Here is a 72,089-nt window from a genome sequence, read left to right as displayed (position 1 = left end):
TTACTCCTAAACCAGACAGAGATCCACTAAAAAAGAGAACTACAGGCCAATATCCCTGATGAATATGGATGCAAAAATTCTCAATAAGATACTAGCAAATCGAATTCAACAGCATATAAAAAGAATTATTCACCATGATCAAGTGGGATTCATTTTTGTGCTGCAGGGCTGGTTCAACATTCACAAATCAATCAGTGCGATACATCACATTAATAAATGAAAATAAAAGAACCATATGACCCTGACAATCGATGCAGAAACAGCATTTGACAAAATTCAGCATCCTTTCTTAATAAAAACACTCGAGAAAATCGTCATAGAAAGAACATACGTAAACATCATGAAGGCCGTTTATGAAAAGCCCACAGCTAATATCATCCTCAATGGGGAAAAACTGAGAGCTTTTTCTCTGAGAGCTTTTTCCCTGAGGTCAGGAACACGACAGGGATATCCACTCTCACCGCTGTTGTTTAACATAGTGTTGGAAATTATAGCATCAGCACTCAGACAACAAAAGGAAATCAAAGGCATCAAAATTGGCAAAAATGAAGTCAAGCTTTCACTTTTTGCAGATGACATGATATTATACATGGAAAACCCGGTAGACTCCACCAGGAGTCTGCTAGAACTGATACATGAATTCAGCAAAGTCGCAGGATACAAAATCAATGTACAGAAATCAGTTGCATTCTTATACACTAACAATGAAGCAACAGAAAGACAAATAAAGAAACTGATCCCATTCACAATTGCACCAAGAAGCATAAAATACCTAGGAATAAACCTAACCGAAGATGTAAAAGATCTGTATGCTGAAAACTATAGAAAGCTTATGAAGGAAATTGAAGAATATATGAAGAGATGGAAAAACATTCTGTGCCCGTGGATTGGAAGAATAAATATTGTTAACATGTCAATACTACCCAAAGCTATCTACACATTCAATGCAATCCCAATCAAAATTGCACCAGAATTCTTCTCGAAGCTAGAACAAGCAATCCTAACATTTTTATGGAACCACAAAAGGCCCCGAATAGCCAAAGTAATTTCAAAGAAGAAGACCAAAGCAGGAGGCATCACAATCCCAGACTTTAGCCTCTTCAACAATGCTGTAATCATCAAGACAGCATGGTATTGGCACAAAAACAGTCACATAGACCAATGGAATAGAATAGGAACCCCAGAACTAGACCCACAAAAGTATGGCCAGCTAACATTTGACAAAGCAGGAAAGAATATCCAGTGGAAAAAAGACAGTCTCTTTAACAAATGGTGCTGGAAGAACTGGGCAGCAACATGCAGAAGGTTGAAACTAGACCACTTTCATACAGCATTTACAAAAACAAACTCAAACAAATTCAGATAAAGGACCTGAATGTGAGACAGGAAACCATAAAAACCCTAAAGGAGAAAGCAGGAATAAACCTCTCTGACCTCAGCAGAAGCAATTTCTTACTTGACACATCCCCAAAGGCAAGGGAATTAAAAGCAGAAATGAACTATTGGGACCTCATGAAGATAAAAAGCTTCTGTATGGCAAAGGAAACAATCAATAACACTAAAAGGCAACCAACGGAATGGGAAAAGATATTTGCAAATGACATATCAGACAAAGGGATAGTATCCAAAATCTATAAAAAACTCACCAAACTCCACACCTGAAAAGCAAATAATCAAGTGCAGAAATGGGCAGAAGACATCAATAGACACTTCTCTAAAGAAGACATCCAGATGGCCAACAGGCACATGAGAAGATGCTCCACGTCACTCCTCATCAGGGAAATACAAATCAAAACCACACTCAGATATCACCTCACGCCAGAGTGGCTAAAATGAACAAATCAGGAGACTATAGATACTGGTGAGGATGTGGAGAAATGGGAACACTCTTGCACTGTTAGTGTGAATGCAAACTGGTGCAGCCACTCTTGAAAACAGTGTGGAGGTTCCTCAAAAAATTCAAAATAGATCTACCCTATGACCCAGCAATAGCACTGCTAGGAATTTACCCAAGGGATACAGGAGTGCTGATGCATAGGGGCACTTGTACCCCAATGTTTATAGCAGCCACTTTCAACAATAGCCAAATTATGGAAAGAGCCTAAATGTCCATCAACTGACGAATGGATACAGAAATTGTGGTTTATATACACAATGGAATACTACGTGGCAATAAGAAAGAATGAAATATGGCCTTTTGTAGCAACGTGGATGGAATTGGAGAGTGTTAAGCTAAGTGAAATAAGTCATAGAGAGAAAGACAGAGACCATATGTTTTCACTCTTATGTGGATCCTGAGAAAGTTAGCAGAAGCCCATGGGGGAGGGGAAGAAAAAAAAAGAGGTTAGAGAGGGAGAGAGCCAAAACATAAAAGACTCTTAAAAACCTAGAACAAACTGAGGGTGGATGGGGTGTGGGAGGGAGGGCAGGGTGGGTGATGGGTATTGAGGAGGGCACCTGTTGGGATGAGCACTGGATGTTGTATGGAAACCAATTTGACAATAAATTTCATTAAAAAAATAAAGATGTGTAAGCTGGAAAAAAAAAGAAACTCTGAGTAACATGTAAAATATCTGACAAAGATGAATATGTTGGTTTTATTTCCTTTCCTTTTTCTTCCCTCCCTCCCTCCTTCCTTACTTCCTCCCTTCCTTCCCTTTCTCTCTCTTTATTTGAGGTATAATTGAGATATCACATTATATTAGTTTCAGCTGTATAATATAATGATTTAATATTTGTATATATTGTGAAATGATTATGACAATAAGCCTAGGTAAAATCCATCACCAAACATAGTTACAATGTTTTTGTTGTTGTTGTTGTTGTTGAGAACTTTTAAAACTTATTCTCTTAACAATTTTCAAGTATGCAATGCAGCATTATTAACTATAGTCACTATGCTGTACATTTCATCCCCATGACTTATTTTATAACTGGAAATTTGTCACTTTTGATTCTCATCATCCATATTACCCATCCCCCAACCACTGGCCTCTGGCAATCCCCAATTTGTTCTCTGTATCTATAAGCTCAGATTTTTTTCTAGAATTCATATATAAGTGTGATCATATGGTACTTGTCTTTCTCTTTGTGTTTTATTTCACTTACCATTATGCCTACACAGTCCATCTATTTTTTCCCAGATGATGGCAAGTTTTTATTCTTTTTATGGCTGAATAATATTCCATTGGGTATATGTGTGTGTGTATAATCACATACATATAAAATATACATTTACAAATGTGCATTCATATATACATATATAGTATACTTTTAAATATATAAATATATGTATAAATCCCATATACATATAATATCTGTATCTATATCTATATCTATAATCACAATTCCTTTATCCATTCATCCATCAGTGGACACTTAGGTTGTTTCCGTGTCTTGGCTACTGGAAATAATGCTAAAATAAATATATGGGTGCATATCTTTTCTTGAATTAGTGTTTTTCATTTTCATTTTCTTTGGACAAATACCCAGAAATGCAAATGCTGGATTATATGGTAGTTCTAGTTTAAATTTTCTCAGAAACCTCCATAATGTTTTCCATAATAATTGGTTGCACCTATTTCCATTTCCACCAGCATTGCATAAGGGTTCCCTTTTCTCCACATCCTCTCAAACTCTTGTTATTTCTTCTCTTTCTGCTAATAACCATTCTAACAGGTGTGAGGTGATATCTCACTGTGGTTTTGCTTTGCATTTCCCTGATAATTAGTGGTGTCGAGCATCCATTCATATGCCTAGTAGCCATCTGTATGTCTTCTTTGGAAAATTGTTTATTCAGATCTTCTGCTCATTTTTTAATTGTTTTCTTTGTTTGTTTGTTTGTTTGTTGTTTTTATTGTTGCTATTGAGTTGTGTGAGTTGTTTCTATAGTTTGGATGTTAGCCACTTATATATAATTTGCAAATGTTTTCTGGCATTCCCTCAGCGAGAAATGCAAGTGTTTTCACTTTGTTGAGTGTTTCTTTCGCTGTGCAGAAGCTTTTTAGTTTGATGTAGATGGCTTGTTTATTTTTTACTTTTGTTGCCTTTGCTTCTGGTGTCAAATCCAAAAAAAAAAAATCATGACCAAGATTGATATCAAAGAGCTTACTGCCTATGTTTTCTTCTAGGGTTTTATGGCTTTAGGCTTCATATTCCAGTCTGTATACCATTATCAGTCCATGTTTTTGTATGGTAGAATAGGGTGGTCCAGTGTCATGCTTTTGTATATGACTGGCCAGTTTTCCCAACATCATTTATCAAAGAGCCTTTCCTTTTCCCGCTGTATGTTCTTGTCTCCTTTGTCATGAATTAACCATATATGCATGGGTTTATTTCTGGGGCTCTATTCTGTTGCACTGATCTATGCGTCAGTTTTCATGCCAACACCATACTGTTCTGGTTATTAGAGCTTTGGAGTATTGTAGCTTTGAAATCAGGACAGATGCTGCCTCCAATTTTGTTCTTCTTTCTCAAGATTACTTTGGCTATTACGGGTCTTTCATGGTTCCATACAAACTTTAGGATGATTTGTTTTATTTCCATGAAAAAAGAAAACGTCATTGGAATTTTGACAAGGATTGCATAGTATCTGTATGTTGCTTTGGATAGTATGGACATTAAAACAGTATGAATTCTCCCAATCCATGAGCATGGAATATCTTTTCATTTATTTGTGACTTTGACAATTTATTTCATCAGTGTGTTATAGTTTTTGGTGTACAGATCTTTCTCCTCCTTGGTTAAATTTACTTGTAAGTGCTGTAGTCTTTTGGATGCAATTGTAAATAGGATTGTCTTCTTAATTTCTCTTTCTCATGGTTTGTTATGAGTGTATATAAATAGTATTTGCATACTGATTTAGTGTCCTGCAACTATACTGAATTTGTTTATAAATTCTAACAGTTTTTTTTAGTGAAATCTCTCGTTTTTTGTTTTTTTTTTTTTTTACATAAAATATCACGGAATCTGCAAATAGTGACATTCTTGTTTATTCCTTTCCAGTTTGGTTGCTTTTCATTTCTTCTCCTTGTCTAATTGTTCTGGCCAGGACCTCCAATACTATGTTGAATAAAAGTGGCACGAGTGGGCATTTTTGTCTTATTCCTGATCTTAGAGGAAAAGCTTCCTAATTTTCACCATTGACTATAATGTGAGCGGTGGACTTGTCAAATATGGCCTTTATTATGTTAAGGTACACCCCGTGTATAACCACTTTGTTGAGAGTTTAGATAGGTGGATGATGGATTTTGTCCATTGTTTTTCTGTATCTATTTTGATATTTCTATGACTTTTATCTTTCATTATGTTAATGTCGTGTATCATATTGTGTGATTTGTGGACATTGAGTCATCCTTGCATCACTGGAATAAATCCCATTTGATGATGGTGTATGATCATTGTAATAGATTCGGTTTGCTAATATTTTGTTGACAATTTTTGCACCTATGTTCACCAGAGATACTGGCCTATAGTTTGTTTGTTTGTTTGTTTTGTAAAGTCTTTCTCTGGTTTTGTTATCAAAATAATGCTTGCCTTGTAAAATGAACTGGAAGTGTTGTCTCCTTTTTAATTATTGCTAATATTAATATTAATATTAATATTTTGGTAGAATTTCAGAAATATTGGTATTAATTCTTTTTTTAAAGTTTTAATTTAAATTCCAGTTAGTTCACAGACAGTGTATTATTATTTTCGGGTGTAGAATTTAGTGATTCAACACTTACACATACAATACCCAGTGCTCATCACAACAAGTGCACTCCTTAATCCTCATCGCCTATTTGAACCATCCCCCACCCACCTCCCCTCTGGTACCCATCAGTTTGTTCTCTATAGTTAAGAGTCTGTTTCTTGGTTTGCCTCTCTCTCTTTCTGTCCCTATGATAGTGTCTGTTTTTTTTCTTAATTCCACATATAAGTGAAATCATATGGTATTTGTCTTTCTCTGACTGACTTATTTCACTTAGGGTAATATTCTCCAGCTCCATCCATGTCGTTGCAAATGGCAAGAATTCATTCTTTTTTATGGCTGAGCAATATTCCATTGTTCTTTATCCATTCACCAGTCGTTGGGCACTTGGACTGTTTGCATAATTTGGTTACTGTAGATAATGCTGCCATAAACATCGGGGTGTGTGTATCCTTTGAATTAATATTTCTGTATTCTTTGGGTAGTGCAATTGCTGTATCATACCATCCTTCTATTTTTAACTATTGGAGGGACCTCCATACTGTCTTCTACACTGGCTGCATCAGTTGGCATTCCCACCAACAGTGTAAGAGGGTTCCTCTGTCTCCAGATCCTCACCAAAACCTGTTGTTTCTTGTATTGTTGATTTTAGCCCTTCTGACAGGTATGAGATATCTCACTGTAGTGTTGATTTACATTTCCCTTATGATCAGTGATGTGGAGCATCTTTTTATGTGCCTGTTGGCCATATGGATGTCTTCTTTGGCAAAATGTCTGTTCATGCCTCCTGCCCATTTTTGAATTGCATTATTTGTGGGGGTTTTTGGGTATTGAGTTGTATAAAAGTTATTTATATATTTTGGATACTAACTGTTTATCACCTATGTCATTTGCAAATAGCTTCTCCCATTCCAGAGGTTGTATTTTATTTTTATTTTTTTTAATTTTTTAACGTTTTATTTATTTTTGAGACAGGGAGAGACAGCATGAACATGGGAGGGTCAGAGAGAGGGAGACACAGAATCTGAAACAGGCTCCAGGCTCTGAGCTGTCAGCACAGAGCCCGACGTGGGGCTCGAACCCACGGACCGCGAGATCATGACCTGAGCCGAAGTCAGCCACTTAACCGACTGAGCCACCCAGGCGCCCCCCAGAGGTTGCATTTTAGTTTTGTTCATTGATTCCTTTGCTGTGCAGAAGCTTGTTATTTTGATCAAGTCCCAATGGTATATTTTTGCTTTTGTTTCCCTTGCTTCAGGAGGCATATCTAGTAAGAAGTCGCTATGGTCGATGTCAAAGGGGTTACTGCCTGTGCTCCTTCTATGATTTTCATGGATTCAGGCCTCACACTTAAGTTTTTAATCAATTTTGAGTTCACTTTTGTGTATGGTGTAAGATAGTGGTCCAGTTTCATTCTTTGGCATGTTGTGGTCCAGTTTTCCCAATACCATCTGTTGCAGTGACTGTCTTTTTCCCATTGGATATTCTTTCCTGTTTTGTCAAAGATTAATTGACCGTATAGTTGTGTCTTCATTTCTGGGTTTTCTATTCTGTTCTATTGATCTACGTGTCTATTTTAGTGTTAGTACCATACTGTTTTGATCACTACAGCTTTCTTTTTTTTTTTTACGTTTTTTATTTATTTTTGGGACAGAGAGAGACAGAGCATGAACGGGGGAGGGGCAGAGAGAGAGGGAGACACAGAATCGGAAACAGGCTCCAGGCTCCGAGCCATCAGCCCAGAGCCTGACGCGGGGCTCGAACTCACGGACCGCGAGATCGTGACCTGGCTGAAGTCGGACGCTTAACCGACTGCGCCACCCAGGCGCCCCGATCACTACAGCTTTCTAATATAACTTAAAATCTGGAAATGTGATGCCTCCAGCTTTGCTTTCCTTTTTCAAGGTTGCTTTGGCTCTTTGGGGTCCTTGGTGGTTCTGTACAGATTTTAGGATTATTTGTTCTAGCTCTGTGAAAAATGCTGTTGGTATTTTGATAAAGATTGCATTAAATGTGGAGATTGTTCTGGGTAGTGTAGACATTTTAACAATATTTATTCTTCTGGTCCATGAGCATGGAATGTCTTCCCATTCCTTTGTGTCCTCTTCAATTTCTTTTATCAGTGTTTTATAGTTTTCAAGAGGTCTTTCACCTGTTTGGTTAGGTTTATTCCTACGTATTTTATGGTTTTGGTGCAATTGTAAATGGGATCGATTCCTTAATTTCTCTTTCTGCTGCTTCATTATTGGTGTATAGAATTGAAAAAGATTTCTGTATGCTGATTTTTGTATCCTGCAACTTTACTGAATTTGTGTATCAGTTTTTGCAATTTTTTGGTGGAGGCTTTTGGGTTTTCTATATAGCATATCATGTCATCTGCAAATAGTGAAAGTTTTATTTCTTCCTTGCTGATTTGGATGCCTTTTTATTCCTTCTGTTGTCTGATTGGTGTGGCTAAGACTTGTAGTGCTATGTTAAATAACAGTGGTGAAAGCAGACATCCCTGTGCTGTTCCTGAACATAGAGGAAAAACTCTGTTGTTCACCATTGAGGATGATACTGTGAGTTTTCCATATATGGCCTTTATTATGTTGAGGTACGTTCCCTCTGAACCTACTTTGTTGGGAGTTTTTATCATGATTGGATGTTGTACTTTGTCAAATGCTTTTTCTGCATCTATTGACCTGATCCAATGGCTTTTATCCTTTCTTATATTAATGTGGTGTATCGCATTCATTGATTTGGGAATCTTGCACCACTCTTGCAAACCAGAAATAAATTCCACTTGATCGTGGTGAACCTAATGAATGGGTTCATTTTGCTGGTATTTTATTGAGGATTTTTGCTTCCGTGTTCATCATGGATATTGGCCTGTCATATTCTCTCTCTCTCTCTCTCTCTCTCTCTCTCTCTCTCTCTTCCTTAGTGGTGTCTATCTGGTTTTTGTATCAGAGTAATCCTGGACTCATAGAATTTATTTGGGAGTTTTCCTTCCTTTCTTTGGAATAGTTTGAAAATAGTAGGTATGATCTCTTTAATTGTTTGGTAGAATTCGTCTGTGAAGTCATCTGGCCCTGGACTTCTGTTTGTTGGGAAATTTTTGATTACTGATGCAATTTCTTTTCTGGTTATTGGTCTATTCAGGTTCTCTTTCTTCCTGTTTCAGTTTTGGTGGTTTATATACTTCTAGGTTGTCCAATTTGTTGGCATATATTTTTTTCCTAATGTTCTCTGATTTGTATTTCTGTGGTGTTGATTGTTATTTCTCCCCTCTCATGTATGATTTTATTTAACTGGGTCCTTTCTCTCTTCTTTTTGCTCAGCCTGTCTAGAGGTTTATCAATTTTATTAATTTTTTTCAAAGAACCAGCTCCTGTTTTCATGATCTGTTCTATTGTGTGTGTGTGTGTGTGTGTGTGTGTGAGCGTGTGCATGCGTGTTAGTTTCTATAACATTTAATTCTGCTCTGATCTTTATTATTTCCTTCATCTTGCTAGCTTTAGACTTTAATTGTTCTTTTTCTAGCTCCATTAGGTATAAGGTTAGGTTGTTTTTTTTGTTTTTTTTTTGTTTTTGTTTTTATTTTTGTTTTCTTTTAGATTTTTCTTGCTTCTTAAGGTAGGCCTGTATTGCTATATACTTCCCTCTTTCGACCACTTTTGCTGCATACCAAAGGTTTTGGACCTTGTGTTTTTATTTCACTTGTTTCCATGTATTTTTTTTAAATTTCTTCTTTGATTACCAAGTTGAACCATTCATTGTTTAGTAGCATGTTGTTTAATCTCCATGTATTTGTGGCCTTTCCAATTTTCCTCTCCTGGTTGACTTCAAGTTTCATAACATTGTGGTCAGAAAAGATGCATGGTATGATCCTAATCTTTATTTGTTGAAGCCTGATTTGTGACATAACATGTGACTTGTTGTGGAGAATGTCCCATGTGCACTTGAAAAGAATGTGTATTCTGCTGTTTTAGGATGGCATGTTCTGAATATATTTGTCAAGCCCATCTGGTCCAGTGTGTCATTCAAAGCCATTGTTTCCTTGCTGATTTTCTGTTTAGATGACCTGTCCGTCGCTGTAAGTGGGGTGTGAAAGTCCCCTACTATTATTGTATTATTCTCAATTAGTTCCTTTATATTTGTTATTGTTTTATGTATTTGGGTGCTTTCATGATGGGTACATAAAAATGTACAATTGTTATATTTTCTTGTGGAATTGTCCCATTTATTATGATATAGTGTTCTTCTTCATCTCATGTTACAGTCTTTGTTTTAATGTCTAGTTTTTCTGATATAAGTATTGCTACTGCAGCTTTCTTTTGACGTCCACTTGCATGGCAAATATTTCTCCATCTTCTCACTTCCAATTTGCCTTTGTCTTTAGGTCTGAGATGAGTTTCTTGTAGGTAGCATGTATATGGGTATGGATTTTATCCATTCTCACACCCTGTGTCTGTTGATTAGAGCCTTTAGTCCATTTACATACAATGTAATTATTGATAGGTATGTATTTAGTGCCATTTTATTGCTTGTTTTGTGTTTGCTTGTTTGTTTGATTTTCTTCTGGAGGTTTACTCTGATGCTTTCTTCTCTTTGTCAGTTGTGGTCTTTCCTTCCTTTCCACTCAATGAATCCCCTTTAGTATTTCCTACAGGACTGGTTTAGTGGTCATAAACTCCTTTAGCTTTTGTCTGGGAAACTCCTTATGTCTCCTATTCTGAATCATAGACTTGCTGGATAGAATAGTTTTGGCTGCAGATTTTTTTTTCCATTCAGTACTATGAGTATACCATGCTACTCTCTTCTGGCTTGCCAAATTTCTGTTGAGAACTCCCAAGCAAGCCTTATGGGGTTCCTTTGCAAGTTAAGGACTTCTTTTGTCCTGCTGCTTTTAAGATTTTTTTTTCTTTATCACTATATTTTGCCAGTGTAATTATAATATGTCTTCACATGAGTCTGTTTTTGGTGATTTAGGTGGGAGTTCTCTGTGCCTCCTGGATCTGGATATCTGTTTCCTTCCCCAGATTAGGGAAGTTTTCCACTATTATTTCCTCAAATAAATTTTCTGCCCCCCTTTCTCTCTCTTCTTCTTCTGGGACTCCTGTAATATGAATGTTATTACATTTGATGGAGTCACTGAGTTCCCCAAGCCTCTTCTTGTGTTGTGTAAGTCTCCTTCTCTCTTTTGTTCAGCTTCATTGCTTTCCATCGCTTTGTCTTCTAGGTCAGTAATTCGTTCCTCTGCTTCTTCCAGACTGCTGTTCATTACATCAAATGTGTTTCTGGTCTTGCCTATTGCACTCTTTATCTCTGATTGATGCTTTTTTTTTTAACTCTATGGTAAGGGTCTCGCTGATGTCTTCTGTTCTTTTCTCAAGCCCAGTGAGTATCCTTATGATCATTGCTTTAAATTCTCCATCAGGCATGTTATATCTGTTTCACTTAGATCCCTAGCCATGGCCTTATCTTGTTATTTCCTTTGGGATTAATTAATTCTTCTGTCTTTGCATTTTTGTCTAAGTCTCTGCCTTCTTCTGTCCTGTAAAAGTCAGTTATGTTTCCCACTCCTGAGAGTAATGGCTTTATGAAGAAGAGGTCATGTAGTGTTCAGGGCCTGGAGCTCCAGGAAGTGTCTCTGGTGTGGGCTAGGTGCACACTGCTACTGTGTTTTGGCTGCTCTATCCTTCAGGCCAATCATCTGCAGAGGCTCTCCTTGCCTGCTGTGGGCAGTGTTTGGTTCATGGCCAGAATATGGCAAGTTTTAACTAGGTGTTAAATGAGACCTGATAGTACTTCCACTGGAACTGAAGCCCTGCAGAACTCTCTGGTCAGAAGACATAGTGTGGGCAGGAGTTTCTTCTCATCTTCTGGGGAAGGGGCCTGCCACACCAAGACTGAGGCAAGCTTGACTGAGAAGGGCAGTCCCATCAGGACACAGGGATGTGGGGCTTGGTGAAAGCTAAGTAGGCAGCCTGTGTTGGCACTGCACTGCTTCCTGCATGTGGCTCTGTGTTTACGCTGAGGGTCGGGGGAGAGAAATGGCACCAGTCAACTCCTTTGTCCTCAGAGAGACGTCTCTGTGAACACTGCCTCTCAGGGAAGCACTCTGAGAAGTGCAAATGATCTCTCCCCTGTGTGTCCCAGGCATTTATCAGATCACTGCTTCCATCCTGTCTGCCTCCAGGTTATTTGCCTGCCTTCTCTTCAGGAATAACGCATTACCCTCCACACTGTATCCCAACCAAGACTGCTGACCTTTAACACTCCAGGCTTTAGAGATGTGGTGTGGGCAGGGCCTTATGCCAGTCTTCTGGGGGAGGAGCCCACCACACTGGGACTGAGGCAGGCTTGACCAAGAAGGGCATTCGCCAGAGTGGAGGGGTGTGGGGCTTGGTGTAAGCAAGTTAGGCAGCCAGTGTGGGTGTTGTGCTGCTTCCTGCAGGTGGCTCTGTGTTTATACTGAGGGTCAGGGAAAGGAAATAGCTCTGGCCAGCTCTTTTGGCCCGGGAGAGGCATGTCTGCGAATGCGGCTTCTCAGAAATACAGTCCAACAAGAGTGAATAAGCCCCATGTGTGCCCTATTCATCCTTCAAATCGCTGTTTCCAGGCTATCTGCCCCTGAATTGTCTACATGCCTTCTCCCAGGAGCAGGGCGGTGCCCTCAGGGCTCTATCCCAGCCAAGCCCACTGACCTTTAAAACTCCATGCTTTAAGCCTTGCTGGTTGTAAGAACTCACAACAATCAGCCCCTCTCATTTTCCTACCAATGACTTTGGGGACATGTTCTTCTTGTGTGTTCCCCTATGTGCTCTACTGTCTCTTGCCCTTCTTTTATGAACACAGCTCCCTCCCTTCGGTAGGACCTGTGATCCATTTCTCCCCTGAGCCACATCTCCACACTTCTTATCTTCTTTGATGTGGCTTCTTCTCTCCCTTTAGCTGTGGAGTTTGCCCTGTCATGTTTCAGGTTGATTTCTGGGGTACTTACAATAATTTGATAGTTATCTAGTTGTGTTCATGGGATGATATGAGCCTGGCAACCTCCTATTTCACCGCCATCTTCTCTTCTCCTCCCTGGTATAAATTCTTTGAATATTTGGAAGAATTTAGAAGGAAGCTGTCTGGTTTTGGATTTTTGTTTTTTGGGGGTATTTTTTGTTTTGGGTTTCTTATTTATTTATTTATACTATGAAATTTATGGTCAAACTGGTTTCCATACAACTCTCAGTGCTCCTCCCAACAGGTACCCTCCTCAATGCCCATCACTCACCCTCCCCTCCCTCCCACCTCCCATCAACCCTCAGTTTATTCTCAGTTTTTAAGAGTCTCTTCTGGTTTGTCTCTCTCCTCAACTGTTTTTATTTTTCCTTCCCTTCTCCCATGGTCTTCTGTTAAGTTTCTCAGGATCCACATAAGAGTGAAAACATATGGTATCTGTCTTTCTCTCTATGACTTATTTCACTTAGCATAACACTCTCCAGTTCCATCCACATTGCTACAAAAGGCCATATTTCATTCTTTCTCATTGCCACGTAGTATTCCATTGTGTATATAAACGACAATTTCTTTATCCATTCATCAGTTGATGGACATTTAGGCTCTTTCCATAATTTGGCTATTGTTGAAAGTGGCTGCTATAAACATTGGGGTACAAGTGTCCCTATGCATCAGCACTCCTGTATCCCTTGGGTAAATTCCTAGCAGTGTTATGGCTAGGTCAGAGGGGAGATCTATTTTTAATTTTTTAAGGAACCTCCACACTGTTTTCCAGAGCGGCTGCACCAGTTTGCATTCGCACCAACAGTGCAAGAGGGTTCCCGTTTCTCCACATCCTCTCCAGCATCTAGAGTCTCTTGATTTGACCATTTTAGGCACTCTGACTGGTGTGAGGTAGTATCTGAGTGTGGTTTTGATTTGTATTTCCCTGATGAGGAGTGACGTCAAGCATCTTTTCATGTGCCTGTTGGCCATCTGGATGTCCTCTTTAGAAAAGTGTCTATTCATGTTTTCTGTCCATTTCTTCACTGGATTATTTGTTTTTCAGATGTGGACTTTGGTGAGCTCTTTATAGATTTTGGATACTAGCTGAGAAGGGCTGTTTTGAGAAGGTGGGCCTGCTCAGTGGTGGTAGGACCCCTGACCAAGGTCCTGAAAATAGACCAGAAGAAGCACCATCTTGCTGTGGACTTGGCTCAAATCCTGCCTGTCTGTAATCCTATCATTATCATCCCTTTCCACCAAAGGTCTTGGGAGGAGCCACACTCATCCAAGCCCTCAGTTACAGGCCCGTCAAACTTGGACCTGACTTCTGTCCTTGAAGTTGTTCTATGACTCAGTTCCAGTGCTGTTTTACCATGGCCCAAGGTAGTCTCACCTGCCCAAAAGACCCAGCCAAGGGTCAAAACCCATAGACATCCCCTGTAACAGTCCTGCAGACCTGAGAACTGACTGAGCAATCTTGCTCTGCCATGGTCCAGATGAAGACATGATCAGTTAGGAGAGACAAGACCAGGGACCCAGAGGGACTCAGCAGAAGTAACAACCATACATACCCTGGATAACATCCTCACTAAACTCAGACTCAATTGCAGCCATTGAAGTGGTCCCATGACCTGGTGAAAATTTCAGTAATAAGATAAATAAGTCCTAGAGAATCGAGTGTACATTATATATGTACATGCAATGTACACATAATAGTGTATTATTATATACATGAAATTTGCCAAGAGTAAATATCAAGTGTTCTCAAGACATACAAAAAGATGATGACTCTGTGAGATGATACATGTGTCAATTAATTTACTTTACAAAGTATACATATATAAAATAATCATTTTACAATGTATACATACATCAAATAATCATGTTGTACACTTTAAATATACATAGTTTTGGGGTGCCTAGGTGGCTCAGCCGGTTGAGTACCTGACTCTTAATTTCAGCTCAGGTAATGAACTCTTGGTCATGAGAGGGAGTCCTGTGTTGGGCTCTGTGTTGACAGCATGGATCCTGCTTGGGATTCTCTCTCTCCCTCTCTCTTGACCCTTCCCCTGCTCTCTCTCTCTCTCTCTATATAAGAAAAAAAAAACATTAAAAAAATATACACAGTTTAGTTTTTATTATACCCCAATAAAGCTGGAAAATAAAATAAATCTTTGCCACCTTATGGGAAAAGAAAAACAAAAATATAAAGCTATCAATAAAGCATGGTACTGTCATAAGAACAGACATATTGAACTATGCAACAGAAGAGATATCCCAGGAATTGCATCTGAAGTCAACTGATCATCAATAAGTGTTAAGAACACACAACTGGAAAAGAATAGTGCCTTTAATAAATATATAGAAACATTTTCTTGACATCGGGCTGAGTGACGATTTCTTGGATATGAACACAAAAGCACAGCAACAAAGGCAAAAATAAAGTGGGATTGCGTGAAACTAAAAATCTGCACAGTACAGCAAAGGAAACAATCAACATAATGAAGAGACAACCTATGGAATAAGAGGAAATATTTACAAACCATGTATCTGGTAAGGGGTTAATATACAAAATATACAACGAATTCAAACAACACAATAGCATAAAAACAGACAGACAAACAAAAAAATGTTAAAAACGGGAAAAGGACTGGAATAGACATTTCTGAAAAGAAGATACGCAAATGGTTAACATGTACACGAAAAGGTGCCCAACATCACTAATCATCAGGGATACAAAACGGTAATGAAGTATCACCTCACATAAGCTAGGATGGCTATTAACAACAACAACAGCAGCAACAACAACAACAACAAAACAAGAGATAGCAAGTGCTGGTGAGAATGTGGAGAAAAGAGAACCTTTGTACACTATTGGTGGAAATACGAATTGGTAAAGCCATTACTAAAAACAGTATGGAAGTTTTTCAAAAATTAAAAATAGAACTACTATGTGATCCAGCAATCTTATATCTAGGTATATGCCCCAAATGGTGACATCGATACATAAACATACATGCACGGAATCACACACACACACACACACACACACACACACACACTGGAATATTGCTCAACCTTTAAAAAGTAGGAAATGTTATCATTTGTGACAACATGAATGAACATGGAGGACACTATGCTAAGTGAAATAACCCAGACACACAAAGATGAATACTATATGATATCATCTACATGTGAAATCTAAAACAATTTAGGTAAAGTTGAACTCATAGAAGCATGGGTAGAACGGTGTTTACAGAGGGCTGGGGGATGGGGGAAAATTGGAATATGTTGGTCAAAGGATACAAAGTTTCAGTTACCCAGGATGAATAAGCTCTGGAGATCTAATGTACAACATAGTAACTATAGTTCATAATGCTCTACTGTTTTTTGAAATTTGTTAAAAGAGCAGATCTAAATGTTCTATCACAAAAAGAAAGGTAACTGTGTGAGGTGCTAAACATGCTAATTAGCTTGATTGTGGTAATCATTAACCCTTTCACAACATATACATATACAAAAACATAATTGCTATATCCTCTTGGTGAATTGGCCTGTTTATCATTATCTAATAACTTCTTTGAGGCTTGTAACACTTTTTGAATGAAAGTCTCCTTTGTACGATATAAGAACAGCCACCCTGACTTTCTTTTGGTTACCATTTGCATGAAATATCTTTTTCTGTGCCTTGATTTTCAGCCTGTATGTGTCCTTTGAGCTAAAGTGAGTTTTTGTGGGCAGCATATATTTAGTTCCTTTTAAAATCCTTTCAGCCACTCTATGTCTTTTGGTGGAGAAATAATCCATTTATATGTAAAATTATTCTTGATAGGTAAAGAATTACTATTCCCATTTTTTTTCTGTTTTGTAGTTCATTTCTTTCTTCTTTTCTTGTCATCTTCTTTTGTGATTTGATGATTTTTTATAGTGCTATGCTTTGATTCTTTTCTCTTTATCTTTTGCATATCTCCTATAGATTTTTGTTTTGTGGTTACCAAAATGCTTATATAAAATATCTTATAGATATAACATCTATTTTAAGCTGATAACTTATCCTTGATTGTATACAAAAACACTAAGCTTACTTCCTACTTACCTTATTGATGTCACAGTTTACATCTCTTTATAGTGTGTGTCCATTAACAAATTATTACAACTGTACCTATATTTAATACTTTTGTCTTGTATACTAAAGGTAAAAGTGCTTTCCCTCCATCATTATAGTGTTGAGTGTTCCAAGTCTGACTCTATTCTTACTTTCACATGTAAGTTTTATACTTTGGTATGTTTTCATGTTCTTACCTAGTGTCTTTTTGTTTCAACTTGAAGAACCGCCATTAGCATTTCTCTTAAGGAAGGTCTAGTGGTGAATAACTCTCGCAACTTTTCTTTGTCTGAGAAGGTCTTTATATATCTTTCATTTATGAAGGACAGCTTTTCTGAATTGAGTATTCTTGTTGTCAGGTATTTTCCCCAGCACTTTGAATATATTATCCTGCTCTCTCCTGGCCTGCAAGATTTCTTCTGAGAAATCTGCTGTTGCCTTATGCTGTTCCCTTGTATGTCATAAGTGGCTTTTCTGTTTTCAAAATTTTCTCCTCATCTTGCCTTTTGATATTTTTATTATAACGTGTCTTGGTGTACTCTTCCACGGGATGATACTGTTTAGAGACTCTTGAGCTTTGCAAACTTGTATGTTCATATCCCTCAAGGATTTGGAAAGCTTTCAAACATTATTTCTATAGGTAAGATTTTCCATTTTTCCCCCTTTTCTCTCTTCTTCTTGGTCTCCCATCAGACATATGTGGGTCCATTTAATGGTTCAAAAAAATTCCCCATAGGCTTTCTTCACTCTTTTTCATTCTTTTTTCTTTCTTTTTTTCTCTTCTGATTAGATATTTTCAAGTTACATGTTTATGAGTTCACAAACACTACCTTCTCTTACTAGTTTTCCTCCCAACATTATGACAACCTAGGGAGAAGGGAGAACCACAAACACAGTGTCTTGTCTTTACTAAATTCCTCAACTTTAACCACTGTGGACAATTTGGTCCGTTGCCTTTTCTTTAATATATTTATGTAGCCATGCCACATTGCAGGGGCCTAGCAAAATAATCCCAACACATGGATAGCATTGTTTGCCTAAGCCGGAAACAAGAAAGATCACATCAAATTTATTTGGGACATACAGACAAAGCTGCGGTTTCCCACACAAATCAACAAAGAGGTGTTTGTGGAATTGCAGTGAAAAAACAAACAAAAAAAACCCCAATAGTATATATTTTCCTTCTTTATCTTTCCTGGGGAAGCACAGACAGAATATAAGTACAATGAAATCTAATGAATTCAGATTCCCCTCATGTGTAACTGCTGTAATTCAGGTCAGGGGACAGGTATGATGTTTAAAACTTTGCGATAGTTCCCTTTTCAGTGCTTATTTAAATGAAGGAAAAAAAAACAAAAAAATAAATAAATGAAAAAGGGGTGTCTCGGTGGCTCAGTCGGTTAGGCGGCCGACTTTGGCTCAGGTCATGATTTCGCAGCCCGTGAGTTCCAGCCCCACGTCGGGCTCTGTGCTGACAGCTTGGAGCCTGGAGCCTGTTTCGGATTCTGTGTCTCCCTCTCTCTGACCCTCCCCCGTTCATGCTCTGTCTCTCTCTGTCTCAAAAATAAATAAACGTTAAAAGAAATTAAAAAGAAAATAAATGAAGGAAACGTTTTTAACTAACATCAAGCATTTTATATAGTACTCTTACACACACACACACATTAGAGATAGGTTTGTATCTATACATAAACCTTAATTAGAGGTCATTACGTAGACTCAACTTTGGCTGGGTTTAATTACTGATAGTACTTGAAGTTATTTAAATGGCATTTCAAAGAGATCTCCCATGATCTCAACTTTTCAGTAGCTGCCACTGGTTTTCCATATTTTGCAATTAGTAAGGCTGAACTAATATTACTTTCTGTTGAGGAACCTGGTGGGTGACCAGAACACAGAATCTGGAGCCAGACTTCCTGTGGGTAACACTTGGTTTGCCACCTACAGTATCTGTGACCTCTTAGACAAGTGATTTATATACCTCTGAACTTCACCTTCCTCATCTGTAAAGTTCTATAATAGTACCTACTCTGTAGAGTTACCTCTCTTAAATGAGTTATCCCTTTAAAGTGCATGGCCCATAGTAATCGCTATACACCTTTCCTCCACTCCCCAAATGAACGACTAAAACTCATTAGAATCCTTATAATTAACTTCCTTTAGACCTGCATGAAATTAAAGTCACAAATGCTTACATGTACCTACTGCTTGGGTTCTTACAGTAGTTTCTACATTATGCCCACAATTATGGTTTGGGGGAGGCTTTATTTTATTGTTAAGTATTAATTTGCTATGTATTAAATTTCATGTGGTATTGGGAAAAAGCACATAAAATTAACACATTAAAGAAGGATGGGAGTAGGTAAAGCCCAAGCTTCTGTGCTGTGGGAGGTCACCTGGAGGCACCCGCATCACAGAGAAGACCAGCAATGTGGACAATCTCAGATCTCCAGGTCTCCTGAAGACAATATTCTCCTGAAACATGCAGATCAGATGAACGCTACTGTCAGGTGAACCCTATTGAGGCCCTCCCAGGCACTGGAGCACTGTGGGTTCCTAAAGCTGCCAGTCATGTGGATGCTGCCATCGTGTGGACAATAGTTATGTGGCAGGCCCAGCCATACCTGTCATGTCAGCACCATGGGCTTTTAAACCCAAAGGTCATGTGGTCTTTGTCTCTGTTGCCACTATGGCCGTGTGGTAGATCCAGTTCTTCAAGTCACTAGAGCATCATAGACTTCTAAACCCTGCCTGTCACCCTTCTCTCATGTAACCCTTACTGGTTACCAGCATGTGAAAGCTTCAGCCCTTGATGTCATATAGGTGACCAGTTGCTTTGGGTCATGTGGATGCTATGGTCATATACCCCTCCCTCCCCCGCCCCCCACGGTACATGCCCAGCTCAGCCGTCTCTGTCATGTGAAGATTGTGGGTTATTAAACTCTATAGATCCATGTATAGGCAACAGTGTGGCTCCTACCACATGTGGCAGACAAAGCTCTTGTAGTCATGTGAGCAGTGCAGCTACCTTATCACTGCTGGCTATGTGGATCCTATGGTCATGCTCCAGGATATGATCATGTGAGGCCCAGTTCTCTTGGTCATGTGAAAATTGAGGGCTCTTGAACTCTGTGGTGGATCAGGAGGTCTCTGGGGTCATGTGCCCCCCCCCCTAAGGTCATGTACAAAGGTCTGCTCTTTAAGTGTGTGCAGAGTCTCCTGAACTGTTGCTTGGCTTAGCCTTGTGAAGAGTCAGCCTGATAGGTTCAGAAGACCTTCAAAACTGTGGTCTGCACCCTGGCTCAGATGAGACTCTGGCTCATATCCCAGCCTTTCCATTAACTTTTATAACCTGCCACAGTGGGTGGTACTTAGGCAGGAGGAGTGCCAGTGGGTACTAGAAACTTATTCAAAGAACTGGTGGGAGAGGGGGCAGCCAAGCACTCTCAAATCAAGGTCTGGCCAAATGACAGAGGGTTGGGTGTAGGTTGGGGGAGAACTTCTGAATGTGGCTTAACTTTTGTGCTCCTGGCAGAGAAGCCTGTGGGTGTGTGAGACCTGATCCTGGACTCATGGGAGCTGTTGCCTGTAGAGAGTGAAGTGGAGGAGGAGAATGGAAGAGTGGGGTGGTGGGGAGGGGGCGGCAAAGGTTCATGGACTTGTCTGTCATTTCTCAGCAGCAGGGCTCTGGAAGCCGTGTGGGACCTCCCCTTCCCCACCCTCACACTAAAGCCCTACCCCTACTTATCAGCCTGCCATGTTCACTGTCTGTGCAGTGTGATGGCCTCTTCTGCCCTCCTCTGACCACGTTGTTCTTGAAGACAACAGAGACCTCCTAGATGTCAATATGTCTAGACGACTCCAAGTCTCACCTTGATTTCTGCCTCTGATTTTGTAAGATCCTCATTATTCCTTTGATATATTTTCCCAGCAAACATTCTAATCATGTGCTCAGGGTAGTAGCAAAGCAGAACTAGAGTGAGATGGGGAGGGGAGGAGGGGGAAGGAGGAGAAAGAGGGAAGAAGATAAGATGGGAAAGAGAGAGAAAGAAGGAGAGAGAGAGAATTTATTTCCAAGAATGTGTTATTTCAGAAAAGTGTCAAAGTAGCCACGATGTAAAGATTCAGACTTTACTACTTATATTTAGTTTAAAGTTCAGTAGCTTTACAAAGTATATCTGGGAGAGGGGTGACAATTTTCGTGTGTAGGATCTGTAAGTGGCTTAAAGTAGTTCAATTCACGGCAGAGACAATTCATTTCTGGTCCTCGCCCTCTCCTCCCAACTTTCTAACCATTGCTTCTGAGACTCCTTGTTGAAAACTCCCTTCTCCCCCTCCCTTGGAAAATAATAGTGAGTTGATTTAAGAAAACATCTGGTGAAATAATAGGTGTTACTAATATCTGGTATATCGTGAAAGTGATATTGAATGAGTAAAGTGGAGCAAATAGCAAGATTGTGCTTACATTTATGGAGAATTTGAATACTTTTTGACACCTGGTTCAAGGATATTGTCACTCGTGATAGTTTACACATAGCTTAAATAATCTACTTTATTTTCCTCCCATTTCAACACCTCCAAGTTTGTTCTGCAAAACACTATGGCCACGAAACAGCAACAACAACAAAAATGCACCCTACTTTAGAGAAGTGTGGGCCATACAGTGTGGGACTGTATGGTAAGTGAATTTCCATTCTGTAGGACATTTTTGTAGATAATATGTTGATATAAAATAGGAATCTCAAAGGGGGGGATAGTTTCCCCAACTTATATGGGGATGGAACATTTTTCCACAGAGCATCTGAGGTACTTGTGCTCTTCATAAAATATTACCCTTTCCAAGCCAAATCTTATACCACTTGGAAACCTTGTGCCTTTGTTTACTAAGAGCATTGCAATATACATTCATAATAATTGTAACCTATTCTTCTTCCCACTAAGAAATTACTTATTGTTTTTTAATTCATTTTATCTTATCTCAATGGCCAGTCTCTCTCCTGCTTAAATCTTTTAACTTTTTCATTCTTCAGAAATAACCCATTTCTAAGCATGTTTCTGACAGGGTGGTGGCAAAAGAAAAAAAATAAGTAAGTACATAAGTACAAATCATCAGGAAGTCTTATCTATAGCAACAAATATAGTGCCCCCAACCCCCACTCCAGAAAGCCATATACAACTTAGCTGTTAGGATCAGCAGACACAAATATCTCTAATTTTATACTAACATGCCACATTTTTCAAAGGATAGTTTTGTAATTAGTAATAATTATAGCTGCCATGTTTTGAGTCCCTATTATATGTCACGCACTGTAATAACCTTGTCATATAAGTTAGCTCATTTATCCCTTGGAAAAATCCTGAGTGAGTGTAATTTTAATTTACACATGAGATATGTGAGTCAGGAGAGGCTGGGGGTATGCCATGGTAATAGACAATTCCCATATCAATGGCTTATTCCTCACTCCTGCTAGATGTCCACGGCAGGTGCACATCCACCACAGGCTGGTGGACGTTGGGAGTCTGAGCGATTCTTATTGGAATGACTTGGACATGAAAACTGACAGAGCAACCACCATCTAGAAAGTTGTCAGTCACTGTGCCTGAGGGGAAGTTGGCCCTGGATGGTTTCAAACCAACAACCATACATTCTGGCTCAGAAATAACGCATGTTATTCCCAGCCCATTAGCCAGAGCTAATCACATACACAGCCTCGCCCAAACGAAGGGGGTCAAACAAGAAGTGCAGTTCTACCAGGTTCCTGGAACAGGGCAGAAAGGGAAACACTTGGCAAACAACACCACTGACTACTGCATGATGGAACTGAAACTCAGAGAGATTGAGTACTTGCATAAAATCACATAGGCAATAAGTGACAGAGCCAGGATTTGAATTCAGAGAGGTATGTTTTCAAAGTCGACGTTCTTTCCATACTCTTTTCTACATTGCATGCTATTCTTTTAAATGAAATTCATATATGCTTATAACAGAGATGCCATTACTTCAATGCTGCAATTCTCTCTTCCTCATTCGTCTGATGCTCCAACAGAAAGATTGAATAGACATGACAGCCGTGCCTGAAAAGACCAGCATTGATAAACCACAGGTCTCTTTCAAACAAAAGAATGTATTGGATATTTGAATGTCCATGATATTCAAGGATAAAAATTAAAAAATAAAACCTGATGGTCGATGAAAGGGCTGTTCTCTGATCACTTACTTGATAAAAAATAATCTTCCCATATTGTCAAGGAAAATAATAAAAATAAGAGTAGACATTAATGAAAATAACAACAGGTATGACAGAGATCAACAAAAATGCTAGATGTCAGCACTTTAGAGAGATAACATAACAAAGAAACCTCTGGCAACATGGGCCAAGAAAATTAGAGAGAAAGCACAGATATGCCACTTTTGGAATGAAAAGGTTGTCATGCTTACGGTTACAGCAAAGATTCAAAAGATAAGATAATATTACGAAAAAAGATATGCTGATAAATTTAAAATTTAGATTAACTAGACAAATCCCAGAAAAAACTGTCACTTTCCATTCTGGAGAAATAGGAAATCTTAATATTATTAAAAGTATTCTTGACCAGGAACACATGAGAAGGTAAAATTATTAGCCGATCTTAATCAGTTACATAAACACAAAGAGAATAAATAGATTAATAGTAAACTAACTCCATCAATGGCTAAAACAGGTAATACAGCATGACAAAGTTGTCTCTAATGCCAAGCATGCAGCAGTGGTTTAGCATTAGGAGATCCATAATCTAATTTAGCATATTAGTGGAATAAAGGAAGGAGGAAAGGGTGATTATCACAAAATATCCAGTAAAACAGGCATACAAAAAACTAGGCAGCCGGTCAAGACTAAACAACAACAGTAACAATAATTCTCAGCCATTCATAAATAGAAAGACAGTTCTTTAAACTGACAAGTATTAAAGAAGAAACAAACATCATAAGAGTGAAACATTAAAAGCGCTCCCTTTAATTTTTTTTAACGTTTTTATTTATTTTTGAGACAGAGAGAGACAGAGCATGAATGGGGGAGGGGCAGAGAGAGAGGGAGACACAGAATCGGAAGCAGGCTCCAGGCTCTGAGCCATCAGCCCAGAGCCCGATGCGGGGCTCGAACTCACGGACCACGAGATCATGACCTGAGCTGAAGTCGGACGCTCAACCGACTGAACCACCCAGGCGCTCCAAAAGTGCTCCCTTTAAAATCAGGAGACAAAGATAACTCATACAACCACTTATCTTCAGCATCACACTGCATCTCTTAGGTAGTACAGCAAGCCAAAATACATAAGTGTATGCATACATACATAAATTAGTAAATGTGTACAAATGAAAATAAAGCTGCCAATACAATGAGGTTATCTTCATGTAAATTCAAGAGAAGCTATAGAAAATTAAAATCATAGAGATTAATAAGTTAGTTGGTGTAAGACTAATATACACAAAATAACTGTAACAAATGGAAAATACCATCTTCATTTTGAATACACCATTTGCAATAGCAAAATTTATAACATTCTGAAAAATTCTGAATCGGCTCCCTTGGCAACTATTCCAACACTTGTAAACACTCTTATACACTTTCCTGTTCTATAGAGACTAGAAAGATAAAATCATGAAAGGAAATGTGTGTGTGTGTGTGTGTGTGTGTGTGTGTGACAACACATACACATTAACAAGAGCCCATTACAGCTAGGGTTCTAAATGGGGTATCAGCTGTATCATGCATATGCACCATTCTGAGACTTGGAGGTGTAAGTGAATGACACGGGAGCTATGTATGGCTCAATGGCGTGGTCAGCTATGTATAATGGGAGAGGTCTCTGTTTTTTGTGAAGCAACCAAAGAAGAGTGCCTAGAATTCAGTCTCTACTATACACGTCAATTAGCAGACGGGCAGCAGTGGTATTTCAGCTATAACAGTCCCGTAGCATGAGTGGGTTTCCCCTGACTGGGCAGCATCCAAGCCTGCTTTTCTGGCCCTCACAGAGTTTTTGTAAGCTATGTAATATATTTTATTAAAGATGTCTCATTTTTATAAAATAACTAGAATGAATTCTGGCACGGACAAATGAGAACCTTGATTAATAGGGTACTTGACACCAAAATTGGTTGCAAGCAAAGGGCCCTGAAAGAAATGGGGATCTGGGATAGATTATCTGATCTAGATGGATCTGAAGATAGTAAGGATCCAAGTGACATTAGAAGATGAAATATTGGTATTCCATGGCACATGATGGTGAAACAGATGCCCAAGTTATCACCTGTGGTCACTTGAAATGAAATGCCTTTGACATCAATATGAGGGCGGACCTAGCAGCAGCTTTTAGGGACTTGGAGGACATGCCTCTCCCCCACAGCATTGAGAAACATATTGGTGAGGAGGGCGTCTTCATCTTTGAATCGTTCTGAGGTGCTGATTTGTGCAGGCCACAGGTGAGTGGGAAGGTCCTACCCTTAGCATGGTTACACTCATTTCAGTGGGGATGATGGGATCCTGGAGTCACAGGCCAAGGAGAAACACTTAGCCTCCTGGGTCAAGGTGCACGTCAATTTGACACAAATGGTTGTTTTACCTACAGCAACCTTTGAAGGTAGCTCATGGATCAACAGATCCTTTGGATATTGAAATATCTGAGCATCCTCTAAAGTTGCATTTGATCCATGTAAAAGTAAATGAAATATAAATAAATATACATTTATAATAAAATATAAGAACATAAAATATAAAAAAAAATAATAAAATAAAATAAAACTCTAGATCTGGTGACTTGAGCCATCTTCATGGCAAATGCTGGTCCCTTAATCAATTCCCACACCTGAGCCAGAACACCATGAGCAAATGGATTACCGAGGAAAAAGACCCTACAATGAAGTCACAAGTAACTACAGTAAGTATTCTTCCTGGGCTTAGTCAAAGGGACCTCCAGCCATTTACCAGAGTAACTGTGCACTTGCTTTAAGGACATTTGCTCTAAGCCAGAGCTCAACAAACTTTTCCTGGAAAGGGCCAGCTCACAAATATTTGAGGCTTTGCAGGTCTTTTAGCCTCTAACGGAACTACTCAAATATGCTGTTGTTAACCAAAAGCTGCCATAGACACAGCATGGCTGTGTTCCAATAAAACTTTATGTATGGACACAGGCACGTGAATTTCCAATAATTTTCATGTGGCAGGAAATATTATTCTTCTTTTGATTGGTTGAAAACCAAATACATAAATACCGTTCTTAGCTTGCAAGCCATACAAAAACAGGCCGATGGCCAATCCCTGCTCTAAGCTAATGGAATCACTAGTTACCCAAAATAACACTGAGCAGAAAGTCAGCAGAATGAGGTGGCAGCCATTCGTATGGTTCTGGCAGGCATAAAAGCTGATGCTTTTTAACATAGTGGTTTTCAACCTTGGTTGCACACTGCAATCACATGAAGAGTTTAAAACCTGTAGCTGCCTGGTTCTGACCCCAATTCTGCTTTAATTATTGTGGGTAGAGCCTGGTGCGAGTGACTTTTTTTGGTCTCCTTAAGTGACTCTTATGTGTAAACAAGGTTGAGAACTACTTGACAATTTGATAAGAGTGCAAATATTTTCAATATTTAATTTTTAAATTTTATAATTGTTTTGGAATAATAATATTCCAATAACAATAAATACATAGCTATTCTGGAAAATATGAAATAAGAGTTCCCATGTGAGAAAAGGAGAAGAATCTCCTTTTAAAGAAAAAAGGAGGGATGCCTGGATGGCTCAGTCAAACATCTGACTTTTGATTTCAGCTCAGGTCATGATCTCATGGTTCATGAGCTCAAGCCCCATGTTGGGCTCTGCACTGACGGCACAGAGCCTGCTTGGGATTCTCTCTCTCTCCTTCTCTCTCTCTGCCCCTTCCCCACCCCACCACCTGCTCTCTCTCTCTCTCTCTATCTCTCTCTCAAAACAAATTAAAAAAAAGCATTTTAAACTAACTGACTAACTAACTAACTAACTAAATAAATAAATAAAAATGTTGAGTTAAAGAAGCCAGGCACAGAGGAGTACACGATATATGATTCTGTTTATATGAAATTCTAGAACAGGAAAAACTCATATGAGAGAAGATCAACATTTGCATGTGTCTGGATCATGAAGAGAGATTAACTGGGAACCTTTTGGGGTGTGCTATGTGTTCCATATCTTCCTAAGGTGGTGATTAGACCCAATCTCTCTGTAGTTTTACATATAAGGAGCCTGGGATCAGGAGAAGTTGGGTGAATTGTCTAAGGTGATACAGCTTGTTAACCAGCGAGAAGATACTCACATCTGCTTATCAGTGATCAATTGTTCCTATTGTGCTGCCTAATGAGTCTATAGGAATAGTGCTTCCCACCCCCCCACGCCCCTCCCCTCAATCATCTTGCGAAATCCCGACCCAAGGACAAATATCCTTTTAGGCAAGTAAAGCATAGATATGAAAGTATAGCTATTATGCGTTCTAGCCACCCATTTATAAACATGGTTGACACTCTCACATGTTCTGTTACTTTGACTTCTTTATGATTACATTTACACATAAAAACCAAACATCTGTTAATATCTTCTTCTGAGGAACTATGCGTAATATAGTTTTATATCCTGACTTTTTTTCTTTTCACATGATTATCATGTGGTGTGAGGAATATTCTATCTTGCTTTTTGTAATCTACCACTCAAGCCTGAACCATTTCTTGAATAATAACGTGCCTTTAAAAAAAAAAAAAACTTATTGTCAAGTTAGCTTACATACAGTGTATTCTTGGCTTCAGGAGTAGATTTCTGTGATTCATCACTTACATACAACACCCAGTGCTCATCCCAACAAGTGCCTTCCTTAATGCCCATAATAACAGTTTTTTTTCTTTTGCCCAAATTTTAGAAATGGGAACTTAAGCCCCCCACTTAATCCCTTCATATGCCTGTTTCAGTCTCTGATTTTTTTAAAATTTTGGTTCCCTTAAACAGTAGGGCTGCCCTATGTAACCATCGCCACTTTATAAAATATGTAAATAGCTGACACTGCAACCTGCCCCCACACACTCATCTGCTTTCCATCTTGTAACAACAAATGCGACTAACACACATTTAGCCCTTATTAAACCTCAGATGTTGTATAAGTACTTGACCTAGTAATAGCTAACTTCTTTGTAGTGCTTGTTAGGTCACAGGCACTTCTCCAGGGGTTTTATGTATATTGCCAGATATTAACTCAATTCTTACAATTTTCTCATGAGGTAGAAACTATCACTATCCTCAATTTAAGGGAAAAAATAAGGTGAGTGACCATGCAGTCAAAGTTAATTGCCCTGGACCACAGCATTTAGCACCAGGATTCAAACACTAATTGATCTGACCTCAAATCCTATGCCCATAACCAATAATGTGTGACTCTGTGTTAGGGCTGAAATGAGCACTGAGATGGCACTCAAAGTCCAGTGGGCAATGATGGGTGTGCAGGGCAACATGCCCTGAAATCTGGCCCTCTGTCCAAGGGACCCATTTTACACTCTGTTACCCTATACTATCTCTCCTTTCTCAGACTGTGTGGGAACTGTTTCTCTTGTCTTCAACTTGAAGATGAAGTAACAGAGACAGACAAAACACACATAGAAAGAAAGGAAGGTTTCCAGAGGGGTGCATATCACCAGGATGAATCCAGTACCTCAGAAGCTTTTTCCACTTGTGTTTCACTCTCTTCCCAATGATCACCCTCACCTTTCTGGCCCATACACCCATCCCTTGGCCTTTTTACTCTGTATGTCAGGTACCCATGTCCCTTCTTTCCCATCTCTCTTTGATTCCAGGGACAATCATTTCTACCCTTCTTCTGTCAATATCAGCCACTCTCGTCTTCATGTATCAAAGAGCTTATAAAGAAGAAGGAAATCTTGCCACTTGCACCAACATGGTTGGGGCTAGAGAGCATAATGCTAAGTGAAATAAGTCAGTCAGAGAAAGACAAATACCATATGATTTCACCCATATGTGGAAGTTAGGAAACAAAACCAGTAAGCAAAAGGAAAAAAAAAGAAAACTGAGAGAGGGGAGAGAGAAAGAGAGAGAGAAAAGAGAAAGAGAGAGAGAGAGAGACAAAGCAGGAGACAGACACTTAACTATAGAGAACTATCTGATGGTTAGGAGAGGAGAGGTGAATGAGGGGATGGGTGAAGTAGGTGATGGGGATTAAGGAGTGCACTTGTCATGACGACCACCAGATGATGTATGGAACTGTTGAATTACTATAGTGTATACCTGAAACTAATATAACACTGTACATTAACTAACTTGAATTCAAATAAAAACTTTGAAAAAAGTACAAGCTTCCAGTCATAAGAAAAATAAGTATTAGGGATATGACAACATGAGGATCATAGTTAATACTGCCTTATGGTATATTTGAAAGGTGTTAAGAGAGTTCTAATCACAAAGAGATATCTTTCATGTCTTTTTCATTTATTTATTTTTTTGTATCTATATGAGATAATGGATGTTAACTAAGGTAATTTGGTAATCATTTATGTAAATAAAATAATAATACTGTATTCCTTAAACATACACAGTGCTATGTCAATTATAGCTCAATAAAAATGGTGTAAAAATGGGAATAAAAGGGCCTGTTAAGCACAGCCATATCATTACATGTATGATATATGTGTATGTATATATATATATATATATATATAAAATATATTATATATTATATATATGTATGTATGTATATGTATTTATATATACATATAATATATATATATGTATTATGAAGTATATATTATATGTATATATATTTCAGCAAAGAATATTTTGTATGGTGAGTTTTAAAAGTGAAATGTCTGGGGGTGCCTGGGTGGTTCAGTTGGTTAAGCATCCGACTTCGGCTCAGGTCATGATCTCACAGCTTGTGGGTTCAAGCCCCACATCAGGCTCTGTGCTGACAGCTCAGAGCCTAGAGCCTGCTTCGGATTCTGTGTCTCCCTCTCTCTCTCTCTCCCCCTCCCCTGCTTGCACTGTCTTTCTCTCTCCCTCAAGAATAAATAAATGTTAATTTTTTTTCAGTGAAATGTCTGGGTCAAAGGATAAGAGTGACTTTTTTTAAAAGAGAGAGAGAGAGAGAGAGAGAGAGAGAATGTAATGTGCATGAGCACGTGTGGGGAGAGGGCTGAGGGAGACAGAGAATCCCAAGCAGGCTCCGTGTTGTCAGCACAGGCTCAAACTCATGAACCGTGAGATGATAAATTGAGCCAAAATTAAGAGTCGGCCACTTAAATGCCTTTTGAATACTTGAGCATAGTGTAGACTCTCCTGCACTGTTAGTAGAGAAATATATTGGTGTAAATATATTAGGAAATTGTCTCTTAGGAAATTGCCTCTTATAATTTAAAACATTTATGTGCTTCTTCTGGGAAGCCATAGAGCATGGACTCAAATCTTGAAACTGCCCTAAATCTCAAGCCATGCTTCACTGGGCCATTTGTCCCCCACAATTAGAAATACCTTTTATAGAGAATGCTAGTACTTTAAATTTGAAAATCAATTCAAATATTAAAATGCGAAGATGTAAAAAAACCTTATTTTTTTAATGTTTATTCATTTTTGAGAGACAGAGTGTGAGCAGGGGATGGATTGAGAGAGGGAGACAGAATCCGAAGCAGGCACCAGATCCTGAGCTGTCAGCACAGAGCCTGAAGTGGGGCTCCAACTCACGAACTGTGGGACCATGACGTGAGTCAAAGTCAGATGCTTAACCGACTGAAGCACCCAGATGCCCCTAAAAAACAAAAACAAAAAACAAAAAACAAACAAACAAAAAACGTAAAGGGCATATTAAAAACAAGTAGCACAGGCGCTTGGGTGACTCAGTCAGTTGAGCATCTGACTCTTGATTTCAGTTCAGGGCATGATCTCATAGCCCTGGGATTGAGTCCTGCATCAGGCTCTGTGCTGAGCACGGAACCTCCTTGGGATTCTCTCTTTCTCAAAAGTAAATAAACATTAAAAAAATACAAGAAGCAAAAATTGGCCATATATAATACATAATACATGAAAAGAAAATGTACATTAGGGTCCAGTTTTCTGTGGCAATGCATTTTCCAACATGATTTGAAATACATGTATATGTAATCTAATTATACAAATGTAAAGCAGATAATATTAACACATGCCCATGCGCGCATGCACACACGTACGAGTACACACACACACACACACACTTACTTTCCTCTGAGATAAGGACGATATTGCTGTCACCAAGCTGAGCACCCACAGACATGTATATAGGTCCAGAACAATCTTCCTACACAAAACAGACACCCAGGAAGCTATCTCTGCTGGATTTAAGGAAAGCCTCTCCTCATTTCTGTCACCACTTTTCAAAAGCCTCCCTTTCCCAAGATCAGAAAATCAGTAGTCTTAGCTATAATCAAGAGGGGGGAGTAATTAGCTCTATTTCTAACTGTACACAATGAAAAATACTAATTTTTCAAAAGTAAAATTCAACATATGCTAGTTTTACAAGCAGGTTATGAAACAGTTCTGTAGTCCTTCCCCCCGCCCGGAATAAATAGATGTGGGTAGAAATGGTTGAGATGTATGGATTCTCAAAAGTGGCTTTGTTGATCCCAAATCTACATTGTTGTCTACATTCATTTAACAAATACTAATTAGGCCCCATTATATGCCAGACACTGTCAGCTCAAAGTGACTCAACATGCAAACCCTGTGATCTGAACAGATTTCTCCATCTAGTTAAAGACAGATCTCTCCACTTGGTCCAAGGCACCTGTACCCTTCCCCCACCCCCAACCCCCAAGCAGGAGTGACCAGCTCTTGGTCACAAACCATCATCCCTAGTCTGCTCACAGAAATCTGTCCTGGAGACCTGAACGTTCACCATTAAAATAGAACCAGCACAGTAGCTGGAGGAACCCTTAGGATGTTGAGGCAGACCAATAGTGAGGACACAATTTCTGTTCTGCCACAGACTTGGCTGAGAAATCCTGGGAAATGGACATAACACTTGTGGGCCTAATATTCGTGGTCTGACAAGGGACTGTGGATAGAGTCATCATGGGGTTTCTGTGAGGAGGTCAAAGAAATCTAATGAGTCTGCCCAACACTGAGCAAATGTTGGTTGCCTCAGGGCAAGTGTTCATTTACTTCCCATCCTGTTCTTTCCCTACCATAGCAGCGATGGCATTGCCATGTGATCAGTGGCCTAGCAATGTTGTAGGCAGAATTCCAAACTGACACAGGAAGTAGCCATGTGAACACACATGATGTCATAAAGGATACTCACGACCATTTCTCCATGGGAGGATCAGTTGATACTTGGTGGAGCTTGAGGGGTAACTCAGGCAGCCTGGGTGAGAGGTACCAACTGATTTGTGATACTCCTGTTATTGCCTTTGATTCTGGCAGAGCGACGGCAAGACGGGGATCGTGCTGAGATGCAAACCTTCAGTAAGTGGATATGCATGTGCACACGCGTGTGTGTGCACGTGGTCCCTCTGGCTTTTTTTTTGTAATGTTTATTTTTGCGAGACAGAGAGACAGAGCACGAGCAGGGGAGGGGCAGAAAGAGAGGGAGACACAGAATCAGAAGCAGGCTCCAGGCTCCGAGCTGTCAGTGCAGAGCCCGACGCGGGGCTCGAACTCACCAACCGTGAGATCATGACCTGAGTCGAAGTCGGATGCTTATCCGACTGAGCCACCCAGTCGCCCCTTCTCTGGCTTTTCAATCATGTGCCCACTGTCCTGTGAGATTCCCAAAACAAGGCTATGCCCGAGATTGCTCTGGTCTGAATCACCGTGATGAGGGAGGACTGTGTCCCTGTTTAGGCACCCAACTTAGCTGGTTGGTCTGGGGATTGCTGTAGGTGTTAGCTAGCTCGCTTTTACACTTTCCCATTGTCGATGTTATTTCTGAAGTAATGTCACTTCTCAAAAATGACTCTGATGCCCCTATACACCATACGTTGACCACAGGCCCTTATTCCTCCTTTTAATATTTAAGTTTTTCCTTTAATTGGTGGATTTTCAGGAAAACCGGTTGGTTTCCTGCCATTCTCCAAGTGTCATTAATAAGGATCCTCTTTGTTGTTGTTATTGTTTAGTGTCATTATGAACTCATGGTCTTTTAACATGTTGATGACATCAAACCATTGTTACATTGTTTTGAGCAGAGGAGTCAAATGATTTGACTTATGCTCTGCTGCTGGGCTGAAAACAGATGGTAAGGAAGGAAGGATGAAAGTAGAGGGACCAGCTGGAAGGCAATATAATCCAGGAGATAGATAGATGTTGGTGTCTTGGCCAGGGTGGTGGTAATAATGGTGGTGGTAAGAAGTGGCTAGATTCTGGATGTACTGGAGAGAGGGGGCGAAAGAATTTCCTGATCAGTTAGATATGGAGTGTGAGAGAGCACTCCAGGCTGCTTTCAAGTTTTGAGGACTGAGCCATTGGCATTTCTGGGTCAAATGCTCTATCCATGTTTAATTCCACTTCCAGTGCCACACAGGAGAAGTCCCAAAGGTTGTGAGTAGCAGGATTGTCTTGACAGCAAGGCCACAGAGTAAAAGCAATGACTTCCCAGAGGAGTAAATCTGAGGCCTGGTCGTAATCACTACATGAGGGAGCAATCAACAGTGAACAGATTTTTACTCATAAGTGTGCCCTGAGACAACATGGACAAAATGTACAACACACAAACCGAGAGAGCCTTAAATATTAGAATCCAAAAGGAAGCTGGTTTCTACCAGTCTGGTTACCTTAATCCTCCCCCTACTGCCCACCCAAACCACTAGTATTATTATCTGCTGGTACAGTGTTTCAGTTTAACATGGTACAAATAAAATACCCTTAGTGAATCCACTGTGGGAGAGGGAATTGGGACTGATATTTCTGTAGATGCCAGAAAACTCCCAAATGTATCATTTACGTGGTGAATGATATATGTTGGTAGGGAGTATTTGTGAGGGAAGGGGTGAACATCAGTACAACAACTAGGGGTGAATACAGGGTGAAATACCACCAAAACATGGTCTAAGTATACCCGTGGCTACAATGTCCAATAAAGTAGGCATCAGAGCAAATAAAATTGATAAGAGACAGAAAGAGGCTTTACATAATGATAAAAGGATCAATCCACTGGGGAGTCATCATGATCCTAAAAGTGTACGCACCAAACAACAGAGCCTCAAAGTACATGAAGCAAAGCCTGATAGAACTGAAAGAAGAAATAACCACGTATGTAATTATAGTTGGGGGCCTTCAACACCCCCCACTCAGCAAGGGATAAAATTACTAGAGACAAAACCAACAAGGATATAGGACATCTGAATAACATAATAAGTTAACAGGATCTATATGACATAAATAGAGCACTCCACACAATGACAGCAGAGTGCATTTCCGCCCCCCCAATATCGATGTAACATTCATCAAGCTAGATCATCTTCTAGACCACCAAACAAACCTCCACAAATTTTAGAAGAATTGAAACCACACAGGGTGCATTATCTGACTATAATGAACCTAAGTTGGAAATAATAGAAGGAAAAAAAGAAGAATCCCTACACACTTGGAAATGGTAGTTGACTTATCATTCCAGTTTGTCATTTTTTTTAAATTTTTTTAACGTTTTATTTATTTTTGAGACAGAGCATGAATGGGGGAGGGTCAGAGAGAGAGGGAGACACGGAATCTGAAACAGGCTCTGGGCTTTGAGCTGTCAGCACAGAGCCCGACACGGGGCTCGAACTCACAGACTGTGAGATCATGACCTGAGCTGAAGTCGGACACTCAACCGACTGAGCCACCCAGGCGCCGCTCCAGTTTGTCATTTAGATCCTTGTTATAGAGGAGCTGAGTTTAGGAAAAGTTGTCTCTTGAGCTGAAGGTATTTCAGGCTGGGAAAAAAGAAAGCTTACTCTGGATATTTCAAACTGAGTATTGACAGCAGGTCTGGAGGGAGAGGGACAACTTAGGAGGCTGTTACGTCAGTCTCACCTGACATTAAAGCTTGTACTACACCAGCAAAGGAAATGCAGCTTGCTGATTGTCAGTGGGCTCAGTTTGGTGGCTGATTATATTTGCGAAGTGCGAGAGAGATTGCCTCTGTGGTATTGGTGTGGTTGTTAAGCCTGAGAGAAGGGACAATTCAGATGTCTTCCTGATGTATGGCTGGTTTCCAATCTAACCCATGGATGCACACATCTCTGTTGTTTTCTTGCCTTGTTTGTTTTTTTAAAATAAATCCTGCATCATTCTTTAAAAGGTTCAATACAGTGTCCTCTTCCCCTGCTCCTCCTCGGTCATGTCCTCCTCCTCCCCCAAGATTCCTCCCCTGATAGTGCCATCTGTCCAATAAGGCTCTCCTATCCGGAGAAGCAGAGGAGTTTCCTTTCTGGGATTTGTGGGATTGGACCCTTAGGGCAGGTTGACATTTTGCTTGCCCTACCATGGTGTTAGCCTAAGATGTGGTACATGGTATGTGGACCACTGGTGTGTCTTCAAACTTGTATTTTTGTTCCCCTTTTGAGAACACAATGGTGGTGGTAGTTCACATCAAGGACGCAAGAAAGTTTGGAGTTCGTTCCGAGGTAATTTTGGCAAGAGGAATCCCCATGATGAACAGGATGGATGTGAGCCTCAGCTTTCACAGTGCCAGGAGGATGATGGAACTGTGATGATGAGGGATATCCAGGCGTACCCTCAAGTAAGACAGTAAGTGACCAGGCATCCTGGTTTGCATGTAGCAGCCCCTGGGACTATGCAACCCTTTCACTCCCCTTTGGTCTTCTTTTTCTTCTCTCACTGGAAAACTGAAGAACGCTAGAAGTGGAATAATGGTTGAGCAATCCTACTTGTAGTCCTGGTGACAGAGAGGTGAGGGTGTATAGACAAAGACTTTCTTAGCATTTATGGCCACCCTCCCCCTCTCCACTTACCCTCTGCAGCACTTCCTATAGCACCCGACGCAACAAGAGGAGAGCAAAATGGCATAATGAAGGCCATATCCATATTACTGTGTGGAGAGATAGAAAACTTCTGAAGAGACAAATGGGGGAGAATACACAAGATGGAACCCCAGGGAGCTGGTTCAAGATCACCGTGAGTGTCTTGGCAAGATCTGCATTAGATAGAATATCCTGGAACCCTACAAAAGGAAGACCACATTAAACAACCTTACATCAATTATTTGGAGGAGATCTTTCCAATGGAGAGAAAGAGGGTTTAGGAAATCCATATTTCGCAAAAAATAAGAAATAACACTAGTGGTCTCTTCTTTAGAAGCCCTGTACAGCTCAGTAGAGGGTTGGAAAAGAACACCGTTGGGTCTGTTTTCCAGCTTTAATTCCATGTTGTCTCTCCTCACTCCCATCCCTTCTTTTCATCTTTAGATTCCCTATGGGGGAAAGTATGACAAGACATGGCTAGTGAATTCAATCCAGGACCATTGCAGTGTCCCTTTCACTCCAGTGGATGTAAGGGAGGATGAAGCCAGATGAGTGAACAAAGGGAAGTGTGGGGGGGGGGACTGGGAGGAACCCACTAAGCAGGAAGACTCTATCCTTCAAAATTATTGTTGCTTCCCTCTCCTGTAGTTTCACTACGTGAAAAACCAGGCTCGGTTCTTTGTCCAGGATGCTGGCATTGCCTCTGCATTGAAAGATGTCAGCTACAAGATTTGTGATGAGGAGAACCAAAAGGTATGTGTTGAGGGCATTACCTGTACCTAGTCCCCGGGGTGGGAGGAAAGGCCAGGGTCTGGTGGTCTTCTTTGAAATCAGGGTTCTTGGTGCTTACCTGAGCACCTGACCTCCCTGCAGATATCGATCTTTGTCATTGCCTCTAATGTACCCTACTCTGTGCGGTATAAGTTGAAGCCAAAAGAAATGAAGCAGCTAAAGGTAATGCAGACTCAAGGCCCATTGTGTGCCCACACCCAGACCCACCCCCTCTTCCTCCAGCCCCCGATTTCCCTATCCCTACCAGAGCCTCAGAGTGGCTTTCTCTGCCTTTCTCTGCAGCTGACCATGCACAAACGCTATGATGTCTTCCACGAAGCTCTTGACCTTCAGAGTCTCCGCTTTGACCCAGGTACAGTTGATAGCAGTAATGCTAGGGCAGGTGAGGGCACAGGGATCTGCCTGGGAGGGAGACTGAGGAATGGTAATGTGGGGAGAGGTTGGTGCTGGCCCTGGACCACTCTCAGCCTTCTGATTGCCTCCTCTTGGCTTCCTGAAGACTTGGTGGGCCACGATATTGATATAATCCTGAATCGAAGAAACTGCATGGCTGCCACCCTGCAGATCATTGAAGAGAATTTCCCTGAGGTAAGGCCTTAGTCCCAGTGCTTTTATCAATAGTAGGGGGTGGAACTCATGGGGTGGAGGACAGATTTGTCTCTGAGGCCCTAGATAGTAACTGTCACTCTAACTCTTCTTCACCAAAAGCTGTTGTCCTTGAACTTGAGCAACAACAAACTGTACCAGCTGGATGGCCTGTCTGACATTATACAGATGGTCCCCACAGTCAAGATCCTGAACCTCTCCAAAAATGAGGTGGGAAGAGGGAGCGAGATCAAAGTTGGGGGTGACGGTGGGTGGTAGTGCTCATCTGAGTGATGACAGGAGGCAAGAGAAGGTACCTATGTGGAAAGGTGGGGGCTGGGGGTGCAAGGGCCTGCGTGTCTTTCTTTTCCTGGGACTCCTTCCCAGCTTCCTCCCCATATTTCTCAGCTGACCTTGGTGTGGGAGTTAAACAAGATGAAAGGGCTGAAGCTTGAGGAACTTTGGCTAGACGGGAACCCCTTGTGCAACACCTTCCCAGACCAGTCCACCTACATAAGGTCAGTGTGAACCCTTCTCACCCTGCCTGGGGACCTTTGCCCCCTGGGAGCCTGAACTGTCCCTGAGAATGTATGTATGCAGGAAGCTGCAACCCTGGTCCTCTGGAAGGACCTTAGGCTCCACCTTCTCCTCTCTATGTGTCCCTCACCTGTAAGGAATTTCCTTCCTCTGACCTGGTCACCTGTTTCCTGTTCTGGGGTCTGTTTCCACCTCTCTGCATTAAGCATTCATTAGCATGCCCTCCAAGCATATTCTCTAGGAAGAAGGGCTTCTCCTCCTTACCAGGGCCAGGAGTAATCAACCTTGAGCCAGATTCTGGTGCCCTGGACTGAAAAGGTTCCTCCAGCCCAGGGCATCAGGCTGGGACAGGCCTTCCTACTTCCTGCTGAGATGGCACTTCCCTCCCTGGTTCTGAGAGGAGACCTCCTTCCCTTGCTCCAGAATGGTTCCCCCTCAAATCTCAGGCTGCTGTGGTGGCTTTCCTGCCCCATGCTGAGGGTCGAGGTTGTGAATGGCTGCCATGATGAAATCCATTCCTCTGACCCAATGCCATGAGCTTGGCCTTCCTTGGGAGAAACCGGAGTTGCCTGAGTCAAGGGGCCTGAGACTGCCAATGAGCAGAGGCTTCCTGAAGCAGGAATGGAAGGCAGAGAGCAGAGGTGCTTGAGGAGACAGAAGGACAGGACTCTCAGAGGCACTGCACCCTCCCCACCCACCGCCCCCCAACACGTCACATTATCCTAGCTGTTCCTTCAGAGGAGCCCTGGGTAGCCCAGCACAAGTATGAATCCTCAGGCTGGGAACTGACTGAGACAGGCACAGGTGCACAGGTGCCATCAGAAGGGAAGATGGTGACCATAAGAAGGGGCCACAGGCCCTCAGCCCTATGCTGACCTGGGGCTTGACCCTCTACTCCTTCTGGGGAAGGTGTCCTGCCCCCGTGGCTGCCTCGTTCCCCATGCCCAACTCAAGCTGAGTTCACACAGGTGACAAAGTTTCAACCAGCATCCAATGGGCCCCCAGCCCAACACCTGCATTTTTTCCATCTCTACCTTGGCTGCCAGGGCCAGCCAGAGAAGATGAAGGAAAGGGCTGCAGCTGGGGAGCCATTTCCCCCTTCTTCTCTCTTCCTCCCTGGCCCCCACCACCATAGTAGAGGTTTTTTTTTTTCCTTTCATTTGCTTTGCTTTCTCTTCCTCCCCTGTCTCTACTCCCCTATGTCTCTGTCCCCCCTCCCCTCCTACCTTCACCCTATCTTCTGTCTTCCTCCCCCTCTCTCTCTCTCCCTGCCACCTGGATCTTGCCTCACTCACCTCCCTGCCTCAGCATCTTGGGTCATCCCTGGGGGTGTCGTGGTCCTGAGGAATGCTGGGACCTTAGTGAGGTAGCAGAGCCCTGTGCTCCCACCCCATTCCCTCTTTTCTCCAGAGCCTTCAGTGGGGACCTGGAGGAAGGAAGGGAGGCAGGGAAGGGAAGGTAGCCGTGGACCCTGGACTCCAAAGGTTGCTTCTTGTCACTGAAGAAGGGCGTGAGGGCAGTCTAGGTGGGAGCTACCCAGTGGAAAGGAGAAGGAGAGGAGGTAGGGGGGAAGGGAAGGAGGCAGGCTTTGCAATCCTGACCTATCAGTCACTTCTTTCTATTTTTGGTTTTGGACAGTGCCATCAAGGATTGTTTTCCTAAGTTGTTACGTCTGGTAAGTGCCTACATTCATCATTGTCTTTTGCTAACATTGATCACCTCCACACCTGCCCTCAAGCCCTTTGGGTCTTACCTAGATTATATGTTTGTGTCATACCCTTACCCATTTTAGGGGACCAGGACTCCTGTAAAAGACATGAGTATACTCTCTGGAAAAAATGTCCACAAACGTGCGTGTACACACACACACACACACACACACACACGCACACACACGCGCGCATGCGCGTTGCATATAGAGACTTCCAGGACCTCGTGATGAAGACACCCACTGTAATCTTGTTCATGTAAATTCCAGTGCCCTTTCAGAGCTTACCTCTTACCCTCACCCTCTCTTGGGCTCATCTTTTCAACCCTGAACATCCAGGGCCACCTCCCTGGGCTCCACTGCTGACTTCCTCTTCCCCTCTCCAGGATGGCCAGGAGTTATCCCCACCAGTTACTGTTGATACTGACACACCCTACTTAATAAAGCCCTGCAAGGTGAGGAAAAATGATCAAATGACATTTGGAGTATTGCGAGGGAAGCTTTATCAGCCACATAGTCTCAAAAGTCTTTTGATTCCAGGAAAGCTACAAAGGATCTGAGACACTGAAGAGTCTAGTCTTGCAATTCCTGCAGCAGTAAGTACACCTGGGAATCTAGGGAAGCGGAGGGCTAGGATAGGTGAGGCCACCCAAGCTCAGGACTGCTGACTGCGTCTTCAAAATCCCACTTTGGGTCCAGACCACAGACACAGACTGTCCTTATTACTCCCCCACAGGTACTACTTGATGTACGACTCTGGAGACCACCAGGGTCTCCTCGGTGCTTACCATCATGAGGCCTGCTTCTCCCTGACCATTCCCTTCAACCCGGAGGACCAAGCCCTGTGAGTAGCAAAGCTCAGACTCTGCTTCTGGGACATGTGGCTCCCCAGTGGACACAGGGCAGCTCCTAGAAACACCCACACTGGCCAGACCATCACCTCCTATTCCTCTTTCTCTCCTAGAAGCAGCTTGTGTGGGTACTTCAAGGAAAGCAGGAATATGAAGAAGCTCAAGGACCCCTGTGGGTGTGATGGGGGAAGATTGGGCAGGGAAAGGGGATGGGAAGGAGTAATTATAGGGCCCAGGGTGTGGCAAGCCCTGACCTTCACTTGCTTCTCCTCCTCCCGTAGACCTGTGGGTTCAGCTGCTGAAGCATACAAAACGTGACATCGTGTGCTCCCTTGGTATGCTGCCCAAAACTCAGCATGACCTCAGCTCCTTTGTGGTGGACATGTGGTTCCAGACGGTGAGCACCTGCTTCCTCCCAAGGGCAGTCCTAGAAAGCCACAGTTGGGTAGGAAGTTTAGGTGACTTTAGCACCTGGGGTCTTCCCTTTTAGGAGATGATGCTCTGCTTCTCTGTCAATGGGGTGTTCAAGGAAGGTGAGTGTGTGTAGAGCCCCTTTCCAGATGCCCCAGTGCTCCCTCCCCCCTGGCTGAACTCCCTCTGATAACTCTCCCAGCTTCCCTGATCCCTTTCCTTCCATTCCTATTCCCGCTGTGTTCTCCTGCCTCCACTCTGCCCCCAAACCACCCTGGTCTGAGCTGGGTCTATGCCTGTATGCCCCACACAGCTTTGGCACTAGGGACAGTCTGTGGAGTTTGATAGCTGTCATCTCGATCCTTACTCTGAGAACTACTTGGGGCAGTTACTTACCCTCTAAGTTTCCTTGTTTGCAAAATGGGGCTAATAATACCCACCTCTCAGGCAGCTGCGAAAAATGAATTAAGTGAACTTGTGAAGAGTTTGTCACAGCACCTGTGACATAGTAGTGGCCCTATCACTGGGAGCAGATTGCTCCTACTGTTGCCATCTCCATACCAGACACCATGGATCCCAATGAACAATTGTCCCTCCCAGCATGAGTATCAAGGCATACCCTGACTGGAGAACACTGTGTGAGCATGTGAAGCATGTGTGACTCTAAGGGAGTATTGTTGTTTGTTGTTGAAGTGGAAGGAAGATCTCAGGGTTCTGTTCGTGCCTTCACCCGGACCTTCATTGTTACCCCTGCCAGCAATTCCAGGTGAGTACTATGTTGTAGGTGGGAATGCCTGTCCCAGCCCAGGCCCAGGGGTTTGGGAGCATGGTGGTGTAGACGTCTTGGTTTTCTAAGTATTGTGGAAAGCCAACAGGTAGATATCCAAGGAGCAGTCTAGTCTGGTGGTTAAGAGCATGAGTGCTGGAGTTAGAGCACTAAGTTCTCTTCCTGACCTCAGCATTCTCTAGGTGTGTATGACCTTGGTTAAGTCACATGACCTCTCTGTGACTCATTGCCTTCCCTGAAAAATGGGGATTAGACTGTACACTCCCTTGGGCTATTGTAAGGGATAAATATGAGTGTAAACTCATCCCTGGGCTGCAGGGTAAGTACATATCTAGTGAGGCTGGTAGATAGTCTCTGCAATGGTTGTCTCTTTGGCAGGGGTAGAGGTACCAGCCAAGCAATCTGGAGGACAGGCACAGTAGGGGTATGGAAGGAATCTGGTTGCTGAGTGGCAGTGGGAGTGAGATCATTGTTAGGGATGTGGAGTTATACATCCATTCAGTTGCCTGAGGGCACATTTTCCCTCCAGTATATGCATCGTGAATGATGAGCTGTTTGTGAGAGAAGCCACCCCCAGTGAGACTCAGAGTGCATTCTCCATCCGAGTGCCTACACCCACCTCCAGCTCCATGCCCACTCTCTCCCAGGAGCAGCAGGAAATGGTGCAGGCTTTCTCCACTCAGTCTGGGATGAAACTCGAGTGGTCTCAGAAGTGAGTGTTGGGTGTTCATGGGAATAAGGGTGGGTTGGACAGCAACCTGGGGAGGGGGGAGGCAGTGAATCAAAGAAACTCACAGGAAATTTGGAAAAATAACTTTTTGGAGAGGTAGCTTCCAAAAGAAAAAAAAAGTGGACCTGTGGAAAAGGAATCATACTATTATACATGTGAAGATTTTAAAAACAGTATAATGCTCAATGAGATTGTCTTATACATGGAAAATCTGAAATAATCCACCAAAAAAAATTACTAGAACTAATACACAAACTCAGCAGGGTTGCAGGATAAAAGGCCAATATACAAAACTCATTTGTATTTCTATGTACTTGCAATGAGGAGTCCAAAAATGAAATTAAGAAAACAAGCCCATTCACAATAGCATCAAAGTAGTAAAATATGTGGGAACAAATGTAACAAAAGAAACACAAATCTTATACTCCTAAATCTATAAAACGTTGTTGAAAAAAATTAAATAAATGAAAAGACACCCCGATTCCATGGGGTTGGAATATTGCTAAATATCTTAATATTGTTAAGATGGCAGTAATAGAGAAATCTACAGATTCAACACAATGCCTGTCAAAGTCCTTCTTTGCAAAAATTGACAAAGTTATCCTAAAGTTCATACGTAAGTGTGCCAAAACAATCTTGAAAGAGAAGAACAAAATTAGAGGATTCACACTTCCCAATTTCAAAACTTGCTACAAAGCTATAGTAATCAAGACTGGTGCTGGCAGATGGACGGTACATGAATCAATGGAGTAGAATGGAGAGTCCACAAATAAACCCTCACATTTATGGCCAGTTGACTGTCAAATTAGAGTGTTGGAAAAAAATCTGGTAGGAAGAAAAATAGTCTTTTCAGCAAATGGTGCTGGGACAACTGGATAGAAATATGCACAACAAGGAATTTTGACCCCCTGATTCACATCATGTACAAACATAGCCTATAAATGGATGAAAGATCTAAAGGTAAGAGCTAAAACTATAAAAATCTTGGAAGAAAACATAGGCGTAAGTCATCATGGATTAGACAAGTGTTTCTTATATATGACACCACAAGCACAAGCAACCAAAGAAAAAAATAGATACATTGGACTTTATCAAAATTAAATGGTGTTGTGCAACAATGGACACTATCAAAAGAGTAAAAATCCCACCAACAGAGCGGGAGAAAATATTTGCCAATCACATATCTGACAAGAATATATGAAGAACCCTTGCAGATCAACAATAAAAGGACAAACAACCCAATTTAAAAAGTGGAAAAAGGGTCTTAATAGACATTTCTCCAAAGAAGATATACAAGGGGCCAACAAGCACATGAAACACCTCTCAACACCATTAGTCATTAAGGAAATGCAGAGTAAAAACCACAGTGAGGGAGGAGCCAAGATGGCAGAACAGCATGGAAGTTTTTTGTGTGTCTTGCGTCCATGAAATACAGCCAGACCAACACACCATCCTACACACCTAGAAAACTGATTGGAGGATTAATGCAACAATCTGCACAACCTGAACCAAAGAATTCAGCAGGTACATGGCACAGAGAGGTGAATTTGGGGAGCGAGAAGCCGCAGAGGGTAGGGAATGGCTTTTGCTGGCGGAGAAGGGTGGAGACTGGGGAGGGGGGAGGAGAATACGGGAAAAGTACCCCTCCCCGAAAGCAGCTGGAGAGAAAGTGGAAAATTGGAAACAGCCGCAGGGACTAAACTAAAAAGGGAGAAAGGAGAAAGGAGAGGGTTTAAATTCCATTAAGATTGTAAACAAGGGGAGCGCAAAGTCTGCAACTCTTCAGCTCGATACCTGGCGGTGCTCTGGTGGGAAGGGCGAATCCCCAGGAACAGAGTGGGATCCAGGAGGTTCTCGGTCCACACGGGGAAAAGAGGTTCCACTGCTGGAAGGACATTTGGTAGAGACTGTTTGAAGCCACCTGGTCCCAGTAGACCACAGAAAATGGCCACATTCACTGGTGCTGGAACAAGGTCGTTAAGGGTGAAGCCTGGTGCCAGATGTGTGTTGTGATTTTACATAATTCCTGAAACGCTGCTGCTACACTATCTCACAAGCTTTTCCTGGGGTGGGCTGGCACCTGGCCGCAGTCTCGGGGCACCGGCAGCAGCAGGGTCCAGCAAGCGTTCCTAGGTGCAGCCAAAATTCGGCCATTGCTCGGTGAGACCCTCCCAAAGAGGGGCGGAACGGGTCAAAGCCGCTGTCCTTCAGAAGTAAGGGGCCGGAGAAAACAGCCGCATCTGAGACAAAACTCAGGAGAGAGGTACTGCCTGGGGCCTGGTCACGGAGAGTGAAAAAGCCACGAGTGGATGAAAGCTGAAGACAGGATGGGTGCATGATTGCTGATAGGGAAAAACAGACTGGGTAGCTGGGTGGCTCCATTTTCACCGCTCCCGCACGTGCGCATACACACCTACAAGCGCCACAACAATCCACCCCAGTAGGCTAGCAGTGCCATCTAGTGGAAAGCGGAGCTGTTACACTGAGTCCCGCCCAACTGGGCCAACCTCGCTCTTCAAGAGCACAAGTCTCACCGCCGGCTTAGTTAATGGACTATAAAGCGCTACATAGACTGACTTCTAGGGGAAAACAAAGTAATTTCAGTCCTACTTCAATCTATTAGGTTCATCTATTCAATTTTCTTCCTCTTTTTCCTCCTTTACACTTTTTTTTCTTTTTCTTGAATACAGAAAGAGAAAAAAATCATTTTTATTTTCAATTTTTATAAAAAATATTTTTCTTTAATTTTTATTGCTATATTTTTTACTTCTGTGTAATTTTTTTCAAATTCTATTTTACTTCCATCATTTTATTTTAGTCTATTTCAGTGTATTCACCTTTTCAAATTTTCAAAAAAATTCCTTTTATTTTTTTCTTTCTTTTTCTTTTTTTCTCTTTTTTGTTTCTTTTCTTTGTCTTGAATGCAGAGAGAAAAACTTGTATTTTACTTTCAATTTCTATTAAAATATTTTATTTAATTTTTTTACTATATTTTTTGATTTGTGTATTTTTTTTCAAATTCTATTTTAATTCCATCATTTTATTGTAGTCCACTACAGTGCATTCACTTTTTCAAATTTTGAAATGATTTCCTTTTTTCTGTTTTACCTTTTTTCTCTTTTTAGTTTCTTCTGTTTTTTCTTGAATACAGAAAAATTTAAAAAAATCATATTCATTTTAATTTTTATTAAAAATATTTTTCTTTAATTTTTTCTGCTATATTCTTTATTTTGTGTATATTTTTTCAAATTATATTTTACCCCCATCATCTATTTTAGTCTACTTCAGTGTATTCATTTTTTTCAAATTTTCAAACGATTTCCTTTTTTTTCTTCCCCCAACCTTTTTTTCCCCAATAATCTGTCAAACCACTTTCAACACCAAGACCAAAACACACCTAGGGTCTAGAATCATTTGTTCAATTTGTGTGTGTGTGTGTGTGTGTGTGTTTAATTTTTAATTTTAATATTTTTAATTTTTTTTTAGATTTTAATATTTCTACCTCATTAATTCCTTTTCTCCCTTCAAAATGACAAAATGAAGGAACTAGCCCCAAAAGAAAGAGCATGAAGAAATGATAGCCAGGGATATAACCAACACAGATACAAGCAAGATGTCTGAACCAGAATTTAGAATCACGATAATAAGAATACTAGCTGGAGGTGAAAATAGATTAGAATCCCTTTCTGAAGAGATAAAAGAAGTAAAAAATGGCCAGAATGAAATTAAAAATGCTATAACTAAGCTGCAATCAAGGATGGATGCAGCAGAGGCAAGGATGGATGAGGCAGAACAGAGAATCAGCGATATAGAGGACAAACTTATAAAGAATAATGAAGCAGGAAAAAAGAGGGAGATTAAGGCAAAAAAGCATGATTTAAGGATTAGAGAAATCAGTGACTCATTAAAAAGGAGCAACTTCAGAATCATGGGGGTCCCAGAAGAGGAAGAGAGAGAAATAGGGCTGGAAGGGTTATGTGAGCAAATCATAGCAGAAAACTTTCCTAACCTGGGGAAAGACACAGGCATCAAAATCCAGGAAGCACAGGGGACCCCCATTAGATTCAACAAAAACCGACCATCAACAAGGCGTATCATGGTCAAATTCACAAAATACTCAGGCAAGGAGAGAATCATGAAAGCAGCAAGGGAAAAAAAGTCCCTAACCTACAAGGGAAGACAGATCAGGTTTGTAGCAGCTCTATCCACAGAAGTTTGGCAGGTCAGAAAGGAGTGGCAGGATATATTCAGTGTGCTGATTCAGAAAAATATGCAGCCAAGAATTCTCCATCCAGCAAGGCTGTCATTCAAAATAGAAGGAGAGATAAAAAGTTTCCCAGACAAACAAAAATTAAAGGAGTTTGTGACCACTAAACCAGCCCTGCAAGAAATTTTAAGGGGGACTCTCTGAGGGGAGAAAAGATGAAAATATATATCTATATCGATATCGATATGTATATCTATATCTATATCTATATCTATATCTATATCTATATCGATATGTATATCTATATCTATATTGATAGATAGATAGGTAGATAGATACCAAAAGCAACAAAGATTAGAAAGGACCAGAGAACACCAGCAGAAACTCCAACTCTACAAGCTTCATAATGGCAATAAATTCATATCTTTCAGTACTCACTGTAGACGTCAATGGACTCAATGCTCCAATCAAAAGACATAGGGTAACAGAATGGATAAGAAAACAAGATCCATCTGTATGCTGTTTACAAGAGACCTACTTTAGACCTAAAGACACCTTCAGATTGAAAATAGGGGGATGGAGAACAATCTATCATGCTAATGGTCAACAAATGAAAGCTGGAGTAGCCATACTTATATCAGACAATCTAGACTTTAAAATTAAGACTGTATCAAGAGAGGCAGAAGGTCATTATATCATAATCAAGGTGTCTATCCACCAAGAAGACCCAACAATTGTAAACATTTATGTGCCAAATGTGGATGCACCCAAATATGTAAATCAATCACAAACATCAAGAAACTCATTGATAGTAATATCATAATAGTAGGAGACTTCAACACCCCACTCACAACAATGGACAGATCATCTAATCAAAAAACCAATGAGGAAACAATGGCTTTGAATGACACACTGGACCACATGGACTTAAAAGATATATTCAGAATAGTTCATCCTAAAGCAGCAGAATATACATTCTCCTCCAGTGCCCATGGAATGTTCTCCAGAATAGACCACACACTGGGACACAAATCAGCCCTCAGCGAGTATAAACAGATTGAGATCATACCTGCATATTTTCAGACCACAATGCTATGAAACTCTAAATCAACCACAAGAAAAAATTTGGAAAGATAACAAATACTTGGAGACTGAAGAACATCCTACTAAAGAATGAATGGGCTCATCAAGCAGGAAATTAAAAAGTATATGGAAGTCAATAAAAATGATAACACCACAATCCAAAACCTCTGGGACGCAGCAAGGGCAGTCATAAGAGGAAACTATATAGCAATCCAGGCCTTCCTAAAGAAGGAAGAAAGATCTCAGATACACAACTTAACCTCACACCTTAAGGCTCTGAAAAAGTAACAGCAAATAAAATGCAAAACCAGCAGAAGACAGGAAATAATAAAGATTAGAGCAGGAATTAATGCTATCGAAAGCAAAAACACAGTAGAACAGATCGATGAAACCAGAAGCTGGTTTGCTGAAAGAATTAACAAAATTGAGAAACCACTAGCCATTTTGATCAAAAAGAAAAAAAAATGAAAGGACCCAAATAAATAAAATCAAGAATAAATGAGGAGAGATCACAACCAACACAACAGACATAAAAACAATAAGAGAACATTTTGAGCAATTATATGCCAATAAAATGGGTAATCTGGAAGAAATGGACAAATTCCTAGAAACATATACACTAACAACTGAAACAGGAAGGGATAGAAAATTTGAACAGACCCATAACCAGTAAGGAAATTGAATTAGTAATAAAAAACTCCGCCAAAAAACAAGAGTCCAGGGCCAGAGGGCTTTCCAGGGGAATTCTACCAAACATTTAAGGAAGAGTTAACACCTATTCTCTTGAAGTTGTTCCAAAAAAAAATTGAAAAGGAAGGGAAACTTCCAAACTCTTTCTATGAAGCCAGCATTACCTTGATTCCAAAACCAGACAGATACCCCACTAACAAGGAGAACTATAGACCAATTTCCCTGATGAACATGGATGCAAAAATCCTCAACAAGATATTAGCCAACCAGCTCCAACAATACATTAAAAAAAAAATTATTCACCACGACCAAGCAGGATTTATACCTGGGATGCAGGGCTGGTTCAATATCCACAAAACAGTTAACGTGATTCATCACATCAATAAAAGAAAGGACAAGAACCATATGATCCTCTCAGTAGATGCAGAGAAAGCATGTGACAAAATACAGCATCCTTTCTTGATAAAAACCCTCAAGAAAGTAGGGATAGAAGGAGCATACCTCGAGATCATAAAAGCCATATATGAATGACCCAACGCTAATATCATCCTCAATGGGGAATAACTGAGAGATTTCCCCCTAAAGTCAGGAACAAGGCAGGGATGTCCACTCTCGCCACTGTTATTCAACATAGTATTGGAAGTCTTAGCCTCTGCAATCAGACAACGCAAAGAAACAAAAGGCATCAAAATCGGCCAGGAGGAGGTCAAACTTTCACTCTTCGCAGATGACATGATACTGTATATGGAAAACCCAAAAGATTCCACCAAAAACTGCTAGAATTGATTCATGAATTCAGCAAAGTTTCAGGATATAAAATCAATGCACAGAAATCGGCTGCATTCCTATACACCAACAGTGAAGTGACAGAAAGAGAAATCAAAGAATCGATCCCATTTACAGTTGAACAAAAAACCATAAAATACTTAGGGATAAATCTAACCAAAGAGGTGAAAATTCTATACACTGAAAACTATAGAAAGCTGATGAAAGAAATTGAAGAAGACACAAAAAAAATGGAGAAAGATTTCATGCTTCTGGGTAGGAAGAGCAAACATTGTTAAAATGTCGATACTACCCAAAGCAATCTACGTATTCAATGCAATCCCTACCAAAGTAACACCAGCATTCTTCACAGAGCTAGAACAAATAATCCTTAAATTTGTATGGAACAAGAAAAGACCCCGAATAGCTAAAGCGACCTTGGAAAAGAAAACCAAAGCAGAAGGCATCACAAACCCCAACTTCAAGCTATACTACAAAGCTGTAATCATCAAGACAGTATGGCACTGGCACAAGAACAGACACTCAGATCAATGGAACAGAATAGAGAGCCCAGAAATGGACCCATAAATGTATGGCAAACTAATCTTTGACAAAGCAGGAAAGAATATCCAATGGAATAAAGACAGTCTCTTCAGCAAGTGGTGCTAGGAAAACTGGACAGCAACATGCAGAAGAATGAACCTGGACCACTTTCTTACACCATACACAAAAATAAACTCAAAATGGATGAAGGACCTCAGTGTAAGACAGGAAGCCATCAAAATCCTCGAGGAGAAAGCAGGCAAAAACCTCTTTTATCTTGGCCGCAGCAACTTCTTACTCAACACGTCTCCGGAGGCAAGGGAAACAAAGGCAAAAATGAATTACTGGGACCTCATCAAAATAAACACCTTCTGCACAGTGAAGGAAACAATCAGCAAAACTAAAAGGCAACCGACAGGATGGGAGAAGATATTTGCAAATGACACATCAGATGAAGGGTTAGTATCCAAAATTTATAAAGAACTTATCCAACTCAACACCCAAAAAACAAATAATCCAGTGAAGAAATGGGCAAAAGTCATGAATAGACACTTCTCCAAAGAAGACATCCAGATGGCCAACCAACACATGAAAAAATGCTCATCACTCATCATCGGGGAAATACAAACCACAACCACCATGAGATACTACCTTATACCTGTCAGAATCGCTAACATTAACAACTCAGGCAACAACAGATGTTGGCGAGGATGTGGAGAAAGAGGATCTCTTTTGCATTGCTGGTGGGAATGCAAGCTGGTGCAGCCACTCTGGAAAACAGTATGGAGGTTCCTCAAAAAGCTAAAAATAGAACTACCCTACGACCCAGCAATTGAACCACTAGACATTTATCCATGAGATAAAGGTGTGCTGTTTCAAAGGGACACATGCACCCCCATGTTTATAGCAGCACTATCAACAATAGCCAAAGTATGGAAAGAGCCCAAATGTCCATCAATGGATGAATGGATAAAGAAGATGTGGTATATGTATACAATGGAGTATTACTCGGCAATCAAAAAGAATGAAATCTTACCATTTACAACTACGTGGATGGAACTGGAGGGTATTATGCTAAGTGAAATTAGTCAGAGAAAGACAAAACTCCTATGACTTCACCCACATGAGGACCTGAAGAGACAAAACAGATGAACATAAGGGAAGGGAAACAAAAATAATATAAAAACAGGGAGGGGGACAAAACAGAAGAGACTCATAAATATGGAGAACAAACTGTGGGTTACAGGAGGGGTTGTGGGAGGGGGGATGGGCTAAATGGGTAAGGGGCACTAAGGAATCTACTCCTGAAATCATTGTTGCACTATATGCTAAGTGATTTGGATGTAAATTTTAAAAAATAAAAAAATTAAATTTAAAAAGAACACAGTGAGTTACTACTTCACACCCACTAGGATGGCTTTAATCAATAAACGAGTGATAACAAGTGTCGGTGAGGATGTGCAGCAATCGGAGTTCTCATGTATTTGTTTGTGAGAATGAAAAATGGAGCAGTGGTTGGGGAAAACATTTGACAGTTCCCCAAAATGTTAAATATGGAGTTACCATATGACCCAGTAATTCCACTCCTAAGGATTTACCAGGAGAAGTGAAAACATATGTTCACTCTAAAACTTGTATGGGAATGTTCATAGCAGCATTGTTCATTATAGCCAAAAGGCAGAAACAACCAAAATGTCCTTTAGCTGATGAATGGCTAAACAAATCTGGTATGTCCATATGGTAGAATATTATTCAGTCATAAAAAAGAATACAGTTCTGATATATGCCATGACATGGATGAACCTTGAAAACATTATGTTAAGTGAAAGAAGCAAGCATCAAATGGTCACATAGTGTGTGATTCCATCTATATGAAATGTCCAGCATAGGCAAATCCACAGGGACCAAAAGCAGATTAGTGGTTTCCAAGGTCTGGGGAAAGGGGAGGAATAGCGAGTCATGTCCAATGTCTAGGGAGTTTCTTTTTGAGATGATAAAATTATTTGGGAATTAGATAGTGGTGATGGTTGAGCAATTTTGTGGATATACTAAGAAAACACTGAATTGCACGCTTTAAACTGGTATGTGCACCGGGGCGCCTGGGTGGCTCAGTCGGTTGAGAATCCAACTTCGGCTCAGGTCATGATCTCACGGTTCGTGGGTTTGAGCCCCACATGGGGCTCTGTGCTGACAGCTCAGAGCCTGGAGCCTGCTTCCCATTCTGTGTCTCCCTCTCTCTCTGCCTCTCCCCTGCTCATGCTCTGTCTCTCTCTCAAAAATAAATAAACATTAAAACAATTTTAAAAATGGTATGTGCATTATACAGTTCAATAAAAATGATTGGAAACTTGTACTTTTAAAATTTCCATCTATCCTCTTGAATGTTTTTCTTTATCAATGTATATTAAGCTCCTGTGTTCTTGAATGTTTTTCTTTATCAAAATATATTAAGTTCCTGTGTTCTTTTGGAGAAATCCAATTTTCTGTTTTGAAGTCTAATGGGCATGACATTTTGTGTCAGATGTGATAGACATTTTCACTAGGTCTTTCTTCATCATTACACATAGTGCTCATACTGGTGGTACATGAATACCAGCAAAAAGGTGGCATATATTTAGCGTCGCATGGTCAGCGTCTCTGTACTGTGGTACTAATGGAGGTCATCTGTCCTCCCACTCCAGGTGCCTTCAGGACAATGAGTGGAACTACACCAGAGCTGGTCAGGTCTTCACTATGCTCAAGGTGAGGTCTGGGATCCATTAAGTGGATTACAGATGGGTGCTTCTGGGACTTCAGGAAGGCCAAGAAGGTGGAGGCTGGGTGGTCTGGGAATGAAACTCTGTGATCTGGTTCTTCTGACGTCCCAACTCCTTCCCTTCAGAACGAGGGCAAGATCCCAGAGGAGGCCTTCAAACAAATCATCTAGAAGAAGCCTTGGATGTCCACATCATCTTGGTTGGTTGTCTTTTATCCAGCCTGAGGCCATGCCCATGACTGGGGATGGAGGCCAGGCTGACCAAGAAGCCAAACTTACCTTTGGCTAGCAGGCCAGGTAACATAACCACCTGAAGTATTAGTTGTTCTGTGTATTTCCCCCACTCATGATTGCTGTTTATCTTCATAATAAAGAGTGATGCTGCATGTTGTATAATGTGTGTCCTAGGTTGCTCTTCCCCTGCCCTGACCATGAGGCAATGGGTCCAGGACTGAGAGGCCCTGCCATCTCCTCCACATTATTCACACTGGCGGCCCCTTGCAGGTACACCAGGCTTGACTTCATAGGTAGTGTGTCAATAAATTCTGATGAGAAGGGACACACACTGCTTTTAAGGATTGGCCTTTGGAAATAGTGTGGCTCGGTCAGATGCTCTACCTGGAGGCATGCAGAAGCAGGCATGTGACCTGGAATAACAGGGGCTTTGCAAGGGTTGCCTACTGGCTAGTGAGGGCTGTGGAAGGAAGGAAGATGAGGACTCACCTATTTTACTTCTTATTCCTGATCATTTGAATGCATTCAAAGGCAAACCATCAACAGTTTTATGATTTGCACACAGGTGAATGGGAAATGGGCCTTTTCAAACCTCTCACCATGCTTGCATTTGTCTTCTCAGCCATCCACTTTACTTCCTCCTCCCCCTTTCTGACGGTGCACTGTGGAGGAAATCTCATTTAGCACCTGAGAGTGAGGGAGAGTCAGCCTGCCTGCCCAGTGCATTTCTCAGACCGCTGACAAGGGTGCTCTGTGTCCACGAGCTTGGGGGTGGGGTGGGGTTCAGGCATTTAGTTTCACTTCCAGATAGACAACAATAGCACCCAGTCTCACGTTATGGCCAGTCCTGTGAGACCTTTCCCAATGACTGGCAATTAGAAGTACAGAATCGCAGGCAAGAGTTGAAAGGGACACTTGTGCAATTTATTTTCCACACTTCTGTAACGTTTGGAACTTTAGACCACCAGCAGGCACTTTTGAAATTTTTGAAATTAAAATAATTGTGGTACATGAATAACAGTATAATAGTATAATAACAGTACCAGATTTCAAGTTGCCGTCCTATAAGTGATGACACAGGTGAGGTACCACCAGTTTACAAATTATGCCTCTATTATCAGGTCTCACATAAGTTATTTCCTACCACTTGCTACTTTTCAGTTCTTCATGTACATTTACACGAGGAATCCATATAGTGGTGTGTGGATTTCTTGGAAATATGAACTAAGGGAATAACTGCTATTACATAAGGAGTAATTCCATGTTATTCCATGTAACACCTCAATGATCAAGGGCAAGAAGTGCAAAGACAGAGTCCGCAGTGCACACCTCCCTGCCACATCATGAGGAAGAGAGGCTCTCTCACGTGTTAGCGAGCAGTTGCAGTATCTGGCTCAAATTAGGCTCTCCAAGCTGTCTGAGTTCCCTCATGGGCAGGGACCATGGAACCCATCCCATGGCCCCTCTACTTCCTCTCTCTACATCATCAGGCTTCCACATCCTTGGTCTCCTTCTCTAGCCAGCTCAGATGTCCCAGTCCCTCAGTCACTCATTCTGCTGCCAATTCCCTCAATTCCCTTGGTCCCATGATCCTGGGCAAATGCTATTCCTGCTGTTTGCCTCCTCATATACATGTCTGTGTGCAAACTGTCCTTCAGGACAAGTTTTTGGACATGTAAACACTGAGGGAAAAGGTATGAATTGTAAGATTGTTTTTGAAATGGGGAGGGCAACAGTTACTCTCATACGTTGTTTCTGAGCATGTAAATTGGCATAGCCATTCTACAGAATCATTTGGAACAATTTACTCATAAATGCACACACACATAAGCATATGTACACACGGTTTTATATAAAGGGAATCATAATGCTGACACACTTTATATACATTTCAGATTAGCTGTCAAATTTATTGACATGGATTTGTTTATAATTACTTCTTATCCTTTCAGGTTTTGTGGAATTTGTAGTGATGCCTTTTATTTAATTGAGGTGAAATTCACAAACATAAAATTAATCATTTTAAAGTGAACAATCCATTGGTGTTTAGTACATTTAAAACGCTGTGCAAAAAACCACCTCTATCTGGCTCCAAAGTATTTTCATTACCCCAAAATGAAACCTCATACACTTTAAGCGGTTATTCCCATTTCCTCCTCTTCCTCAGCCCCAGGCAAACAATCTGCTTTCTATCTCTATGTATTTTCTCTTCTGGACATTTCACATAAATGGAATCATACTATATGGGAGTTTTTGTGTCCAGCTTCATTCACTTAGCATAATGTTTTCAGAGTGCATTCACATTGAAGCCTATTTCAGTACTTCATTCCTCTTTCTGGGTGAATAATATTCCAGTGTATGTATATACCACCATTTGTTTATCCACTCATCTCTTGATGAACATATGGGTTGTTTCAACGTTCTGAATATTGTGAATAAAGCTGGCATGAGCATTCATGTACAGGAATTTTTTGAGCACCTGTTTTCAATTCTTTTGGGTATATACCTAGGAGTCGAGTAGCTGGGTCATATGGTACTTCTGTGTTTAATTTTGTGAGGAACCATCAAACCATTCTCCACAGCAGTGGAAACATTTTACATTCCCACCAGCAGTGTACAAGAGTTCCAATCTCTCCACATCCTCACCAACACTTTTTAAAAAATTACAGCCATTGTAGCGGGTGTGAAGTGGCATGTCATTGTGATTTTGATTTTCATATACCTTTTGACTAATAAATATATTTTCCTCTGAGCACTGCTTTTGCTTGCTGTGTCCCACAAGTTTTAGTATGTATGTTTTTGTTTTCAATAGTCTAAATGTATTTTTTAAATCATCCTCATGATTCATTCTTTGACCAATAGGTTGTTTAACTGTGTATTGTTCATTTTCCACATATTTGTGTGTTTTCCAGTTTGCTTCTGTTATGGATTTCTAGTTTCACTCCATTGTGGTCAAGAGAAGATACTTGGTATGATTTCAATCTTTTAAAATTTATTGAGAACTACTTTTGTGACCCAACATGGTTTTCCTGGAGAATGTTCCATAAACCCTTGAGAATAATGTGTATTCCAGTGTTGTTGAGTGAAATGTTCTATATATGTCTGTTAGTTCCAGTCAATTTATAGTGTTAGTCAAATCCTCTATTTCCCTATTGGTCTTCTGTCTAGATGTGTTATCCATTACTGAAAGTGAGATATTGAATTCATAAACTATTTTGCAGAACTGTCTATTTGTCCCTTCAATTCAGTCAATGTGTGCTCCACATATGTCAGGTCTCTTGTTTGGTGCTCCAACATATGTCAGGTCTCTTGTTTGGTGCATATGTTTATAAGTATTATATCTTCTTGATTAATTGATGTTTTATATCAATATCTAATGATTTTTTTCTGCCTCTTGCAACATTTTTTTTTACCTACAGTCCATTTTATCTGTTTTATCTGATTTAGGTATGGCCACCTCAGCTCTCCTTTACTTACTGTTGCATGGAGCAACTTTTTCCATTTCAACTTCTCTCTTTTTGTATATAAAGGCAGTCTCTTGTAGATAGCATATAGCATCGTTTTTTTTTCTTTTTAAGTTATTTCTTCTTTTTTTTTTTAATTTTTTAAAGTCTATTTATTTATTGGGGCACCTGGGTGGCTCAGTCAAGTAAGCGTCTCTTTTTTTTTTTTAATTTTTTTTTCAACGTTTTTAATTTATTTTTGGGACAGAGAGAGACAGAGCATGAACGGGGGAGGGGCAGAGAGAGAGGGAGGGGCAGAGAGAGAGGGAGGGGCAGAGAGAGAGGGAGACACAGAATCGGAAACAGGCTCCAGGCTCCGAGCCATCAGCCCAGAGCCTGACGCGGGGCTCGAACTCACGGACCGCAAGATCGTGACCTGGCTGAAGTCAGACGCTTAACCGACTGCGCCACCCAGGCGCCCCAGGCGTCTGACTCTTGATTTCGCCTCAGGTCATGATCTCACAGGTTCGTGAGATTGAGCCCCATGCCAGGCTCCATGCTGTGCAGAACCTGCTTGGGATTCTCTCTCCCTCTCTTCTGTCCCTCCCCTGCACTCTCTGTCTCTCAAAATAAATCAGGAGATCTGAGTGGTAAATTTTCATTATTTTTATATCACCCAACTTTTTAATAACTGAGGTAAAATCCCTATTATATGGTTGTTTTATCACTTATTATTTCTTTAGTTTTTTCAGTTTATATTGATCAATGATGTATTGTTCCAATCTTGCAAGAATACGTAATATCTTTATGTGTGAATCTACATTAGAATTGGCCACCAAATCCTACATAAAATCATCTCACCATATATATAAGATGTAAATTAAAGTTGTCATACAGCATGCAGTATCAGAACTTTGATCAACTTGCTTTTTAAAATATATACCAAACTCTAAATGTATTCTATAACAAAATAAATTCAATGAGCTATTATGCTATGTGTTATGATCATTTTAATTTATATTCTTTTTTAACCAAAAATTACATGCACCATATCCAAATCTTCTTGTACTATATTTATTCCAGCAGCTGTTATGCTATTTTCTCTTTTGCCACACAATATGGAACCACATATGGCAATGATGCGATTTTCTCACAACAGTCATTTAGCAATTAGGAAAAAAAACTCAACATATTCATGTCTTTTTCATTTAGTTGATAGTGTACACAAGACTTGCTGACAAGCTTAGCCTTGTGTGTTTTCAATTGTCTTTTAAATTCTGAAGGTTTTAAACATTCATTGTTAATTATTCACACAATATCATAATTCATATTAAAGCCTTTATTTCCTTTCAGTTTTGAAAAAGTATGTTTAAAATAATTTTCAATATAAGAATGTATTTTTTAGGAATAATATCCAAAGTTGAGGTTTACTGTATGTATGGGAAATATCCCCTTTGTTTTTCTTATTTGCTTGTCCAGATCAAGAATTTGACCATGAATATGCCACTTCATTTTTTCTTCATCATTCAAAATAATACATTTTAAGGACATTTGTATTTGTTAAATTAAAAGGTCTCTATCATAAAAAAACATCCCACTTGACAATCTCAATTCCTCTACAAAACCCAAATTTCAAAACAGATATTATGACAAATGTGAAAAAACCTCCCCCACACCTTACTTCACCAATAACTGTATTATGTTATTATAAAATTAGACTGTATGATTTAAATTATCTCATTAGAGTAATGGTTAAATTGAAAACTAAAATGAGATATCAGTGAACACCCTATGGAATGGCCAGTCCCTCCACAATACAGGCATTCATAGTACCATTCCTTTGATTCTTTCACTGGACTTGATGGCTTCAGTATTTATTGTAATGTACATAGTTGTTGCTACCTGTGTACTGATTTCAATTTTCCCTTTTCTATTGTTTTATAACAAAAGTGTTAGTCATCACCCAATATGTTGGTTTAATGGCCCACTAATGGGTCTCAACCTGTACTTTTGGAAAAATCTCTTCTATAAAATGTACTACAAGATGACAGTGTATGGAAAGCTGGCACATCAGTTATGTTTAAGGTGGGAAATATAGATTTCCTGAACTCTGGCAAGGTAGATAAATGGAGGTTGGCTAAAGAGGCTTCTACTGTACTTTTATTTGGAAGGATCCTTTCCCCTCTTCCCTATGGCTAGTATCATTTTGGGATGATATCAAGCACTAAATAATGAAGCCATTTTGAGTCTAGGATGCAGCTGATGAACTTAAAAAAGACACAAGGTCTTGGAATCTCAGTATTAGGACTGACCACTGAATTCTCAATTCCTGGCAGCTGTTTTCCTGACTAACTACCAGGGGGAAAAGGCTGAGCTTCACTTCTTAAAAAAAAAACAAACAACCATTATTGATGCATAATATACATACAATAATGTGTACATAACTTAAGTGTAAATCCCAATGGATTACCACATATGTATAAATGCATGCAACCACTGACAAGGTTAAAAATATGGGATATTTCCAGTATTTCAACAGTGTTCCTCATGCCTTAAACTGATTGATACCACCCAAAACTTGACCTCTATCATGATAAATTATTTTTTATGCTTTTTTGAACTTCATATACATGAATCTTACTGTATATGCTCTCTTGCATATGACCCCTTTCATTCAGCATTATGCCTGTGGCAAATATCTATCTATATTGCTACGTAATAGTCCATTTCATTAATATATTAAAATATTTTGTTTATTAAGCTCTTGATAGACTTGAATTGCTTCCATTTTCTCACAAACCAGAAGGGAGTGGCATGATAAATTCAAAGTGCTGAATGGGAAAAAATATGCAGCCAAATACCTTATCTAGCAAGGCTATTATTCAGAATAGAAGAGATAGTTTCCCAAATAGAAACTAAAGGAGTTTGTGGCCACTAAACTAGCCCTGTAAGAAATACTAAACGGAACACTTTGAATACAAAGGAGAGATATGGTTTTTATGATGTTAAGGTATGTTCCTTATATCCCTACTTTCTTGAGGGTTTTTATCAGGGAAGATGCCATATTTTGTCTAATGCCTTTTAGGCATCTATTGAAAGGATCATATGGTTCTTATCATTTATTGTATTAATATGGTGTATCACATTGATTGATTTTCAAATATTGAATCAGTCTTGCAGCCCATGAATAAATCCCACTTGGTCATGGTGAATAATTCTTTTAATTGACAACTGAATTTGATTTGCTAGTATCTTGTTGGGAATTTTTGCTTCCATGTTCATCACGAATATTGGCCTGTAATTGTCCTTTTTAGTGGGGTCTTTGTCTGGGTTTGGAATCAAGGCAATGCCGGCTTTGTAGAATGAGTTTGGAAGCTTGCCTTCCATTTCTATTTTTTGGCACAGTTTGAGGAAAATAGGCATTAACTCTTCTTCAAATGTCTGGTAGAATTCCCCTGGGAAGCCATCTGGCCCATGACTCCTGTTTGTTCAAAGATTTTTGATGACTGATTCAATTTCTTCGCTGGTTATGGGACTGTTCAAATTTTCTATTTCTTCCCATTTGAGTTTTAGTAGTGTGTGAATGCCTAGGAATTTGTCCATTTCTTCCAGATTGTCCAGTTGTTGGCATATAATTTTTCCTAGTATTCTCTTATCATTGTATTTCTGTGGTGTTGGTTGTGATCTCTCTTCCTTCATTCATGATTTTATCTATTTGGGTCCTCTCTCTGTCTCTCTCTTTCTCGCTTCCTTTTTTTTTTTTTTTTTTTTTTGAGAAGTCTAGCTAGGGGTTTTATCAATTTTGTTTATACTTTCAAAAAAAAAAAACAGTTTTCGTTTCACGAATATGTTCTACTGGTTTTTGTGGGTTTTTTTTTATTCTATATCATTAATTTATGCTCTAATTTTTATTATGTTCATTCTGCTGGCCTTCGGCTTTATTTGCTGCTCCTTTTCTACCTCTTTTAGGTGGAAAGTTAGATTGTGTATTTGGGATCTTTCCTGCTTCTCAAGATAGGCTTGAATTACAATGTGTTTTTCTCTTAGGGCTGCTTTTGCTGCATCCCAAAGGTTTTGGACTATTGTATTTTCATTTTTATTTGCTTCCATGTGATTTTTAGTTTCTTCTTTAATTTCCTGGTTAACCCATTCATTTTTACTAGGATTTTTTTTTAACCTCCATGTGTTTGAGGGCTTTCCAAATTTTTTCTTGTGGACTATTTCAAATTTAATAACGTTGTGATCTGAATATATGCATGGTATGATCTCGATCTTTTTGTACCCTTTAAGGGTTGATTTGTGACCCATTATTTGATTTATTCTGGAGAATGCTCCATGTGCACTCTAAAAGAATGCGTCTGGTTCTCCATCCCTTCATTTTCAATATGAAAGTGTCTTTAGGTCTAAAATCAGTCTCTTATAGGCAGCATATAGATGAATCTTGCTCTTTTATCCATTCTGATAACCTGTGTCTTTTGATTGGGGCATGTGATCCATTTATATTCAGATTGATTGCTGAAAGATATGAATTTAGTGTCATTGTTTTATCTGTAGATTTCATGTTTATGGTGATGTTCTCTGGCCCTTTGTAGTCTTTGCTGGTTTGGTAGTTTTTTTTTTTTTTTTTTTTTTTTCCTCCACTCAGAAAGTCCCCTTAGAATTTCTTGCAGGGCTGGTTTAGTGGTCACGAACTCCTTTAGTTTTTGTTTTTCTGGGAAGTCTATATCTCTCTTTCTATTATGAATGACAGTCTTGCTAGATAAAGGATTCTTGGTCGCATATTTTTGCTATTCAACATATTGAATATTTCTTGCCACTCGTTTCTGGCCTGCCAAGTTCCAGTAGACAGGTCTGCTACTAACCTTGTGTGTCTACCCTTGTAGATTAATGACCTTTTGTCCCCCGCTGCTTTCAGAATTCTCTCTTTATATTTGCATTTTACAAGTTTCATTATGATATGTCTTGGTGTTGACCTGAGTTTGATGATTTTAAAGTGAGTTGTCGGTACCTCTTGGACTTGGATGCCTGTGTCTTTCCACAGGTTAGGGAGTTCTCAGCTATAATTTGTTCAAATAAACCTCCTGCCCCTTTTTCTTGCTCTTCTTCTTCTGGGGCTCCTATGATACAGATATTGTTTCATTTCATAGTAGAATCACTTAGTTCTCAATATCCCCTCATGCTCTAGTAATTTCCTTAGCCACTTTTTTTTCAGCTTCATTGTTTTCCATAATTTTATCTTCTCTTTTGCTTATTCTCCCCTCTGCTTTTTCAATCCTGTCACTGTATCTAGTTTAATTTACATCTCAGTTATGGCATTTTTAAATTCAACCTGACCAGTTCATAGGTCTTTGATCTCTTCAACAAGGGTTTCTCTGGTGTCTTCTATGCTTTTTTCAAGCCTAGCTAGTAGTTTTATGACTGTTGTTCTAAATTCTTATTTGGATATATTGATTATATCTGTTTTGAGCAATTCTATGGCTGTGATTTTTTCTTGACCTATCTTTTGGGGAGAATTCCTCCATCTTGTCATTTTGGCTAAGTCTGTATCTTGAGCGTTTTAAAAGCTTTTTATGTATTCTGCACCTGAGAGTACTACTGTATTAAAAAGAGGTAATACACTGTCCAGAGCTTGGTATTCCAGGAAACATTTCTGGTGTATGTTGCATGCACTCTGCTGTTGTATTTTGGCTTCTCTTTCCCACAGGTCTGTCCTCTTCAGAGCTCCTCCTTGCTTGCAATGGTGGAGTGTTTGAACCTTTAACTAGATGTTCTTTGATTTATTTGTTAAAGTAACCCTGGGGAAAAAGGGGGATTGTAGCCTGATCGCATAAAAAAAGAAAAAGGAAAGGGGACAAAAAAAAAACCAGAGAGTCAAGAAACTATAAGGCTGATTCCAAGGAAAGACAAAAGAAAAAAACTGAAAAAAAAAGCAGAAGGAAAAAGAAAAGAATAGAAAAACCTGATGAAAAAAATTAAAGATAAAAAGAAATGACCAAAAACAAATTAGAAACTATGAGCCTGATTCCAAAAGAAAAAAAAAAAAGAAGGAAGTAAAAAAGAAAAAAAAAGAGTTATCTGTTGGTATCTGGGTGATGGTGGCTGTGCTGGTCTGAAGGAGAGGCCAGCTACATTGGCTCAGTCCGTCTTGCCCCAGTAAATAAGCAATTGCCAGGCACAGAGGGGCAGTGGTTGGCCTATGTGGGCCCACTTCCACTGGGGCATCTGTGTTGCTCTCTGAAGTCCCACCATGTTGGTATTGAGGGAAAATGGCGTCACCCCAATCTCTCATCCCTAGACTGATTATCTCAACCCCTGCCGTTCATGCAGCCCTCACAGAATACTGAGGGCAGTCAGCTTGCCCTGTGCCACAAGTATCCTCTACCTTCTCCTTGACCCACAGCTGGGATTCAAAACCTGAAGTCTTAAAGGACTGCACACAACACAACTCTACTGCCCTCCTCCAGTGTAGAGCCTCTCTACCCTGCTGATGAAAAGCCTCTGCTGGTACCTGCAGGGTCCTTTGTCCTTGGGGAGGCAATAAACCCTCTTGCAAAAGTACTCCATGAAGGGCACTGTTCCCTCCCAGTGCTCCCTGGGGATTGCTACACCATGCTATGCACTCTGGGGCCAGCTCCCTCCTCCACAGGAGGGTACGCCATGTCTTTGCTCTGGAAAAAGTCACACACTTCCAAAACCTCCAAGTTTGGGCTCCAGAAGCTGTTTGCAAACAACTGGAACCCTCAGTACTTCTGTTCCCCAGCCCATGGTCCAGAAATGTGTTTCTTTTGTGCTAACTCGATGCCATACTATCTCAACCCTTCTGCCTTTCTCTCATTTTTATCTTTCCACAGAATGGGTTCCATTCCCTCAGTGGCCCCATCGTTTTCTCTTCCCCAGCTCACATCCATGCATCTCACACCTGCCAAGCTGTCTCCCTCCAACCGTGGAGATCTGTCCGCCACTCTGCAGATCAACTTCCTGGGTATTCTAAGAAATCTGACCCCAATACAATTGTGTGAGTGATGTAGGAAGCCCAGGTCACCTACTTCTCCACCATCATAAATTCCTTCGCTAAACATGAATATTTCTGTAAAAAAAAAAGCAGTCAAGGAACTAAATATATATATATATATATATATATATATAAAATAACATATACCTCAAACATGGGAGAAGGGAGAAAAGATAGGTTCAAACCTAAATAGTCATCAACTTAAAGTAAACTGCTATATGCAGAAGAGGTTATACACAAACTTAATGGTGACCATATATCAAAGTCCACTAATAAATATGCAAAGAATAAAGAGGAAGAAAACCAAATACATCACTAAGGAAACCAGTGAAGGAAAAGAAGGACAATAAAGCATCAGAGAAAATCTACAGCAAAAGTCACAAAACAAGTAATAAAATGGCAATAAATACATATCTATCAATAATTACTTTGAATATAAATGGACTAAATGTTCCAATCAAAAGACATAGGGAGACAGAATGGACAAAAACACAAGACCCATCTCTATGCTTCCTACAAAAGAGTCATTTTAAACATAAAGACACCTGAAGATTGAAAGTGAGGGGATGGAGAAACATCTATCCTGCATATGGATGTCAAAAGAAAGCTGGAGTGGAAATACTTATATGGGAAAAATAGACTGGTAAAAAAAAGGCTCTAACAAGAGACAAAGAAGAACGCTATATAATAATAAAGGGAACAATCCATCAGGAAGATACAACAATTTTTTTTATTTAAATTCAAGTTAGTTAACATACAGTGTAGTCTTGGCTTCAGGAGTAGAACCCAGTTACTAATCACATATGACTCCCAGGGCTTATCCTGAAAAGTGCCTTCCTTAACAGGATAGGTGTTCTTCAAAAAAATGTAAAAAAAAAAAAAGCAAATAGAACAATTGTAAATATTTTTGCACCCAACATAAAGCACCTAGATACATAAAACTGTTAATAAGAAAAAGAAAGAAACTATAATAATACGATGATAGTAACACCCTGCTTATATCAATGGAAAGATCATCTAAACAGAAAATCAACACGGAAATAATGGGTTTGAATAACACATTGGAACAGATGGATTTAACAGATATATTCAGAACATTCCATCCTAAAACAACAGAATACACATTCTTTTGAAGTGCATATGGAGCATTCTCCAGAAGAGATCACATATTAACCCATAAAAAAAACTCAACAAATTCAAGAAGATCAAAATCATACCATACATATTTTCTGACCACAACACTATGAAACTAGAAGTCAACCTCAAGAAAATCTTGAAAGACCACAAGTACCTGGAGGTTAAATAACATGATACTAAACAATGAACAGTCAACAAGGAAATAAAAGAAGAAATAAAAAAATTATGTAGAAACAAATGAAAATGAAAACACCATGCTCCAAAACCTCAAGGATGAAGCAAAAGCAGTTCTAAGAGGGAAGCATATCACAATACAGGCCTACCTTCAGACACATGAAAAATCTCAAATAAACAACCTAATCTTACACTTAAAGGAGCTAGAAAAAGAACAGCAAACAAACCTAAAACCAGGAGAAGGAAGAAAATAATAGACTAGAGCAGAAATAACTGATATAGAAACTAAAAAAAAAGCAATAAAACAGATTAATGAAATCAGAAGATGGTTCTTTGAAAAACATCAATAAAATTGATAAACTTCTAGCCAGACTTATCAAGAAAAAAAGAGAAAGGACTCATGTAAATAAAATCACAAATGAGAGAGGCAAAATTATAACCAAAGCCACAGTAATACAAACAATTATAAGAGAATACTATGAAAAGCTGTATGCCAACAAATTGGACAACCTACAAGGAATGAATAAATTCCTAGAGACATATAAAGTACCAAAACTGAAACAGGAAGAAATAGAAAATTTGAACAGACTGATAACCAGCACAAGATTAAATCAGTAATCAAAAAACTTCCAACAAACAAAATGCAGGACCAGATGGCATCACAAAGGAATTCTACCAAACATTTAAAGAAGAGTTAGTACCTATTCTTCTCAAACTATTCCAAAAAAGAGAAAATGATGAAAAACTTCCAAGTGCATTCTATGAGGCCAGCATTACACTCATATGAAAACAAGGTAGAGACACCCACTAAAAAAGAGAACTACAGGCCAATATTCCTGATGAACATAGATGCAAAACTTCTAAACAAAATACTAGCAAACCAAATTCAACAATGCATTAAAAAAAATCATTCACCATGATGAAGTGGTATTTATTTCTATATTGTAAGAGTGGCTCAATATTCACAAATCAATCAATGTGATACATAACATCAATAATAGAAAGGATAAGAACCATATTATCATTGCCACAGACACAGAAAAGGCATTTGGCAAAGTATAACATCCATTCTTTATAAGAACCCTCAAAAAAGTAGGTTTAGAGGGAACATACCTCAACATAATAAAGACCATATATGAAAAACCCACAGGTAACATCATCCTCAAGGGGAAAAAAACTGAGGGGTTTTCCCCTAGGTTCAGGAACAAGACAAGGATGCTCACTCTCACCACTTTTATTGAACATAGTATTGGAAGTCCTAGCAACAGCAATCAGTCAACAAAGAGAAATAAAAGGCATCCCAACCAGTAAGGAAGAAGGAAAACTTTCACTATTTGCAGATGACGTGATACTATATATAAAAAACCTGAAAGACTACTAAAAAAACCCGCTACAACCAATAAAAGAATTCAGTAAAGTTGCAGGATACAAAACCAATGTACAGAAAGCTGTTTCACTTCTATCACCACTTCTATCATCAGAAAGAGTAATTAAAACAATCCAATTTCCAATTTCACTAAAACCAATAAGATTCCTAGGAATAAAGCAAACTAAAGAGGTGAAAGACCTTTAATCTAAAAACTATAAAACACTTATGAAAGTAATTGAAGATGCAAAGAAATGGAAAGACTTCCATTCTTACAGATTGGAGGAACAAATATTTTTTAAATGTTTATACTACCCAAAGGAAACTACACATTTAATGTAATCCTTATCAAAATACCAACATCATTTTTCACAGAGAGCAAACAATCCTAAAATTTGTAGGGAAACACAAAAGGCCTCAAGTAGTCAAAGCAAGTTTGAAAAAAAGAAGTAGAGCTGGAGGCATCACAATTCCAGACTTAGGGTTATATTACACAGTTGTAGTGATCAAAGCAGTATGGTACTGGCAAAAATAGATGCATATATTAATGAGACAGACTATAAAAGCCAGAAATAAACCCAAAGCTATATGGTCAATTAATCATCAACAAAGCAGGAAAGAGTATCCAATGGGGAAAATACAGTCTCTTCAATAAATGGTGTTTAGAAAATGACTGCAACATGCAAAAGAATGAAACTGGACTACTGTCTTACACCACACACAAAAATAAGCTCAGAATGGATTAAAGACTTATGTGTCAGACATGAAGTCATAAAAATCCTAGAAGAGAGCACAGGTAGTAACTTGTTTGACATTGGCCATAGCTGCATCATTCTAGAGATGTATCCTGAGGCAAGGGAAACAAAAGCAAAAACTCTTGGGACTACATCAAAATAAAAAGCTTATGCACAGTGAAGGAAACAATCAACAAAACTGAAAGGCAATCTATGGAATGGGAGAAAATATTTGCTAATGACATATCAAATAATGGGTTAGTGTCCAAAATATATAAAGAACTTATGAAACTCAACACCCAAAATAGCAAATAATCCAAATTAAAAATGGGAAGAAGACATAAAAAGACATTTTCCCAAAGGAGACATACAGATGGCCAATAGACACAAGAAAAATTGTTCAAGATCACTTATTATCAGTGAAATGCAAATGAAAACTACAATAAGCTATCACCTCACACCTGTCAGAATGGCTAAAATCAACAGAGACATCAGGTGTTGGTGAAGATGTGGAGAAAAAGGAACACTCATGCACTGTTGAGGGAAAACAAAATGGTACAGCCACTGTGGAAAATAGTATAGAGGTTCCTCAAAAAGTTAAAAATAGAACTATCTTATGATCCAGAAATTGTACTACTGGGTATTTACTCAAAGATTACAAGAACATTTATTCAGAGATATATGCACCCTTATGCAGCATTATTTACAATAGGCAAGGTATAGAAACAGCCCAAGTGTTCACTGACAGATTAATGCATAAAGAAGTGGTGTGTGTGTGTATGTATGTACAAGGACGTGGATGGAGCTGCAGAATATAATGCTAAGCAAAATATATCAGTCAGAGAAAGTCAAATCCCATATGATTTCACTCATATGTGGAATTTAACAAACAAATCAAACAGGCAAATGGAAAAATAAGAGAGAGAAAAACCAAGGAACAGACTCTTAACTATACTGAAAAAACTGATGGTTACCAGAGGGGAGGGAGTGGGTAGATAGGTAAAATAGGTGATGGAGATTAAGGAATGCACTTGTCATTATAAGCACAGGGTGATGTATAGAAGTGTTGAATCACTATATTGGACCCCTGAAACTAATATAACACTGTATGTAAACCAACTAGAATTTAAATAAAAACTTAAAATTTAAAAAAGTTAAAAAAATCAAGTGCATAAATAGGTATTAGTATGTCTTATCTACAGCAACAAAAATGCTCTACTTTTGAAAACAAAAAACAACTTACCTGTCAGGATGAGCAGATGCTATATATCTAATTTTATACAAATATGCCACACTTTTTAAAAGTAGTTTTGATTTTATTATTTAGTAATTATAGCTGCCATATTTTGTGTCCCTATTATATGCCAAACACTATAATAACCTCATCATGTAAGTTAACTCATTTAACCGTCAGAAAAATCTTGAGAGGGTATTATTTGAATTTATAGATAAGATGTGTGAGTCATGAGAGTCAGGGGTTATTTTGTGGAAATAGACAATCCCCATATCAGTGGCTTATTCCTCACTCTTACTAAATGTCCATGGCAAATGCACATCCACCACAAGCTGGTGGATGTTGGGAGTCTGAGCGATTCTTATTGGAATGCCTTGGACATTCAAACTGATAGAGCAGACACCATCTAGAAAATTGTCAATCATTGTGCCTAAGGGGAAGAGGGCACTGGAGTGGAGGGAGTTTCTCAAACCAACAACCATATGTTCTCGCCCAGAAATACATGTCTCTCTGAGCCTATTAACCAGAACTAGTCACATGTACTAGTGCCTCTTAAAAAGGGGGTTGAGCAAAAGTGCATCCACCAGGTTCCTGGAACAGGGCAGAAATGTGAACACTTGGCAAACGACACCACCAACTAATGCACGATGGAACTGAAACTCAGAGAGATGGAGTACTTGCATAAAATCACACAGGTAGTAAGTAACAGGACCAGTATTTCAATATAAACAGGTATGAATTTAAAGTCAGTGGTATTTCGGGGCACCTGGTAGCTCAGTCGGTTAAGCGTCTCACTTCAGCTCAGGTCATGATCTCATGCTTCTTGAGTTCGAGCCCCGCATTGGACTGTCATCTGACAGCTCAGAGCCTGGAGTCTGCTTTGGATTCTGTGTCTCCCTTTCTCTCTGTCCCTCCCCCGTTCGTGCTCTGTCTATCTCTGTCTCTCAAAACTGAATAAAAGTTAAAAAAAATAATAAAAAAATAAAGTCAGTGGTATTTTTATACTCCTTTCTACATTATATGCTATTCTCTTAGTCTTTACTATATGTATGTATATATATATACATATATATGTATATATGTATATATATATATATATATATAGCAAATGAATAGACATGACAACCTTGGCTGAAAACTTCAGCATTGATAAGCCACAACTCTCTTCCAAAAAAAATAAAATGAATGTATTGGACATTTCTGTGTCTGTTATATTCAAGGATAAAAATTAAGAATAAAACTTGATGATAGATGGAAAGACTATTAATGATTTACTTAATAAAAATAATGCCATGTTTTTCCACATTGTCAAGGAAAATTAATAAGAATAAAAGCAGAAATTAGTGAAACTGATAACAGATATGACGAGTTCAACAAAATTCTAGTTGTCAGCACTTTAGAGAGATAGGATAATAAAGAACCCTCTGGAAACACGGATAAAGAAAATTAGAGAAAACCCATGAATAAGTTACTTTTGTGATGAAGAAGTTGCCATGTTTGCAGTTACAACAAAGATTTAAGAAATAAGAGGATATTATGAAAAAATATTCCAAAATGTAGAAGTTAAGATGGAATGCTTAAATTTCTTGAAAAAATGTAACTTTTCCAAACGAGTCAAAAATAAACGGAATAATATTAATATTAAGGGTATTCCAGGGACACCTGGGTGGTTCAGTCGGTTGAGCGTCTGACTCTTGATTTTGGCTCAGGTCATCATTTCGTGGTCATGGCATCAAGCCCTGCATCGGGTTCTGTGCTGAGCGTGGAACCTGCCTGGGATTCTCTCCTCCCTCTCTCTCTGCCCGCCCCCCCCCCCCAACTCTCACATTCTATTGCTCTCTCTCTCAAAATAAATAAATAAACTTAAAAAAAAGTATTACAGTAATGGAATGTGTGAAAAGCCAAAATTACTAGCCAATATCAATTAGTTATATAAATGCAAAATTCTAAATAAAATAATGATACACTAAATCCATCAATGGCTAAAACAGTATAGCATGACAAAGCTGTGCTTACCCTAAATATGCAATGCTGGCTTAACATTGGCAAGTCTATAATGTAATTTGCCACATTCATAAAATAAATAAGAAAAAAGATAATTTTCTCAAAAACAGTTCCAGAAAAAAGGTATACAATAAAGTTAAACAACAATATTATTAATAGAAAACAAAAAAAAATTAACAAACAACAATAAACCAGCAAACCAGGAATAAAAGGTTATTCTTTAAAATGATAAATGGACATTAAAGAAACTACAGTAAACACCATACTTAATCATAAAATTAAAAATACTCTCTTTAAAAGTAGAAAAGAAAGAAAATGACTCATATAACCATTTTTGTTCAATGTGGTACTGAGCGCCCTAGCCAGTGCAGTCAGACAAAATAAATACATAGACACATTATTAAATGTATACAAGTGAAAAGAAACAAAACTGTTAATATGATTGTTTTCATATACAAATCCAAGAGAATCTATATAAAAAGTATATTTAATTATATAGATTAGTAAGTTTGCTGTATGTAAGACTACTGTGCACAAAACAATTACAACAAATGCAAAATACAATTTTCACTGTGAATATACCATCAACAATAGCAAAAAATAAAATAATAAGGAATTTGAAATATACTGTTAGCTCACTTGGAAATGACCCTAACACTCTTATTTGATTTCCCATGCTATAAAGTCTAAAAAGCTAAAAAGAAGAAAGGAGGCATATATAAATATGTGTGTGTATGTGCATGTGCATGTGTGCCAGAGCCTCTTGCAGCTAGACTCCTAAATTTGTTGTTGGTTGTATCAAGCATATACACCATCCTGAGACTTGGAGGTGTAACTGAATTATGTGGGAGACACATATGGCTTAATGACATGGGTCAGCTATGTATGTTGGGAGAGATCTGTTTTTTTGTGAAACAAACATGGCAGAGTGCCTAGAATTCAGTCTCTGCCATACATGTCAAGTAGTGGACAAAGAGTGATGTTTCCCTATAACAGTCCCATAGCATGCCCTGGCTAGGCAGCATCTAAGCCTAGTTTCCTGGCCTTCATAGCTGTTTTATAAGCTATGTAATATATTTTATTAAAGATATCTCATTTTTATAAAATAGCCAGAATTAATTCTAGCATTGGCAAGAGGGAACACTGATTAATAAAGTTACTGACACTAAAATTGGTTATAGGCAAAAAGCCCTGAAGGGGGATCTGGGATGGTTATCTGGCCTAGGTGGATCTGCAGATAGTAAGGATCCAATTGACATTAGAGGATGAAATATTGGTATTTTGTGGAATTCAATGGTAAAAATAGTTGCCAAAGTTATCACCTGTAGTCACTTGAATTAAAATGCCTTTTAAGTCAATATGAGGTTGGACCAAGCAACTGATTTTAAGGACTCAGAAAACATGTCTTTCCACACAGCATTGAGGAACATACTGGTGAGGAGGGCATCTTCATCTTTGAAGTGTTATAAAGTGGCTGAATTGTGTAAGCCAAAGATGAGATGAGAGATCCTGCTCTTGACATGGTCACCCTCATTTCAGTGGGGATGATAGGATATAGAACAGTTCCATCAGGTCAAAACATTTCCCCAGGCCACTTTGTAGTCACAACCTCTATCCACACCTATCTGCTGGCAACCACTGAGTAGTTTTCTATCCCTTATATCTTTGCCTTCACCAGAATGTCTCATAAGTGGAATCATATTGTAGATATTTTAAATGTGTCAACTTGGGTAGAATGGACTAAATTTTCTACGATTCACTTACCTGGATGTCTGAGGTTAGAATGAGTCACAAGAGAGATTATTATGGGAGATTTTGAGGGTGGAAGTGAAGACACTCCATCATTTAAAAAAAACTTTTTAACCTTTATTTATTTTTGGGAGAGAGATAGAGAGATAGAGAGAAAGAGAGAGAGAGAGAGGAGAGAGAGAGAGAAAGCAGAGGAGGAACAGAGAGAGAGAGGGAGACACAGAATCTGAAGCAGGTTCCAGGCTCCGAGCTGTCAGCCCCGAAGTGGGGCTTGAACTCATGAACTGTGAGATCATGACCTGAGTCAAAGTCAGATGCTTAACCAACTGAGCCAACCAGATGCCCTGACACTCCATAATTTTTTAAATTTTAATTTCAGTAGAGTTAACATACAGTGTTGTATTTTCAGGTGTACAATTATAGTGATACAACAATTCCATACATCACCATTTTTATAGTTCACAGACATTGCTTATTGGCTGGCCCACCTCAATGGCGTGAGACATTGGTCAAGCCTGCAGCTGTTCCAAATTTCCTCTGGATCCTCTTTGATTTCCTGACTCTTCTGTCTGGTATATGTACTTGATATGTGTTGAAGGACCTCAGATTCTGCATAACACCCATGCCATTAGCTATAGAGGCTCTGAGAACATATTCTGTCCTCAAGGGCTCCAGCTTGTGCTTATGCATTATAGCTTGTTATTGTTCTCCCCACGTTTACACCAACTTCTCTTTCTGACTGCCTGCACTTTGGTCATAAAGCTTCAGCATCAGATGTGAAGAAGACAG

General features: G+C 39.7%; 1 protein-coding gene across 2 annotated transcripts; it reads left to right on the top strand.

Annotated features, from left to right (window-relative positions):
* Window positions 1–32,112: 32,112 nt before the first annotated feature.
* Window positions 32,113–52,576, top strand: LOC125931837 (nuclear RNA export factor 2-like). Of its 2 annotated transcripts, none has more exons than XM_049644089.1 (21): window positions 32,113–32,272; window positions 35,353–35,536; window positions 35,770–35,923; window positions 36,214–36,297; window positions 36,418–36,522; window positions 36,643–36,723; window positions 36,844–36,913; window positions 37,061–37,149; window positions 37,270–37,377; window positions 37,555–37,664; window positions 39,322–39,358; window positions 39,778–39,846; window positions 39,932–39,987; window positions 40,128–40,235; window positions 40,356–40,414; window positions 40,524–40,639; window positions 40,733–40,775; window positions 41,347–41,419; window positions 41,970–42,152; window positions 52,140–52,200; window positions 52,340–52,576. In XM_049644089.1, exons 1-21 carry the CDS (start codon window positions 32,260–32,262, stop codon window positions 52,382–52,384), a joined length of 1,848 nt encoding a protein of 615 aa, XP_049500046.1. In that variant the 5' UTR covers window positions 32,113–32,259; the 3' UTR covers window positions 52,385–52,576. The 2 variants fall into 2 exon arrangements, with proteins under 2 accessions (XP_049500046.1, XP_049500045.1); XM_049644088.1 differs by having other exon boundaries at window positions 37,534–37,664.
* The last annotated feature ends 19,513 nt before the right edge of the window (window positions 52,577–72,089 follow it).

The sequence above is a fragment of the Panthera uncia genome, chromosome X (assembly GCF_023721935.1).
Source record: "Panthera uncia isolate 11264 chromosome X, Puncia_PCG_1.0, whole genome shotgun sequence".
NCBI classification, from domain to species: domain Eukaryota; kingdom Metazoa; phylum Chordata; class Mammalia; order Carnivora; family Felidae; genus Panthera; species Panthera uncia.
This window is presented reverse-complemented; position numbering and strand designations above follow the sequence as displayed.

Coding starts and splice junctions, on each gene's coding strand:
- LOC125931837 (XM_049644088.1), top strand. Junction 39,359..39,777: donor TTCCTAAGTTGTTACGTCTG/GTAAGTGCCTAC, acceptor TCCCCTCTCCAG/GATGGCCAGGAGTTATCCCC. Junction 40,415..40,523: donor GAAGAAGCTCAAGGACCCCT/GTGGGTGTGATG, acceptor CTCCTCCCGTAG/ACCTGTGGGTTCAGCTGCTG.